Source organism: Bombina bombina, chromosome 2, assembly GCF_027579735.1.
Source record: "Bombina bombina isolate aBomBom1 chromosome 2, aBomBom1.pri, whole genome shotgun sequence".
NCBI classification, from domain to species: domain Eukaryota; kingdom Metazoa; phylum Chordata; class Amphibia; order Anura; family Bombinatoridae; genus Bombina; species Bombina bombina.
In genome coordinates this window covers 676,454,065-676,526,153 of record NC_069500.1, presented here as the reverse complement: position 1 = coordinate 676,526,153, position 72,089 = coordinate 676,454,065, and positions in this window count along the sequence as shown.

The window sequence follows — 72,089 nt, the reverse complement described above, 5'->3', positions numbered from 1 at the left end:
CTTAAAAAGCTGCTACTATACAACTGGAAGCTTACCTGGGGGAGATCACTGTACCTCGCTCAGACAAACCCCTGAGTTACTGGGCAGTTAATAAATTGTGATTTCCTGCTCTGGCTAAAATGGCCCAAAAATATCTCTCTGCCCCATGCAGTAGTGTGGAAAGCGAAAGACTGTTCAGCTTGGCGTCAAACGTCCTTACAGATAGCAGGAACAGACTTACTGCTGAACATGCAGAGATGCTTCTGTTCCTTAAAAAGAACTTGCCACTAACAGTTAAAAAATAATTATTCTATTTGCTAGATTGCCTGATAATGTTATACTGCTACTAGTGCTAGTTCTCATCTTGCACAATTAGGTTACCACACTTACCAGTCAAATGTAATCTAGCCCATAATGTTGTTTGTTAACTGTGCACTGTTATATTTAATAATTTTATAGTTATACTGTATTGCACTTTTGGTTGGTTGTGATATTTTACATTTGTTATTTAATATTTATTTTATTGTTGCTTGTTACATATTTTAATATTTTATTTAACATGTTCTGTGAAATTTATTTGAGTTGTTACAACTTTGTGACAACAAGCCAATAAAGCTGCCTTGTTTTATATTGTATTTTGAGTTACAGTTCTTCATACTTATAAAGAAGCTATCGTAAAACATTAGTTAGTCTGACTCAGTTGTAATGTGCTTGGGAAACTGTCACCTGACAATAGAAAAGTATCGGTACTTGGTATCGGTGAGTACTTGAAAAAAAGTATCGGTACTTGTACTCGGTCCTAAGAAAATGGTATCGGTGCAACCCTAAATTATAGTGTAGTGTTAGGTTTAATTGTAACTTAGGTTAGGGTTTATTTTACAGGTACTTTTGTACTTATTTTAGCTAGGTAGTTATTAAATAGTTAATAACTATTTAATAACTATTTTATCTAGTTAAAATAAATACAAATTTGCCTGTAAAATAAATATAAATCCTAAACTAGCTACAATGTAACTATTAGGGTTATTAGGGTTTATTTTATCGGTAAGTATTTAGTTTTAAATAAGATTAATTTATTTAATTATGGTAAATTTATTTAGTTTAATTTAAATTATATTTAAGTTAGGGGGGGTTAGACTTAGGTTTAGACTTAGGTTTAGGGGTTAATACATTTAATATAGTAGCGGCGACGTTGGGGTCGGAAGATTAGGGGTTAATAAATGTAGGTAGGTGTCGGCGATGTTAGGGACGGCAGATTAGGGGTTAATAAAATTTAACTAGTGTTTGTGAGGCAGGAGTGTGCGGCAGTTTAGGGGTTAATATATTTATTAAAGTGGCGGCGATGTCCGGTCGGCAGATTAGGGGTTAAACATTTTAGTTAAGTGTTTCCGATGTGGGAGGGGGACTCGGTTTAGGGGTTAATAGGTAGTTTATGGGTGTTAGTGTACTTTTAGCACTTTAGTTAAGAGATTTATGTTCCGGCATTAGCCCATAAAACTCTTAACTACTGACTTTTATATGCGGTAGGAGTCTTGCCAGGAGAGGGTCTACCGCTCACTTTTTTAGGCGATCGTAATACCGGCGTTAGGCAAATCCCATTAAAAATATAGGATACGCAATTGACATAAGGGGATTTGCGGTAAGCTAAAATCACGGAAAAAAAATGAGCGGTAGACCCTTTCCTGCCTGACACGTAATACCAGCGGGTGTTAAAAAGCAGCGTTGGGACCCCTCAATGCTGCTTTTTAAGGCTAACGCAAGACTCGTAATCTAGCCGTTAGCTACCTTACACTAAAACCTAAAATTACAAAAAATAAAAAAAATCTACCATTACAAAAAAAACAAACGAAATTATCCAAAAAAATAAAATGTATTCCTTTTCTAAAAACCCTTTAAAAAAAAAAAACACCCCAAAATAAAAAAGCCTAATCTAGAATAAACTACCAAGGGCCCATAAAAGGGCCTTTTGTAGGGTTTTGCCCTAAAGTTATCAGCTCTTTTGCTACAAAAAACCCCACCCCCTAACAGTATACAAACCCCCACCCCCAAACCCACAAAATAAAAATAAAGTAAAACCTAATCTACCCATTGCCCTGATTCGATTTAGCCAATAGAATAAGAGCTGCTTAAATCCTATTGGCTGATTTGAACAGCGAATAGGATTTTAGCAGCTCTAATTCCTATTGGCTGATTCAAATATTTTAGCCAATAGGAATGCAAGGGACGCCATTTTGAATCATGTACCTTGCATTGAAGATTCAGCGTACGGTGGCGACCGTATGAAGAGAATGCTCTGCGCCGAATGTCTTCAGGATGGACCCGCCCCACGCCACCAGGATCAAGATAGAAGATGCCGTCTGGATGAAGATTGAAGAGGCCACCTGGATGAAGACTTCTCACCGCCTGGATGAGGACTTAGCCACATAGATGAAGATAGAAGAGACCACCTGGTTGAAGACTTCTCACTGTCTGGATGAGGACTTAGCTGCATAGATGAAGATAGAAGAGACCACCTGGATGAAGACTTCTCACTGTCTGGATGAAGATCGTTCAAGCGGGACTTCAAAAACTATAGGTGGATCTTCGGGGGTTAGTGATAGGTTTTTAAGGGGTTTTTTTTGTGGGTTTTTTTTTAGTTTAGGGTTTGGGCAGTAAAAGAGCTAAATGCCCTTTTAAAGGCAATGTCCATCCAAATGCCCTTTTCAGGGCAATGGGTAGCTTAGTTTTTTTTTAGACTTAGGTTTTTTATTTTGGGGGGTTGGTTGGGTGGTGGGTTTTACTGTTGGGGGGGGTCTTTATATATTTTTTTTTTTTACAGGTAAAAGAGCTGTTTAACTTAGGGCAATGCCCTACAAAAGGCCCTTTTAAGGGCTATTGGTAGTTTATTGTATGCTAGGGTTTTTATTTTATTTTGGGTGTGCTTTTTTATTTTGATAGGGCTATTAGATTAGGTGTAATTATTTTTTATATTGGATAATTTTGCTTGTTATTTTTCTTAATTTAGTGTTTGTTATTTTTTGTAATTTAGTCTTTTTTATTTTTTGTAATTAGACACTTTGTCATTTTTAGAGTAGTGTTAGGATTTTTTTAATATGTAGTTTAGTTTTATTTAATTGGTAGTTAGTTTAATTTTAGTTTAATAATTATATTAGTTTAATTGTTAGTTTAAACTTAGTTTTTTTAATTTGACAGGTAAATTTTAATTTAATTTAAGATAGGGAAATTGTAATTTTAATCTAAAGCTAGGGGGCGTTAGGTTTAGGGGTTACTAGTTTAATTTAGTTTATTGCGATGTGGGGGGCATTTTCAGTTTAGGGGTTAATAGTTTACATTAGCATATTTCGTTGTGGGGGCTTGCGGTTTAGGGGTTAATAGGTTTATTATAGTGGTGGCGGTGTAGGGCTCAATAACTTTAGTATGGTGGGGCGATGTGGGCGGACGGCAGATTAGGGGTTAATTATATTTAAATAGTGTTTGCGATGTGGGAGGGTGGCAGTTTAGGGGTTAATACGTTTATTAAAGTGGCGGCGATATTGGGAGTGGCAGATTAGGGGTTAATACATTTAATATAGTGTTTACGATGCGGGAGGGCGGCAAAATAGGGGTTAATAGGTTTTAATCACGATGATATCTATTCACAAATAGTAGCACAGCAACACATAACTCATGCCCAAGTGATTTATAATATATACACAAGTTTAATAGTATCACACTAATTAGTTACTGACACAAATAGTTTTATAACACACACTTAAATCACATAGTTTAACAAATGATTAGACCAATCACAGTAGAATAAAGTCTAAGCGTCTATTGGACATCGATGGACGCACCTATACTTAAATAAACACATAAAGTATGGTTATCACCTAACATAGTGGACCGATAATATATTGGTACTTCCCTTTGATTGTGATGTGGCATACAGCTATTGGCTTTTAGATTGAGCAACATACAGTATGTAAACGAACATTAGCATAGTGGTGCTGAGGACCGATCCCATGGTAGCTCCATATGAATTATGTGTACCGCCCATAATGTGTGAGTTGGCGCACAGCTATTGGTCGCGAGGATAGAATCATATATGCGATCCGCCCACACCATATAACACTCAACCAGTAATAAAGATCGCTAGTGTTTTGTATAACAATGGTTAAGCAATAGTATAATTAGGAGTTTTAAAAATTATGTTTTGAATTTGTTTTTAATAAATGTTGTTCATGAAATGTTATAATATTGTGATTCCTATACGCAACCCTGTGGTCATAATGCAGGAAGGGGTGTGTTGTTTTTAGAATGCTGAATGATATACTGTATGTGTTTAATAAACTCTTGTTTTATGCAACCTGCTACTTTCCTGTAACTTTTTTGCTACTTGTCCCACCAACACCTGCCAGTCTAGAATGGTTTTGTGTGTTTTGGAAACTACTACACACACCAATAAACTCAGAGGGAGGAGGGATTGAGATCAGCTGCATGTTCCAGAATTTGAGAGGAGAGTTTACCGGGTAACTCTGAGGATCCGGTCTGATAAGCCAGCACTACATTTTAGTGCTTAACTACAAGTGAGTGCATATTATTCTACACCACAAGAGATATATACTTCTCTACTCTTTTATATGAGTTCTGGTGAACTGCTTGTGCAATGCCGCCACCTGCAGATTCCCGGTCAATCAGCCGCTTGTGGGGGGTGTCAATCAACCCGATCATATGCAATCAGGTGGATTGATGTCCGCAGCCTCAGAGGCAGCAGATGAGTTAAGGAGCAGTGGTCTTAAGACCTCTGCTTCTTAACTGCTGTTTCAGGCGCGTGGTAACAGGGACATCAGGGGCCATTCGGCCCTTGATAAATCAGACCCTTGTTCTCAAACAGTGAAAAAGTAGACACTAAATATGAAAGACTCCAAAAATATATGGCAACCACTAAATATTAAGTCTATGTTTATTCAATGGTAAAGTGATACAAGATATTATTCAGATAGTATCTGACTCATTTGCGATTATTCTCTTTTGGTTAGACCACAGCAAAATAACAAATACTATCATCTGTCAATAAATACTTTCTCAATTATTATAGAAACTTTATAAGTTGCTTGCTAAATAGCACATACCATGTGCCAACATAAACTAGTTAAAGGGATAGTCTAGTTAAAATTAAACTTTCATAATTCATATATAGCAGGCAATTTTAAGCAACTTTCTAATTTACTCCTATTATCAATTTTTATTCATTCTCTTGTTACCTTTATTTGAAAAAGCAAGAATATAAGCATAGGAGCCAGGCCATTTTTGGTTCAGAACCTGGGTAGCACGTTTTTATTGGTGTCTAAATGTAGCCACCAATCAGCAAGTGCTACCCAGGTGCTGAACCAAAAATGGGCCAGCTCCTAATAGGAGTAAATTAGAAAGTTGCTTAAAATTTCAAGCTCTATCTGAATCATGAAAGTTTAATTGTGACTAGACTTTTCCTTTAATGATAATAACAATACTTTAATGAAAAAACTGTATTTTAGAAAAAAAGACTATCACCCCCACCCCACTAGTTAGCACACAATTATCACAAAACAGTACAACAGAACAAAGGATAAACAAGGAACCTGGCTAGAAAACACCATAGTCTTATATTGCAACGTGTAGAACATCTGGAACACTACAATCTCTCCATATTTATCAAGTAGATCAAGTACAACTGGATTATCATGTACCTTCTGTGCAGCTTCTTCAGAAGATAGGTGCAATATATCTTTCCAAACCCCCCTTGACCAAACTCTTAACTGGTAATACTCATGACTTTTCAAAAGTATTTTTAAAACTAATATCTAAAAGTAGTGTTAAAACTAATACCCGTTGACATGATCTTATTTATCTTACTTCCCTTTCTTGCTTTACCAGAATTTAAATCTCTTTACCATGTTATAAATCAAAACAATAAATAAAGGAACACAATTACAAAAACAGATATCTAAGCTTAACATCTGCTGACTCTTTAATATAATAACAAGGGCAAGTTAGCTGTTAATTTACTTCTGACACACTCATATTGAATATCAATTGTGAGGGGTATATCATGTTTTCTTAGACATTTTCAAAGTATCTTGATTATTTTAGTAGTAATGTTATTTCTGAGTCTCAGTTACAAAATAACCTTTTCCATAAAATATGTTACTTTTTTCTAGTATGTAGCAAGAGAAAATTCAACAGCCAAGTAAATGCTTGAATGCTATTAGTATCTTAATAACTGAAATAGCTGGTGTCTCCAAAACACATTTTTCTTTTGTAAATCAAATGAGTTCCACCCACATTGTTATGTATTTATTTATTTAGGGCCAGATAACAAGTGGATCGCTATTTAGTGCATTCGCTAGAGCGCTAATTGAGCTAAAAGTAAACTTTTTATGCCCGTCAGGTTACGAGTTTAAATTAATAAAAGTTATCGCTCTCTCCATAACCCGACACAGGCAAAAAGGCAAAGCTATTCCCCCATTGAAGTCAATGGAGAAAAAAATGTGGGGAAAAAACACCCAACTCGCATGCAAACCCGATCGTATATTATTATGTGTGCTAACTTGACATGAAAATATGAATATTTCACATTCCAATGTTATGCACATAGCAGAATATGTTCTATTTATTTATATATACATATTTCTACATATATCTAATTGTATTTTTGTACAATATATATCTCTACCTATATTTATATAAATTATTATATATAGGTATAGATATATACAGATATATATAGGAATATCTATTTATAAATAGTCAGAACATATTCCCCTACATAGTCAATACCTGTATTAAATATGAATATTGCATAAATATGCTTTTACATGTTTTCATCTACTTAATGGCAAAGGGTTCCAATGCACTTCTATATATGTCTATATATATATATATATATATATATATATATATATATATATATATATATATATATATATACACATAAATACATATGTATACATATACAGGGAGTGCAGAATTATTAGGCAAATGAGTATTTTGACCACATCATCCTCTTTATGCATGTTGTCTTACTCCAAGCTGTATAGGCTCGAAAGCCTACTACCAATTAAGCATATTAGGTGATGTGCATCTCTGTAATGAGAAGGGGTGTGGTCTAATGACATCAACACCCTATATCAGGTGTGCATAATTATTAGGCAACTTCCTTTCCTTTGGCAAAATGAGTCAAAAGAAGGACTTGACAGGCTCAGAAAAGTAAAAAATAGTGAGATATCTTGCAGAGGGATGCAGCACTCTTAAAATTGCAAAGCTTATGAAGCGTGATCATCGAACAATCAAGCGTTTCATTCAAAATAGTCAACAGGGTCGCAAGAAGCGTGTGGAAAAACCAAGGCGCAAAATAACTGCCCATGAACTGAGAAAAGTCAAGCGTGCAGCTGCCAAGATGCCACTTGCCACCAGTTTGGCCATATTTCAGAGCTGCAACATCACTGGAGTGCCCAAAAGCACAAGGTGTGCAATACTCAGAGACATGGCCAAGGTAAGAAAGGCTGAAAGACGACCACCACTGAACAAGACACACAAGCTGAAATGTCAAGACTGGGCCAAGAAATATCTTTTTTCTAAGGTTTTATGGACTGATGAAATGAGAGTGAGTCTTGATGGGCCAGATGGATGGGCCCGTGGCTGGATTGGTAAAGGGCAGAGAGCTCCAGTCCGACTCAGATGCCAGCAAGGTGGAGGTGGAGTACTGGCTTGGGCTGGTATCATCAAAGATGAGCTTGTGGGGCCTTTTCGGGTTGAGGATGGAGTCAAGCTCAACTCCCAGTCCTACTGCCAGTTTCTGGAAGACACCTTCTTCAAGCAGTGGTACAGGAAGAAGTCTGCATCCTTCAAGAAAAACATGATTTTCATGCAGGACAATGCTCCATCACACGCGTCCAAGTACTCCACAGCGTGGCTGGCAAGAAAGGGTATAAAAGAAGAAAATCTAATGACTTGGCCTCCTTGTTCACCTGATCTGAACCCCATTGAGAACCTGTGGTCCATCATCAAATGTGAGATTTACAAGGAGGGAAAACAGTACACCTCTCTGAACAGTGTCTGGGAGGCTGTGGTTGCTGCTGCACGCAATGTTGATGGTGAACAGATCAAAACACTGACAGAATCCATGGATGGCAGGCTTTTGAGTGTCCTTGCAAAGAAAGGTGGCTATATTGGTCACTGATTTGTTTTTGTTTTGTTTTTGAATGTCAGAAATGTATATTTGTGAATGTTGAGATGTTATATTGGTTTCACTGGTAAAAATAAATAATTGAAATGGGTATATATTTGTTTTTTGTTAAGTTGCCTAATAATTATGCACAGTAATAGTCACCTGCACACATAGATATCCCCCTAAAATAGCTATAACTAAAAACAAACTAAAAACTATTTCCAAAACTATTCAGCTTTGATATTAATGAGTTTTTTGGGTTCATTGAGAACATGGTTGTTGTTCAATAATAAAATTAATCCTCAAAAATACAACTTGCCTAATAATTCTGCACTCCCTGTATAGACACATATACACATCTTTAGACATGTATATGTATGTATCTCAATGTTAAATGTACATCTGAGATCTCATATCTTTGAGACCTTATAACTTTTGTGTGCAATATTTTCTTTGAATAATTTTTATTAGATGGTGTTATGGTGTAACTCTACTTTGCAATGTATTTTTTATGTTGCTTTGTGCAAGCGATTGCATTTACTTTCAACTTGTAATACCAGAGCAATTTAACCTGCGTGCAAACGATTGCAAAAATCCAATATTACTTGCGCACAAACGTTTGCGCTCCACTCAAAATCTGGCCCTTAATTATTTTTTTGACTAATTATTTATTTTACGGAAAACCAAAAGAAGGTGGCTTATATTTCATAATTAGAAAAAAAAAAATCTATCTGAAATATGAGATTTCTGAAATCTATATATTCTGTAAAATCAACAAATTGGCAAAGAACCTGATCTCATTCTTGCTGATGTGATTGTTAAGACAAACAGCTGTCTTAAAAATGTGCTGTGACTTAACATTATAAAAATGTAAGTATTAACTAAATAGCAATATTTTAAGAACGTGATTGCTAAATGCGATTTCTTGACTTTGCATTAAAGATATCCGTTTTCTTCCATTTCCATTAATCCTTATTTGCTGCATGTGATATCATGTATATAGGCAATAAATACATTTATATACATACATTTTAGAAAAGGCCACTAGTGAATAAATACAAAATAGAAATGGGTTTCATACAACATAGTGATAATTTATGCTCTTAATTGAAAAAAAAAAATTGCTTTCAACTTGTAATATGAGTACTTGTGATATACTCATAGTAACAATTTAGCTTGAATGCAATTAGCTCTCCACTTGTAATCTAGGGCTACGTCAATTATGGTGCTCTTATCCCAAACTCATTAAGCCATGTCTTCATGGACCTTGCTTTGTGCTGGAACAGAAAATGGCCTTGCTAAAACTGTTGCCACAAAGTTGGAAGCACACCATTTTTTTGTATCCTGTAGCATTAAGATGATCCTCCACTGGTATTAAGAGGGACCCAGCACAACCCTGAAAAACTGCCACAGACCGTCCCTCCTCCAGCAAACTTAGGCCAGATAGTAAAGCATGATTCATCACTCCAGAGAACATGTTTCCACTGCTCCAGATTCCAGTGGTAGTATGCTTTACACCACTCCAGCCTACACTTGGCATTGCACATGTTGATGTATGGCTGCTCGGCCATGGAAGCCCTTTTTATAAAGCTGCTGATGCACAGTTCTTGTGCTGACGTTGCTTCCAAAAGCAGGTTTGGAATTCTGTGGTGAATGATGCAACAGGCAATATTTACAAGCTACAGTGAGGGGGAAAATTATTTGACCCCCTGCAGATTTTGTACGTTTGCCCACTGACAAAGAAATGACCAGTCTATAATTTTAATGGTAGGTTTATTTGAATGGTGAGAGACAGAATAACAACAACAAAATCCAGAAAAACACATTTTAAAAAAGTTATATATTGATTAGTATTTTAATGAGTGAAATAGTATTTGATCCCTTATCAATCAGCAAGATTTCTGGCCCCCCCAGGTTTCTTTTATACAGGTAATGAGCTGAGATTAGGATCACTCTCTTAAAGGGAGTGCTCCTAATCTTAGCTTGTTACCTGTATAAAAGACACCTGTCCACAGAAGCAATCAATCAATCAGATTCCAAACTCTCCACCATGGCCAAGACCAAAGAGTTGTCCAAGGATGCCAGGGACAAGATTGTACACAAGGCTGGAATGGGCTACAAGACCATTGCCAAGCAACTTGGTGAGAAGGTGACAACAGTTGATGCGATTATTCGCAAATGAAAGAAACACAAAATAACTGTCAATCTCCCTCGGTCTGGGGCTCCATGCAAGATCTCACCTCATGGAGTTTTAATGATTATGCGAATCGTGAGGAATCAGCCCAGAACTACACTGGAGGATCTTATCAATGATCTCAAGGCAGCTGGGACCATAGTCAAGAAAACAATTGGGGACACATTATGCTGAAGAAAGTACATGTACAGGCCCTTCTGAAGTTTGCCAATGAACATCTGAATGATTCAGAGAACTGGGTGAAAGCCTTTTGGTCAGATGAGACCAAAATCAAACTCTTTGGCATCAACTCAACTCGACGTGTTTGGAGAAGGAGGGATGCTACCTATGACCCCAAGAATATTATGCTTTGGGGGTGTTTTTCTGCTAAGGGAACAGGGCAACATCACCGCATCAAAGGGACGATGGACGGGGCCATGTACCGTCAAATCTTGGGTGAGAACTTCCTTCCCTCAGCCAGGGCATTGAAAATGGGTTGTGGATGGGTATTCCAGCATGACAATGACCCAAAAACACGGCCAAGGCAACAAAGGAGTAGCTCAAGAAGAAGCACATTAAGGTCCTGGAGTGGCCTAGCCAGTCTCCAGACCTTAATCCCATAGAAAATCTGTGGGAGCTGAAGGTTCGAGTTGCCAAACATCAGCCTTGAAACTTTAATTACTTGGAGAGGATCTGGAAAGAGGAGTGGGTCAAATCCCTCCTAAAATGTGTGCAAACCTGGTGGCCAACTAGAAGAAATGTCTGACCTCTGTGATTGCCAACAAGGGTTTTGCCACCAAGTATTAAGTCATGTTTTGCAAAGCGGTCAAATACTTATTTCAGTCATTAAAATGCAAATCACTTTATACGTTTTTTGAAATGCATTTTTCTGGATTTTTTGTTGTTATTCTGTCTCTCGCAGTTCAAATAAACCTACCATTAAAATTATAGACTGATCATTTCTTTGTCAGTGGGTAAACATACAAAATCAGCAGGGGATCAAATATTTTTTCCCTTACTGTATGTGCTTATACACCCGGCAGTCCTGCTTTGTGAGTTTAGGAGGTCTATTACTTTGTGTCAAGGCTGTTGTTGCTCCTAGGTGCTTTCACTTCGCAATAAGTATATTTACAGTTGACCAAATAAGGCAAAAATGTAAGAAACTGACTAGTGGCAAAGGTAGCATTGGTGATGCATTGTACTGTCAGTGGTTGTCCATGAAGATTTCATGGCTATGTGCGGAATTTAATTTTCCTGCTAGCAATAGGTGTGGCTGAAACACCTGAACTCAGTAATTAGTAGTGGTGTCCACATACTTTTGATCATATAATGTATGTGATTATGGTAACAGTATTCAACAGCCTATGGTGTTAAAAGCCACTAAATACAGTAGAACTGAATAACTGACAAATGCACAATAAAATGACAATGCACTAGCACTTACATTGAATACAGTTAACAGATATCAACCAATCACAAAATGCATATTCACATATACTGTGCATTTTTGCACGTGCTCAGTAGTGTGAATATAAAAAGAATGTGCACATTTTGATAATTGAAGTATTTTAAATTGTGTGCTTTATATACATTATGAAACTTTAATTTTGAGTTTAATGGCCATTCAATCAACCATGTCTATAATTTTTCAAATATGTTATATTTGTTTTGTATTTTTTTTCTCTCAACTGATAGGACACTGTTCTACACCTAATATGTTTTCTGTAAACAATTCTATTGCGTAACATTTTTGGGAAGACCCTTTTCTTCCTCAACCTTCCTGAAACAATTATCAATCCCAAATAGTGTGCTTACTTTAAATATCCTTTAAAGCAAATTATTACTTGTGCATAAACCAATCAAACAACTATGGCACCATATGTGCAGTAAACACCATCACACCAGTTCCATGTTGTAAACAGTCACATGTTTATAGATTTCTCCAATTTGTCTGCTGAATGGCAAGCCTGAAGTAGTTATACTGGTCCTTCATAAGACTGGACGTGATCTATGTGTATTATTGCATTCCAGTGCTAGACTATAGATGGCATATTCTATGTTGTACTACAAGACAATAATCTTTGTCTAAATATTAAATATACTCTATTCATATTTGTCTTTTGGATATTTTTTCCTGTTCATGCTTTCCTGGTTGTCCCAATCCCTGATAAAGTCCCCCTGGCTCCAAGTCCCCATTCTATATATACATTATTTTACCTCCTGCCTCAATTTCAAAAATATATTGCTACATCCCCTCTCTTGGCTAATTTGATCAATAATCTTTGCTTTGAAGCGCAAACATTTTCTTTTATGATCCAGATAGAGCATGCAATTTTAAGCAACTATCTATTTTACTTCTATTATCAAATGTTCTTCGTTCTCGTGATATCTTTTGTTGAAAATCAGGGAATGTAAGCTCAGGATCGTGTCTGGAGCACAAGAATGTTATTTGAAGAGCACTAGATGGCAGCACTATTTCCTGTCATGTAGTGCTCCAGACACCTACCTAAGTATCTCTTCCTGAAAGAATAACATTGGAACGAAGCAGATTTGATAATAAATTGGAAACATTTTAAAAATGGTATGATCTGTTTGAGTCACACACTCAATTCCTTTAAGTTCCCGTTCAATTTTTCTGTGAACTTCTAGAAAAAACACTGGAACCCTTTTTTTTTACCTGATCGTTAAAGGGACATTAAACACTAAACACATGCTACATAGAATGATGCATTCAGAGAAAAGATTAGTCCATGACTAACATGTAGATGTATTTTTTAAAGTTTCATTAGTTGTTTAAAAAGTGACAAAATAAGTGTAAAGTTTTAGTGTCTATAAAACACTGGGAGCTGCCATGTTGTAACTTAGGTTACCTTCTCTGCTGTGGCCAATTAGGGTCAGTTATAAATAGGTCACTAGAGTGTGCAGCCAATGGTTGTGCTGGATTTAACAGTGTTCTGCACTTCCATTTCTAACAGGAACTGAAAAGCTCACAATTTCAGAATGGAATTACAGGCAAAGAGGACAAAATAAATAATGAAAGTATATTGCAGAGTTGTTTTATATATACAATTTATCATTTTATATTAGCATCTCAAAGTGTTTAATGTCCCTTTAATATTGTTCAGATGTTCATAGGTCTTGTTCCTGCAGCCTAAATACTGGTTATCATACAAGTATTCAAGTATTATTATTATCGGTTATTTGTAAAGCGCCAACAGATTCTGCAGCGCTATAAAGCATACATGTGAAAATTAATTTAACAAAATTATTATTCCTGCTGAAATCAGTGCAACAAACTGCAACCAATGTGATTTTTGTTTCCAATATCCAAGTTTAATTTTTTTTCATTGTTTTCTGATCTTTTTACTTTTTAATTTCACTTGGTAATCAACCACATTTTATTGGGAGTGTTACCCTTTCTATTCTGTTTTCTAGATTGACCATAGGTAGATTTTATTTTTTATCATTTATTCTTAGAGAAAAAAAAATTGATTATAAAGTTAATAGAAGTAGCATGTTCTGATAACAGGGTTGTAGGTAAAGAATAAATGATAAAACAGAGATAGTAAGGCACAGGGTTTTCAAATTGTAAAATATACTTGCATTTATCTTATTAGCACAATTAAACAGAACAGTGGTTCTTAGAGAAATATTCTACTGTAAAAATAAAATTCTCTATTTAAAGGACTACTAGATACAGTAGAATTGAATAACAGAGACATATACAATAAAAATACAATGCAGTAGCACTTACATGAATCTGAAATGAACAGTATAATATTTTCTGGAAAATGCCAAAGTTAATTCAATTTCCCATCCCCCTGTATCATGTGGCAGCCATGAGCCAATCACAAACTATATATACTTATATACTGTGCGCTTTTGCACATGCTCAATTGGAGCTGGAGCCTTGGAAAGTGTGTACATAAAAAGAATGTGCAAAATAAGATAATGGAATTATATTGGAAAGTTGTTTAACCCCTTTACCCATTATGAAGTATATATATATATATATATATATATATATATATATATATATATATATATATATATATTGTGTGGTACTATGGTTATCGTTCTGCACAACATATATACATATATATATGTTGGAGCTGCAGGAAGCTCCGACAGTCTTGGCTGTTAAGTTACAATCGAGAGCTGGAGTTCCTGAGCTCATGGCATCTGTCTTCGTATAGAAGCGGAGCACGATCGGTGCTCTGGTTCCATATGAAGGCAGATGCCAGATTGTTACAGACGGTGACACTGTGTATGCGTGTCACCATTTGTAATGATCATCTGCTGGTGATGGCAGGAGGTGTGGGAGGGAATGCCTTAAATCTTCATATTGACAGACTGTCTGCCAGTACCTAAGATGTTGGTGACCAGTGGGGGTGAGTGAGAGAAAAGAGCTGTTTGGGAGGGTTCAGGGGGTGGGATGTTTTAGGTGGGAGGGTAATCTCTACACTAAAGCTAGAATTAACTTTACAAGCTACCTGATTAACCCCTTCACTGCCGGGAATAATAGTAGTGTGGTGTGCAGCTGCAATTAGCGACATCATAATTACCAGAAAGCAATGGCAAAGATATGTATGTCTGCTATTTCTGAACAAAAGGGGGTCCAGGAAAAGCTTTTACAATCATTTCTGCCATGATTGTACAAGTGGTATGTAAATAATTTCAGTGAGAAATCCAAAGTTTGTGAAATCGTTAATGATTTTTTTTTATATATGATCGCATTTGGCAGTTAAATGGTGGCATGAAATATACCAAAATGGACCTAGATCAAAACCTTGGGTTGTCTAATTAAAATAAAAAATAAAATAAAATATATATACATATATATATATATATATATATATATATATATATATAGTCACACAATAGGAGAAGAGTGCGAGTCAATTCCAAATATACACTTCAGCACAATCTTATATCTCTTGTGCCATTCCTGAGGAAACCAAAAGCTAAAAACCACAAATTCCCCCTGGGCATCTAATACATACAGAGTTACAAATCTCCGCTTATTGTAGAATGAAAATAAATAAAGGTTGGCACTGGAATTGTGCTTTCTTACCCTCCACCTCCGACTTTCCGGCTCCTGAGAAAAAGAGGGACCACGCTATCATTGCGGGCAAACTGCTCTTCTGTTCCCTCCGCCTCCCTCGGCGTCTCCGACCGGAAGTACTCCACAGGTGGCCCGGTAATCCCGGGTGACGTCAATGTCAATTGGGGGTTGTGGATTGGCTCATCGACAGGACACGTAGTGCACAGCTGATTATCGCGTGGGATCTCAGGATATCGCATACAGAACTTCAAAAAGAATTTGCAATCCACGCCAAAAATTAAAACTTGACATTTATTGACTTCTTAAAAAGAAAACATACAAATGGAAATCTCCACAGCATACAGAGTAAGGCTATGACTACGGCTTAACCGCCGAAACGCGTAAGCCCAGTGCTGCGCTTACTCTGTATGCTGTGGAGATTTCCATTTGTATGTTTTCTTTTTAAGAAGTCAATAAATGTCAAGTTTTAATTTTTGACGTGGATCGCAAATTCTTTTTGAAGTTATATATATATATATATATATATATATATATATATATATATATATAAATCGTTTTGACAGGTTAATAAGAAAAACAAAGCTCTATTTCTGTTTAAATGTAGTGATAGGAAAAATGCTAAAATAAAATCCAGTATTTTGGGTAAGTTCTTCTCTGAAAGTCCCGGTAGCCAAAGAGTTAAATTGCATGTTTAGAGGCCCTTTAATTACATAACATGTAACTATTTTTAAACCACATGTGACAGCAGTATAAGATTTTTACAAACATTGTTGTAAACACTGCAGATATGCACATTCCTTGGCCGAAATAGGTATTTCCTCATGGAAAGGAACTACTTTTCAACAAAGAATATCATGAGAACAAAGTACATTCGATAACAGAAGTAATTCTGAATATTTTTTTTAATTGCATTCTCTATCTGAATCATGAGAATTTAAGTCTTACTTCCATGTTCCTTTTATTCCTGAAAATAATTTAAGCACATGGTGCACTCTTTACCTCTCCAAATTAGGGATATGGCTAATAAGCTAATCAAGATCAGGTATATCTCATTGTTATCTGGAGTGGCATGTGGGAGGGTGGTTTTTACAGTGTGTTTAACCGCTTTCCAAGGGTTTAAACACATACGTCTAGATTACGAGTTGTGCGTTAAGGTAAAAAAAAGCAGCGTTACAGGTCCTAACGCTGCTTTTTTACGCCTGCTGCTATTACGAGTCTTGCAGGTTTAGGGGCACCGCACACTTCTTTGGCCTTACCGCAAAACGACTTACGTAAACTTCATAAAGTCTTTTTTCTATGGGACGTCCATAGCGCCGGTATTACGAGTCTGGTGAGCAATACACCCTCTACTTCCAAGATCCCTAACGCATTTTAAAGTCAGTAGTTATGAGTTTTATGGTACAACGCCGTAGCATAAAACTCATAACTAAAGTGCTAAGAAGTACACTAACACCCATAAACTACCTATTAATCCCTAAACCGAGGCCCTCCCGCATCGCAAACACTAAAATAAAAATATTAACCCCTAATCTGTCGCTCCGGACATCGCATCCACTATAATAAACATATTAACCCCTAAACCGCCGCACTCCCACCTCACAAACACGAGTTAAATAATATTAACCGCTAATCTGCTATTCCTAACATTGCCACCACCTACCTACATTTATTAACCCCTAATCTGCCGTCCCCAACGTCACTGCCACTATATTAAATGTATTAACCCCTAAATCTAAGTCTAACCCTAACCCTAACACCCCCTAACTTCAAAATAATTTAAATAAATCTAAAGAAAATTACTATAATTAACTAAAACTAAATACTTACCTATAAAATAAACCCTAAGCTAGCTACAAAATAACTAATAGTTATATTGTAGCTTGTCTAGGGTTTATTTTTATTTTACAGGCAAGTTTGTATTTATTTTAACTAGGTAAAATAGTTATTAAATAGTTATTAACTATTTAATAACTACCTAGATAAATACAAAAGTACCTGTAAAATAAAACCTAACCTAAGTTACACTAACACCTAACACTACACTATAATTAAATAAATTAACTAAATTAAAGACAATTAAATAAATTAAATTAGCTAAATTACAAAAAAACAAACACTAAATTACAGAAGATAAAAAACAAATTACAGATCTTTAAACTAAATACATCTAATCTAATAGCCCTATCAAAATAAAAAAAGCCCCCCAAATAAAAAAAAACCCTAGCCTAAACTAAACTATCAATAGGTCTTACCAGGGCTTGATATAGTGACAGAATTATTCTTTCCTCCCTTGAATCAATGCCTCTTTTAATACATGCTAGTATCTTATTAGCCTTTGAAGCCGCTGCCCTGCATTGTGCACCCATCTTTAGCTTATTATCTATTACTACTCCCAAATCCCTTTCCTCCTCTGTTTGGCTAAGTCTTGTCCCATTTAAAAAAATATGTTGCCTGCTTATTTTTACTTACAAAATGTAGAACCTTGCATTTTTCCGTATTAAATCTCATTTTCCATTTACTTGCCATACTTCTAATTTTTGCAGGTCCCTTTGTAATGAAAGTTAATCCTGCTCTGACCTAATGACCTTACTTAACTCAGTATCATCTGCAAAAATAGAGATGTGGCTATTTAATCCTTGCTCCAAGTCATTTATAAAAATATTAAAAAGAACGGGGCCCGGGGGCAGAGCCTGGCCACTGAACGTGATGGCTGCCTTTTGTTAGTGCTCTGTAGTCCCTAGTATGTTTAGCCTAAACTAGTAACGATCCAATAACTGAAAGCGGGCTTGAAATGCTCTGAAAGACCCCTGAAGTTCTCAACTGGTCATCGGTGAAGCTGTGTGGAGTGGCGGCTTACGAGTGCAGAGAAATTGATGCAGACGGAGGATAAGACACTCGGCTGCGCAATACCTCCCCCCAGATACCTGCGCCCCTTCTCAACATAGGTAATACCTGGTCTGCTGAGTGCCCAACGGATTCTTCTGGACTCACGAGGACTATCGATAGTGTACCCGCTCCCTTATCAACCTTTCTGAAAAACCGCGAGCGGGCCATGCTCCAACAGGCCGCACTCACGCGATCACGCTGACACCTCAGCAGCATAGGCCCTGAGGCAGGGATCGCGGTACAAGAGCGGCACTCCATAATCGGTACATCTCCTCTAATCACACTGCAGCTGGCCTCGTAATCTACGGACTTCGCTACTGGATAGCGGTAAGCCCGCTGGGTATTGGAGGTAACAGGGACACAGAGGGGGTACATGTTTAATGTGTATGTTATGTACGGAGATACATATAAACAGGGCCGTATAGCAGAGAGCCCCTCCCTACACAACGGCCTCTGGCAAACACAGATCCTATGAGCCGATAGCAGAAAGGGGGCCACATTCCTCAGACTTGGGATTACTCTATCCCCAACTTAATCAATCACAGCTCATAATTAAAAAGGACTGTAACGTGCTGGCCCAGATAGAAATTTTATTGGGTCATAGAAATTCCCTGCAATATGACCAGTAAAAAGAATACCAAGCCCCATAAAGGAGCACATTCCTCTGTCATGGAGAATTTTTTGATTCCAACAGATCCCACAGCTCCTGTTAGTAAGCCTTCCCAAGACAGCACAGGGCAGAAAAAGTTAACTCCAGCCCCTGAATATGAACACTGTATGCAGTCTCAGGGATATCTCACAAAAAATGATATCCTGCATTTCTCATCTAAAGATGATATTAAAAATGCCATGCTGGACTTTAAGAACATGTTTGGGGAGCTTAGGAGAGACATGGGGGCAGTAAGCAGGAGGGTTACACAAATTGAAGAAAAGCAAGAAACTTTAAGCTCAGACATGCAGCAGCAAGCAAGTTATCTACAGGCCCAAGAGGGAACGGTGCAGAGCCTCATGGATAGAATAGAGGATCTTGAGAACAGGAGCAGGAGGAGTAATTTAAGGCTGAGAGGCACCCCAGAAGCTGTGGACCCCCCTGATCTTCAACAATATATCCAAGATTTCATTAAATACCTCAAGAATGACCCCATGGCCCAGGATGTACAAATAGAGAGGGCACATAGGGCGCTACGTCCCAAGCCTCCTAACAGAGCCCCTCCCAGGGACATTATAATGAAATTTCTCTCATTCAAGGAGAAGGAAGAGGTGCTTAAACTTGCAAGGGCTAAACATCCACTCAGGTTCAGGGGAACTGAAATACAAGTTTTCTCGGACTTATGCACTGCAACACTACAAAAGCCAAGGGACTTAAGTCACGTTACTTCAGCTCTTAGGGATAAGCGGATAGCTTACAGATGGGGCTTCCCCACCAGCCTCATAGCGACCAAGGATAATGTCACCCACACCCTTAAGTCTCCGGAAGATATTTCAAGCTTTGCTCAAGCCTTGGGTCTGGAAATCAGGCCGCTCAGAGAAGAAGAAGCTGCTCCACCTCACAGAATCCAAGAAGAAGCCCGGTAGCCTTGAGTTGAGAGCTCTACTTTCCTCGCAAGCCAGCTTGCATTGTCACCTATGCCTATACCATCTTCAACTGGGATGGCCCCAGCTGGCTGACCTCAGCAAGATACTTTCCCCTTAGAAGAACCCGACTACAGATTTGATGCGACGGATCCTCAGGGACGTATGTATATTTGTTAATGATCAGTAATTATACATAGTTAGTCAAAGACTCCCTGAAATACACAGGACACTCTAGTAGATCAGGACTCTATGGACACTGAGTCCTGGTCACAGAACTTAGTGTTGTTATGCAGCCTATGCGAGCTGCCTTATGCCACAAAAGGATTATTGTACAGAATAATGTGTTGCACTGTATCCTGAATATGTCTATGTTGATTAATATGCACAAAGAATAGACGTTACCACTACCACCTAGACAGGGTATAACAGCCAGACCTCCATGTCTCTAGTCTTAGCTTGACAACCATAATACAAATAAATAGACATAACCTACTCTTTTAAGGGTACAGAGGAGAGATGGGAGGCATGTTGTATCAATTCCAAAACTGATAACCCCAGGGAACTACCACACTACACATGCAGCAGTGATTCTGAGCTCGCTTAGACATACTCCCCCGTTGTCTGGTGGTTTGAAACTCACACTGGCTAAGCTATTTTCTCCCTTGGGACCACCTCAACCCCCTAACATACAGCCCTCCTATCCAAGTCATACAACGCCCACACATAGAAATAGAAAGCAACTCAGGAAAGGATAGATAGAGCCTTTTGGTCTACACCATACAGAGGTGCGCACATAAAATAACAGAGGTTGGGGAGAATATGTTAGCTATGATACACAATACTATCGAGGATGCCAGCGGGGCGCACCTTCAGTATGCAGTTATTTATTGTTATCTATTGTTATTTTATTTAGATTGTTACTAGTTACAAAGTTGATGTTGTATGTGTATAGCTCAGGCAAGACATACAGGGACAACTACCCCTGTTTTGATTTGATTTAGTAGTTGCTATAGTTATTGCATTGTGTAATACAGAACTTGACTGTTTTTATTGCAATTCTTTTGCTCTGTCCTACAGCCCATAAAGTTCAAGCAGAACATTACTGGCCCTTCTCCAAAGGGACCGCTTCAGACAACTATTCCTTTTCTCTCTCACATTTTGCTCTATTCTTCTTTTCTCTTTACCCTCCCTTTCCCCCCGCTTTTTTTTTTTTTCTCTTTCCCCCTCCCTTGCCACCCACCCTCCTCTCTCCTCGCCCTCCCTCTCCCCTTGCATCTTACCTTTCTCCCCTTACGCTGCCCCCTCATTGCCGATCTCTCCTGGCAAATGAATACCCGGAGTACCCCTCCACTGTTGCCCCTCCTTGCCCTGTCCGTTGCTGAGACTAATCTCACAAAATGGCACAGCGACCCACTCGATCCCATCCACTAGAGCTCCTCTCCATAAACACGAAAGGATTGAATAGCCCTAACAAGCGCTCCATAGTACTCAAAGACTTACAAAGAATGGGAGGGGACATAGTGTATTTGCAAGAAACCCACTTCTCTATCACGCGCGAACCTAAATGGTTCAGCCGGTCATACCCAACTGCATACTTCGCCTCGGGTCCAAATAAAAAAAACGGGGTGGGAATTCTCATTCGGGAAGGCATACACTTCCAGATGACGCAGGTTCACAGAGACCCTGAGGGTAGATTTATACTCTTAACCGGTTCCCTTTTTGGTAGGCCCATCACATTGGTAAATGTATACTGCCCTAATGTATCCCAGCACCTTTTCCTTCAGAAGGTTTCTAACAAAATCTTGGAGCTGCGAATTGGCATTCTCTTCCTTGGTGGGGACTTTAATGCCTCACCTGATCCCTCACTCGACACCTCTAATGGTATATCAAGCGCCCCACAGAAGGTATGGAGGCGCATTGCCGCAACTATGGCGGATCTTGCCCTACACGATATTTGGCGCACACATCACCCAAGTGAAAAACTACACTTTTTTTTCACACCCGCACCGGAAATACTCTAGGATTGATTACCTGTTCACAGACTCGACAGGACTCATCATTACTAGAAGTAGCAATATCCTTGCTATCACCTGGTCGGATCATGCCCCGGTGTGCTGCGCCATTCAATGGCCAACAACTCCAGTCACCCCTTTTGTGTGGAAACTGGACGATACGCTTCTGGCAGACCCGATATTCCAATTGGAAATTAGGAAAGCCCTGACTGAATTCTTTCTTATTAATACCTCTGAACAAATAAAAGATACCACCATTTGGGAAGCACATAAGTGCACCATCAGAGGTTTGCTGATTAAGCATAAAGCGAGGCTCAAGAGAATTGGCAGAGAACGCTATGATAGCTTGCTATCGCAAGTGGAACGAGCTGAAATGGCTCACAAGACATATCCGCAGGACGAGGTGAGGTTGGCTCAACTACTCACCACAAGAAAGAACCTGTTACACTTTCTCCAAGAAGGGTATAAAAAACAGGCTTTAATGCTCAAACAGCTTTACTACGAACAGGGTGATAAGCCTGGCAAATTACTGGCCAGAGCCATCGCTAGAAAAAGATTGAGAACATATTTTCTCCACATAAGTGATAATCAAGGAGGCATAAAGTCGGATGGCGATTCCATAGCGGAGAGCTTCAGGGGCTATTATGAGTCCCTATATAACCTGCCTTGCCCTAACCGAATGAGACAGGCTCCCTATCTACCTGAAGAAGTAGAGGCCGATACCCGGACTTATCTCGAAAACACTGAGCTTCCAGCACTGTCTAAGACAGACTCTGAGTCTCTTGACTCTCCATTTGCTAACGAGGAAGTCAACAAAGCTATAAAAGATCTTCCTACGGGCAAGTCCCCAGGACCGGATGGCTTTGGTCTTAGGTACTACAAACTATACGCTGATCTTCTGGCCCCAAAGCTAGCAGACATGTTTAATGCCCTGTCAGACTGCCCAGTCCTGCCTGATTCCATGCTCGAGGCTCACATAGCCGTGATCTCCAAGCCGGGGAAGCCCCCGGACAGGCCTGAGAGCTATAGACCGATCTCACTGCTCAACTCAGATGTCAAAATATTGGCGAAGATCTTGGCCACTCGACTAAATAGATACCTACCAGACTTGGTTTCTACTGAGCAGGTGGGTTTCATCCCCTCTCGCGAGGCCAGGGATAATACCCTCAAAGTATTACAATTAATCACATACGCCCGTAAGCACAACAGGCCGCTGGCCTTGGTCACAACCGATGCTGAAAAGGCGTTTGACCGGGTCAGCTGGCGGTTTATAAGGCTCACTCTACAAAAATTTGGGTTCGGATCTAGTTTTATCAACAGAACCATGTCATTATACTCAGCCCCAAATGCCAGAGTAAGAGTCAACGGCACCTTATCAAACACTTTCTTGATTAGAAATGGCACGAGGCAGGGGTGTCCTTTGTCTCCCCTCCTATTCGCCCTCACAATCGAAGTACTGGCAAGTAGAATCAGAACCAACCGAGGGGTGAGGGGATTCATCATTGGTCTTCTCAAACTTTACCCTTCTCCCGCTCCTCTCTCTTCCCTACTAATGCACTAGCACACACCTGTGTGAAATTGTCAGGTACCTTGAGATGTCCAGTAGTATGTGTCCAAAACACTGGAAACCTTTGATGTGAATTAATAACTGCCTGATGTATTATTTAAATGTTAGTTTTCTGTTTATCAGTTATTGTCTAACAAGACAAAATTATCTTGAAACATCATAACAAGCTCAACGAACACGCTTACTGAAAAAGTTAAAAATGGACAAGTTTGAGACTCTACTATATGATAGACATTTTCTCCTTATTTAATCTAACACGGTATTAATGACAACAGATTTGCAAGAGCAATCTGTCACAGTAACTCATCTATCTGTTAACACCTGAATGTATGCTTCTGATCTTAAATGTAATGTATAACTCATCTTGTCACCAATAAAGCTCGGTTTAAATAAAAAAACTATAAATGCAAAAAAAAAAAAAAGAACGGGGCCCAGTACTGATCCCTGGGGGACTCCACTGATTACCTTTGTCCAATCTGAGTATGATCCATTTACTACTACTCGCTGCTCCCTATCTTTTATCCAGTTATTTATCCATGAGCTAACATTTTCAGCCATTCCCAGTCCCTTCATTTTGTGCATTAATCTCTTATGTGGCACTGTATCAAATGCCTTTGCAAAATCTAAGTATATCACATCAACTGATTCCCCTTTATCTATATTTTTACTTACTTCCTCATAGAATCTAATTAGATTAGTTTGAAATGATCTATTTCTCCTAAAACCATGCTGATTAGAACTCATAATCTTATTTACATGAATATGCTCATCAATATAGTCCCTTATAATCCCTTCAAATATATTCCCCTATTGTTGTCAGACTAACTGGTCTATAGCTTCCTGGATCATCCCTGCTTCCCTTTTTGAAGAGTGGCACCACATCAACTTTATGCCAATCCTGGGGTACCATGCCTGAGGATAATGAGTCTTGAAAAATTAAGAGTCGAGGTTTGTCTATAACAGTGCTAAGTTCCCTTAACACCCTTGGGTGTATTCCATCTGGGCCTGGAGTTTTATTTACCTTTATATTATCCAGTTTTTTCCTGATATCCTCTAAACATAACCCAGTTAATGGTATGGACTGGCATGTTCTATTTTGTTCCAAAGTATCATCCAATGGTTCCTCTTTTGTGTATAATGAAGAAAATAACTGGTTTAGTACCTCAGCCTTCTCCCTGTCATTATTTATCATGCCACCCTCCACACACTTTAATGTACCTATATTATCCATCTAAGATTTTTTGCTATTTATGTACTTAAAGAACCTTTTAGGGTTAGACTTAGAATCCTTTGCAATTAATTTTTCATATTCAATTTTGGCTAATTTGATTGCTTTTTTGTATGCATTGTTACATTCCTTATAAATATTGTATGTTGAGTCTGTGCTATCTTCTTTGAATAATTTAAATGCTGTACGTTTTTTCTTAATTTCTCTTAACACATTTTTATTTATCCTCAACGGCTTTGATTTTTTATTTTTATAACCATATGGTATTTGTTGATATGTATATTTATTTAACAAAGTTTTAAATATTATCCATTTATCCTCTGTATTTTTATTAGAGAATACATTGTCCCAACTAATATTACTTAATAATTTCCTTAAATCGTTGAATTTTGCTTTTTTGAAGTTAAAAGTCTTAGTTAAACCTTTAAGACACTGCATACGAAAAGAGATTTCAAATGTGACCATGTTATGATCACTGTTACCCAAATGTTCTTTGACTTCTATGTTTGATATTATATCTGTATTGTTTGATAGCACTAAATCCAATATAGCTTTACTCCTAGTTGGCTCCTCTATTAATTGTGACAAGAAGTTATCCCTGAGAACATTTAAAAATCTATCCCCCTTAGCTGAATTACTAGTTTCATTGGCCCAGTTTATATCAGGGTAGTTAAAATCTCCCATAATTACAGCACTGTTATTAGCAACCTTACCTATTTGCATTAGTAGTTGAGTTTCCTCCAGGTCACTAATGTTAGGGTCACTAATTTTAGGGGGCTTGTAGCATGTTCCTAGTAATATTTTTTTTAGGATTTTTCCCCCCACTCTTTATTTCAAACCACAGGGTCTCTACATTGTCACTTGTATCATAAATATCTTCCCTTATTGTAGGTTTAAGGTTAGGTTTAATATACATGCAGATTCCTCCACCCCTTTTATTATTCCTGTCCCTTTTAAATAAAGTATACCCCTCTAAGTTAACTGTCCAGTCATGTGAATCATCCCACCAAGTTTCAGTTATACTGATAACATCATAGTCCTCTTCTGCAACTAAGAGCGTCAGCTCCCCCATTTTACCTGTCATGCTTCTTGCATTTGTTGTCATACATTTAATTTTCATGTGCTTTCTGCTGCTACTTGGTGTGCTTTCCTCTATACTTTCTAATGTGACATTTCTTAAGTCATCCCTTCCTTGAGATATTAAGGGAGTTACATATTCACAGACTGATCTCTCTGTTCTATTGTGTTCTAACTGACCCTCTCCCCCCCCCCCCCTTTGCCTAGAAGACTCTGGATGAAGAGGATGCTAAGCGTCGGATGTCTTGAAGATGGACCCGCTCCGCGTAGGATGGATGAAAATAGAAGATGCCGTCTGGATGAAGACTTCTGCCGGTTTCGTTGAGGACTTCGGCCCGGTTGGATGAAGACTTCTGCCGCTTCCTTGAGGAAGGATGTCCAGTCTTCAGAACAGTAAGTCGATCTTCAGGGGGTTAGTGTTAGGATTTTTTAAGGGTGTATTGGGTGGGTTTTATTTTTAGGTTAGGGTTTGGGCCTGCAATAGAGCTAACTGCCCTTTTAAGGGCAATACCCATCCAAATGCCCTTTTCAGGGCAATGGGGATCTTAGGTTGTTTTAGATAGTATTTTATTTGGGGGGTTGGTTGTGTAGGTGGTGGGTTTTACTGTTGGGGGGGTTGTTTGTATTTTTTTTTTTACAGGTAAAAGAGCTGATTACTTTGGGGCAAAGCCCCACAAAAGGCCCTTTTAAGGTCTATTGATAGTTTAGTTTAGGCTAGGGTTTTTTTTTTTTTATTTTGGGGGGGCTTTTTTTATTTTGATAGGGCTATTAGATTAGGTGTAATTAGTTTAAAGATCTATAATTTGTTTTTTATTTTCTGTAATTTAGTGTGTTTTTTTGTGATTTAGCTAATTTAATTTAATTTATTTAATTGTTTTTAATTTAGTTAATTTATTTAATTATAGTGTAGTGTTAGGTGTTAGTGAAACTTAGGTTAGGTTTTATTTTATAGGTACTTTTGTATTTATTTTATCTAGGTAGTTATTAAATAGTTAATAACTGTTTAATAACTATTGTACCTAGTTAAAATAAATACAAACTTACCTGTAAAATAAAAATAAAACCTAAGCTAGCTACAATGTAACTATTAGTTATATTGTAGCTATCTTAGGGTTTATTTTATAGGTAAGTATTTAGTTTTAAATAGTAATTATTTAGGTAATAATATTAATTTTTATTTAGATTAATTGTAATTATATTTAAGTTAGGGGGTGTTAGGGTTAGACTTAGGTTTAGGGGTTAATACATTTAGTATAGTGGCAGCAACGTTGGGGACGGCAGATTAGGGGTTAATAAATGTAGGTAGGTGGTGGCGATGTTAGGGATGGCAGATTAGGGGTTAATAATATTTAACTAATGTTTGCGAGGCGGGAGTGCGGCGGTTTAGGGGTTAATATGTTTATTATAGTGGCGGCGATGTCCGGAGCGGTAGATTAGGGGTTAAAAAATATAATGTAGTAGTCGGCGATGTCGGGGGCAGCAGATTATGGGTTAATAAGTGTAAGATTAGAGGTGTTTAGACTCGGGGTTCATGTTAGGGTGTTAGGTGTAAAGATAACTTTTATTTCCCCATAGGAATCAATGGGGCTGCGTTACGAAGCTTTACGCTGCTTTTTTGCAGGTGTTAGACTTTTTCTCAGCTGGCTCTCCCCGTTGATTCCTATGGGGAAATCGTGCACGAGCACGTACGACCAGCTCACCGCTGACTTAAGCAGCGCTGGTATTGGAGTGCGGTAAGGAGCACAATTTTTCTCAACGCTCACTTCTTGCCTTTTAATGACGGGTTTGTAAAAACCTGTAATACCAGCGCTGCAGGTAAGTGAGCGGTGATAAAAAAAACTGCATGGTAGCACCGCATAGCTCATAATGCAAAACTCGTAATCTGGCCGATAGTAAAGTAAATAAATATATATAAAACTATGAACCAATAAAACTTTTTTTGTTAATTAAGACCTGTGAGTACCTCTTCTTTTGAGAAGTTTATATATATATATATATATATATATATATATATACACACACACGTGTGTGTACAATAAAGCATTTTAGTTATGGACTAGAATGTCGCTCTTTTGTTGCAAAATAATAATAGTAATAAAAAACACTATTGATATCACCACTGATACAAAATTATGCTGAGCATAAAACCCATGAAGATGTTAACTATATTTAATCATGTGCTGTTAATAATGCTTTCTGGAAGACATTAAAGCATGTGTGACCCTGTAAAAGGAGCTTGTTAAGTGGCACTTTTCATTAAAGAAGTTTAAATAAAACCTATATTATTGTTGTTAGGAAGCAAAGCTTTTATGTTCCTAGAAATGGAGTGTAATGTGTTCCTGGAAATGTTATATATTGTGACACATCTCAAACATACTGTTTGCATTTGGTTCCACATCTGGATAAGGTGTTTAAAAAAAAAAAGAAAAGAAACCCCATATATGTTTGTATTAAAGAGGATTTTCTAATGCTCAGGGTACCTATAGGAAGATAAATATCCCAAGGGATCTATAAACAGCTACCTGCATTTCAAAATATTTGCTATATTATTTGCTGCATTTAATTTTGAAATCAGCAGTAAACCTCAATATTGCCCTGCTGAAGGGGGCAACTGCTCCATTTTGTCTTCTGGACTTTATTCACACAAACATGTGGACCTTAGGGGATACATTAGGATCACACACACTTTCAATGGAAAATGATTAGAGCCTTAAGATTGTTAACTGCCTTACATTATAAAACACTGTACTAAATGTATATTCTTGTTTAGAAAGAGAGAGAACAGGAAAGAGACAGACCAAGACTAGTGTTCACTACATTTCTGGGTGAAGGTGACATTAATACAGTACAACATATTACACTTAAAGGGGCATGAAAGGCAAAATGAAACATTCATGATTCAGAACAATTTTAAGAGATGTTTCAATTTACTTCTATTATCAAACTCACTTTGTTCTCTTGATATTATTTTTGAAGAGCATACCTAGGTAGGGTCAGGAACGCACTAGTCGTCATAGCTAGCTGGTAATTTGTTGCTACACATATATGCCCAGTCATTGGCTTATTAGATGTGTCCAGCTAACTCAGAGTAGTGCATTGTTGTTCTGGAGCAGAATATAAAACTTTGCAGAGGTTAAATGTATAGTTATTTGAAAGCAACACAGTTTCTTGTTTTTGCACTTGTATAGCCCTTTAAGGGACATAATACCCAATTTTGCTTTCATGATTTAGATAGAGTATACCATTTTTTCATTTTATTTCTATTATCAAATTTGCTTCATTACTTTGGTATATTTTGTTGATGGAGCAGCAATGCATTGAGAGCTATCTGAAGACATTGGGTGAGCCAATGACACGAGGCAAATATGTGCAGCCAATAATCAGCAACTAGCTCATAGTAATGTATTGCAGCTTCTGAGACTTCCCAGGTGTTGTTTTCAACCAAAAAAAAAACAAAGTAAGATATTAGAACTAAATTGGAAAGTTGTTTAAAATCCCATGCTCTCTCTGAATCATGATAGTTTCATTTTGACTTACTATTCCTTTAATATTTTGTATGTTATAAAGCTAATACTTTCAATATAAAATGTAGCTGTATAAATTCAAAATTCTGCACACGTTACTATTCAAAAAGTACAAATTATGAAGACTAAAGTAAATGAGACGTCATAATTTATTCAAGAGTTTTATTCCTCTTAGACTTCTTATTGTACACTATTTGTATAGAAGGACACGTAGATAGAAATTTAAAGAGCTGTAGAATGTTTTCCCCTTAATTTGTTTCCACTGGGTTGCTGCACCAGCTGCAGAATATAAAATTTATGGAAAATTGCTTCTTTTGATTTGTTTTTGTATTTGAAGTAGCTGGTTTTGCTAATTAAAAACTCCACCCATTGTTCTCAAGAACATGCCCATTCAAATGAGCTGAACACAGGGGAAGAGCAGACCTGCTTATTTTATTTCTCTATATATACATAAAGGTCAGTACTTAGGTACTGATTTTCCATTGTGAGTGATGGACTCAATGAGCAACGTGAGCTATTTCATTTGCAAGCATAAAGCTAAAGGAACAATTTCCAATACATTTAAACCAATGCAGCTGTATTATAAACATATAAAGGGGAAAGTACAGTACAGTGTCCCTTAAAAAGATACTTCAGTGCAAATACTTTACTCACATTTTAACATTCTACTTGCACAATTGACCATTATATTCACATATAAAGCCACCCCACCCTCCCCCACCCTTCCTGGGCATTAGAGATGGGAATTGACTTAGTGGAGCAGCAGCATCGCTATGGTTCACAGAAGAGGTGGAGATTTTAAGAAGGAGGTTTTTAGCAAGAAAAGACAGAAGCAAGGGTCATTGATTTAAGCCTTATTAATAGAGAAGGGGTTTGCATTACTGAGTGCTGGGATTGTTATAATGGGACTGGTTTCTGTCAAATAGGTCTAGTAAGTGAGCTGGACAAGGAATTCCTCTGTGTTTCTGAAGTTTTTTCTCTTCAAAATGCCAAAAAGGCCTAAAGTATGTGTACACCTGACCATCACACCTTTAGAAGATTGTTAGACATCCCAATCCAAAACCATAAGCATTAATATGGAGTTGACCGCTTTGCATCTATTACAGTCACCACTCTTATGAGAAGGTTTTCAACAAAAGTTAAAGTGTGTTTGTGCTCATTCAACCAAAAAAGCATTTGTAGAGTCAGGCACTGATGTTGGTCGAGAGGGTCTAGCTCGCAATCAGGGTTCCAATTCATACCAAAGGTGTTTAGTTGAGTTGAGGTCAGAGCTCAAGTGCCTCCAAATCAAATTTGTCAAATCATGTCTTCATGGACCTAGCTTTGTGCACAGGAGAAAGTCATGCAGAAATACCCAATTGTCTAAAATGGCTTTGTAACCTGTAGCATTAAGATGACCCATCACATGAACTAAGGGTCCTAGCCCAAAGTTCTTGTACTGATGTTGCTTCCAGGGCAGTTTGGAACTCTGTAGTGAGTAAGGCAGCAGATGAAGTCATTTTTAAACACTAATTATAACCTATATCTTTTCTATACTAAGTACATCACTTAACTTACTACACATAATATAAGTGCAATGAGCATGCTATTAGCACTCCCTGCAATATACATTAAAAGTACAGCGTGCACTAAAAATGTTTTGCCCACTTTAAGATATTCTGGTTCAAATATTTAACCAGCCAATTATAATACCAGATAGTGCATAATGATAATATCTTTATTTATTTGTTGGAGACAGGTTTGGGGTTCAAATTGGTTGAGGAAGAGCCATGGTGAACAACTGCTGGGGTCAAAAATTTATTTTAATTATTTATCTGCACGATTATTATTATTTTGTGGCACAATCTCTCTCAGCTCATCAATGTAAGGGATCTGGGGCAGCTGCTTAGAAGAAGGAGCTATGCAAAGCCAGATACTTCACATTTATCTGAGATGATGTCATCTACCCTAATTTTTCTTTTCTATTTTCCCCCAGAAGTCAGCCTTGTTTCTGTCTCTCTAGTTTGGATGTGATGCAAAACCAACTCCCTCGGCACAGCAATGAGCTAGCTGTTAGTTACAACCAACCCCTTATGCAAAGCCATGAGCTGCTAGTACACCTTTACAACATCTCTGCTTCAGTATAAATGTTAATTAAAATAGCAAAATGATCGTCGAATAAAGGACACCTGTGCCAAATAATTGTTATTCTGAAAACCTGACCTGTTGCTGGTAATCAAGGACCATTTCAGAACAATTCTAAACTAGAGGATGCAGTGATATCATTTATTTGGGGCAGCTGCTTCAAAAATATTTAAATTAGTCCCGAAATATAAAACAGAGGACATTCTTTTAACTCTTGTTGAATTTATCAGAGTTTCCACAACTGTGCATATTTAATGGATTCCCTTTCTCATCACAGGTAAATTCACTACTGTGCAGCAGCCTAGATTCACCAATGATTTTCCAATCCCTATGTTATACTGTGCAGTTGATTTAGTACATTTTAGTAAACAGTTTAGTAAATAGAAGCCAATATTTGATGAAAATATTTTTATTTGGAGATTTTATTTTTGTTGTTGCTGCTTTTAATGAATCTAAATGACTTATTGACAAGGCTTGATGTACCATTAAAGTGCCCGATAACCCTAAGAGGGCGCACTAGCCATATTACAACAATAAATAAATATATAACAATATAAGATTTCACACAAAAACAGTGATGATAATGAAAAGAAATAAGAAAATAATAATAGAAAGTGCTATATACTTAATTCAGATGCACAGATGTCCAGCATAGGGTTGCCACCTTGGCCATGTTTTCCTGGACACTTATGAGTTACACATGCTGCAGGGTGTGCAGAGGGGAACATGAATTGCACCCCTGGACAGCACACAAATAGTGACCCTGGACAGTACTATTCATGTTCCTCCCTGCAAACCCTGCAGCATGTGTAACTCATAAGTGTCCAGCAAATCATGGCTTGCGGTGGCAACCCTAGTCCAGCAATGTCCAAAATGGAAAATAGAACACTTGAAGGATACACAAATGTACTGTCCAAATAAGTAGATCTTGAAAAAGAAGGTAAAAGAGGCAATACCACTTTGACAACCGGATGAGGGGGTCACTCTGTGAATGAAGAAGAAAACAAGGGGCGCCTCATAGTTAATTTTGTTATTAACAATATATGAAAAGGTGGTTAGAAATAACTCACAATTGTCTTGGCACCTATAGAAAAGTAAGGTGCAAATAGAGCAGACTGCATTTTGCAGCCGGAGGTACCGGTCAGTGAGCTGACCACTGCAAGTGTCAGTCTGCTCTCTTTGCACCTTACTTTTCTACAGGTGCCAGCACAATAGTGAGTGATTTCTAATCACTTTTTTTCACATATTGTTAATAACAAAATATACCATAAGGCGCCCCTTGTTTACTCATGCATCAAACTTTTTATACTCTATAATCAATTAATCTCAATAATAGTAAGGTAATAAGCTGTGTAAACAGATAATACTGTATGAGAATCTATAAAGGAGGAGATGGATTATTAAAACTTTCAGTTCCTGGCTGAACCCCATATTTGTTTACAATGAAGAGAGCTAGGGCACAGTATTCATAGAAGGTTTCCTTCTTTGTTACAGTTTTGTTGTCAATTTAGTGGACATGGTTATTTTCTTTCAAGTATAAACAACTTAATTACTTAGCATGGAAATAAAAAAGGAAACCACTTTATGAAAGGTCATCTGCCTGTAAGTTGAATTAGACATGAACAAACCCCATATGGGAATGGGAAGGTTAGATTGTATCTTACAGATATTTATTCATCTTATTGTTGTTGTTCTAATTCTTCTTCTTCTTATTATTATTATTATTAATAATCAGCCAGATTACGAGTTTTGCGTTATGGCTTGCTCGCTAATAACTTGCAAGTTATTTTCACCGCTCACCTTTCATAGCGCTGCTATTACAGGTTTGCAAAAAAACGGCTTGTGCAGGCGATATGGTTGCGTTGAGCTCCATACCTCACCCAAATACAAGCAGTGTTTTGATGTGCTAGTGCATGATTTTCACATAGACATCAATGGGGAGAGCTGGCTAAAAAAAAGCCTAACACCTGCAATCGCGGAGGGTAAAGCTCCGTAACGCAGCCCCATTGATGTCTATGGGGAAAAACATTTATGTGTAAACCTACCACCCTAACATAAACTCTGAGTCTAAACACCCCTAATCTGCTGCCCCTGACATCACTGACACCTACATTAGTTATTAACCCTAATCTGCTGCCCCCGACATCGCCAACACCTACATTACACTTATTAACCCCTAATCTGCCGCCCCAATGTCGCCGCCACCTACATAAATTTATTAAACCCTAATCTGATGCCCCCAACGTTGCCGCTGCCACTATACTAAAGTTATTAACCCCTAAACCTCTGGCCTCCCACATCACTAACACTAAATAAATATATCACCCACTAACGTAACCCTAAGTCTCACCCTAACATAACCCTAACCCCCCCTAACTTTAATATAATTAAAATAATTCTAAATTAAACTTACTATTAATAACTAAATAATTCCTATTTAAAACTAAATACTTACTTACCTGTAAAATAAACCCTAAGCTAGCTACAATATAACTTATAGTTACATTGTAGCTATCTTAGGTTTTATTTTTATTTCACAGCTAACTTTGTATTTATTTTAACTAGGTAGACTAGTTAGTAAATAGTTATTAACTATTTACTAGCTACCTAGTTAAAATAAATACAAATATACCTGTAAAATAAAACCTAACCTGCCTTACACTAAAACCTAACATTACAATAAAATTAAATAAATTAAATTAACAAAATACATTTATCTAAATTACAAAAAAAATAAACACTAAATTACACAAAATAAAAAAGAAATAATCAAAAATAAAAATTACTCATAATCTAATAGCCCTATCAAAATAACCCCCCCCCCCAAATAAAAAAAAACCTCTAGCCTAAACTAAACTGCCAATGGCCCTTAAAAGGGCCTTTTGCTGGGCATTGCCCCAAAGAAATCAGCTCTTTTAACTGTAAAAAAAAAATACAAACAACCCCCCAACAGTAAAACCCACCACCCACACAACCAAACCCCCCAAAAAAATCCTATCTAAATAAACCTAAGCTAACCATTGCCCTGAAAAGGGCATTTGGATGGGCATTGCCCTTAAAAGGGCATTTAGCTCTTTTACATTGCCCAAAACCCTAAGTTAAAAATAAAACCCACCCAATAAACCCTTAAAAAAACCTAACACTAACCCCCGATGATCCACTTACAGTTTTTGAAGACCGGACATCCATCCTCATCCAGGCGGCAGAAGTCTTCATCTAAGCGGACAGAAGTCCTCATCGAAGCCGGCAGAAGTCTTCATCCAAGCAGGGCAGAAGTCTTCATCCAGACGGCATCTTCTATCTTCATCCATCTGGCGCGGAGTGGGTCTATCTTCAAGACATCCGGCGCGGAGCATCCTCTTCTTCCGATGGTTGCTGAAGAATGAAGTTTCCCTTTAAATTACGTCATCCAAGATGGCGTCCCTTACATTCCGATTGGCTGATAGAATTCTATCAGCCAATAGGAATTAAGGGGGAAAAAATCCTATTGACTGTTGCAATTAGCCAATAGGATTGAGCTTTCATCCTATTGGCTGATCCAATCAATAGGATGGATGTCCGGTTTTCAAAAACTGTAAGTGGATCGCCGGGGATTAGTGTTAGGTTATTTTAAGGGTTTATTGGGTGGGTTTTATTTTTAGCTTAGGGTTTTGGGCAATGTAAAAGAGCTAAATGCCCTTTTAAGGGCAATGCCCATCCAAATGCCCTTTTCAGGGCAATGGTTAGCTTAGGTTTATTTAGATAGGATTTTATTTGGTAGGTTTGGTTGTGTGAGTGGTGGGTTTTACTGTTGGGGGGTTGTTTGTATTTGTTTATACAGGTAAAAGAGCGGATTTCTTTGGGGCAATGCCCCGCAAAAGGCCCTTTTAAGGACCATTGGCAGTTTAGTGTAGGCTAGGGTTTTTTTTATTTTGGGGGGGCTTTTTTATTTTGATAGGGCTATTAGATTAGGAGTAATTTGTTTTTATTTTTGATAATTTCTTTTTTTATTTTATGTAATTTAGTGTTTATTTTTTTTTGTAATTTAGATAAATGTATTTTGTTAATTTAATTTATTTAATTTTATTGTAATGTTAGGTGTTAGTATAACTCAGGTTATGTTTTATTTTACAGGTAACTTTGTATTTATTTTAACTAAGTAGCTAGTAAATAGTTAATGATATAGAAAAGAAAGAAGGCGCCACAATAGTGCAGGGTCAATGATATCAGAAATTCCCCACTCAGATAGCCCGTACTTACAAGCTCCAAAGCACTGAACAACTAGTCTAACCTAGTTAAAATAAATACAAACTTGAGCTGTGAAATAAAAATAAACCCTAAGCTAGCTACAATGTAACTATTAGTTATATTGTAGCTAGCTCAGGTTTTATTTTACAGGTACGTATTTAGTTTTAAATAGGAATTAGTTAGTTATTAATAGTAGGTTTTATTTCGATTTATTTTAATTATATTTAAGTTAGGGGATGTTAGGGTTAGGGTTACGTTACGGTTAGCTTTAGGGGTTAATAGGTTTAATATAGCAGCAGAGTGGGTGGACGGCAGATTAGGGGTTAGGGGTTAATTATATTTAAATAGTGTTTTTGATGAGGAAGGGCGGCGGTTTAGGGGTTAATAATTTTAGTATAGTGGCGACGATGTCGGGGAATAGGGGTTAATACATTTTTTACGTGGCAGCGATGTCCGGAGCAGCAGATTAGGGGTTAATTATTTTATTTTATTATTTGCGATGCAGGAGGGCCTCGGTTTATGGGTTAATAGGTAAGTTTATGGGTGTTAGTGTACTTTGTGACAGTTTAGTTATGAGTCTTATGCTACAGCTTTGTAGCGTAAAACTCATAACTACTGACTTTAGATGGCGGTACAGATCTTGTCGGTATAGGGTGTACCGCTCACTTTTTGGCATCACAGCAAAACTCGTAACACCGGAGCTATGGGAGTGCCATTGAAAAAGGACTTTTTAAAAGTGCAGTACTGACATTGCGTGACGGCCAAAAATGTGTTTGGTACACCTATACCTGCAAGACTTGTAAAAGCGGCGTTAGGGAAAAAGCAGCGTTATGAAGCATAACGCTGCTTTTTCACTCATAACGCAAAACTCATAATCTAGCTGAATATGTATTATCAATCATAATAATAATAATAATAACAAAGTAATAATAAATAATAATAATTACTTAATAATAAATGCAACACAAGAATACAGTTCCACTAAAGAAATAGTTATACTAATCATTTTATATTTCAGGGAAAAAAACATTGCATCATTGTATTATTCAGCTGTGTTTGATCCTTCAGGGGATGATACTAAATTTACCTATTAAACCAATTACAGTTAATCCTTTCAGCAACATCACAGTTTCATGGTAGAAATACAGACATATCCCTGTGCTCAGTTATGTGAAATATTATTTAAATATAAAGCATAATTGAGTTCAACAGCACTTGGCAGAGTTGACAAACAGCCCTGAAATGCAAGGCGGGTCTCTGAATAAAGGAACATCTAAGCTAGTTGCATATCAGTCTTCCTACGATGCTTCCCTGAGCAGTGATCCCTCTAGGCAAGGTTTATTCAACTTACGATTCACAACCCAATACTGAGTTACATTTTTTTTTAGCTATAATATAGGTAGAGTGTATAAGACTACAATTCCCACAAAGCTATGTTCTCAAATTGGTAGTGACCATGGGGCTATGGAGCTTGACGCCCCGTGTTTCTTGCAAGCCATCAGACTCGCCAGAAACACAAGTTATGGAGCAGCAGTCTAAAGATTGAGTACGATCGGGTTGATTGACACCTCCCTGCTGGCAGCCGATTGGCCGCGAATCTGCAGGGGGCAGCATTGCACCAGCAGCTCACAAGAGCTGCTGGTGTAATGCTGAATACGGAGAGCGTATTTCTCTCCGCATTCAGCGAGGTCTGTCGGACCTGATCCGCACTGTCGGATCAGGTCCGACAGACCTTTAATAAATAGGCCTCCATGTCTTCATTTAATGTTTCATCTATTTGCTTTTTTTTAACAAGCTCCAAATACATCAAAACAAGGTGACTTTGAGCCTTTTTATAGCTCAGCAATCACTGAATAAAAACAACTATTAAAAAATGTTTCATAAATATGAATGAAGCGCTTTTTTATCTGTATGTTTGGCTAAACATTTTCAATGTAAAGAGATAGAAAAAGTTTACTTGTTTTCAATACTTAATTACTCAAAAAACACTCAATCAATTTACTTCAAAATTTGCAGCAGTCCCAGTCACAAAACTAACAAATTTCAGATGAATGTGTTCTACCGATTTAGATTTACACACAACTGGAAAGAGGGTTTTCACTTTGAACTTACAATATAGCTGCACTAGCTTTCAGCCAAAATGCATATATTCAATTGCAAAAAATATATATTAATGGCAGAGTTTAAGTTCTAATAAAATGTTAAAAAAATTCCAAATTGATTTCCCACACCAAAGTATGTACTATAGTATTACATTCTGTGTGGTGGAAGAGTTTAAAGGATCATTAAATACACTAGAATTGCATTATCAACATGTTCATAATAATAAGCAATAGTACTTATAGTGAAATTAAAATCTGGCATTAATATAATTTTTTTTGGCATTAGATTTCATATGGTTTATTATTGTAAAATATGTATATGTGTGTGCATGCATGTGATGTTTAATAGAAATAAAATTAGAGGCGCCCTTAATTACTAGCAATGTTCCGCCAGTACTAATGTGCAAAAGTGCTGCAAAACTGTCATAGAAAAAGTTGTAAATATTGTCAATAATACAACAAGAACAGTAATAAAGAACAACCTACAAATAGATTTAAAACTTGTTAGGTTAAGAGTATCTTCATATGATATAGTTTGCTATAATGAATAAACTATCTCTTTAACAATGTGTAATATGATAGTCCACACTCTCAGAGGTATTTATAATCTCCAGGCCGCAATCTCATTCCAGAAAGGTGTTAGCAATCACAGGTTCTGTTTGGCGCCTCTTCTCTCTTTTCTCTTTTTTGATGCATGTGATGTGTGTACTGCGTATGTGTAGTTTGCAAGTATGTATATGGTAATAAATGGCTGCAGGTACTGGTCTCCAGGCTACAGAACTATACAGAGCAATATCAAATCTACGACTCCCACAAACCTCTGATGCCAAACCAATACTTAGCATGTTTTGATTATTTTTTCAAGCTGTTTGTTTCAAATATATCAAAATAAAACAAAGGTACCTATTTACTAACAAACATACACCTCTATGCCAATTTTCATAAAAACTGGTGCAGCTATTTTTACTGAGGGTTTGATTAATCGTTTAGTTCTTCCTTTACATTGCAAAGTACCCTTTTTTTCAGAACTAAAAAACGTCTAAAAAGATTTTACTTTAAAGGGACAGTAAACACCAGAATTTTTGTTGTTTAAAAATGTAGATAATCCCTTTATTACCCATTCCCCAGTTTTGCATAACCAACACAGTTATAATAATATACTTTTTACCTCTGTGATTACCTTGTATCTAAGCCTCTGCAAACTGCCCCCTTATTTCAGTTCTTTTGACAGACTTGCATTTTTAGCCAGTCAGTGCTGACTCCTAGGAGCTTTACGTGCCTGAGCTCAATGTTATCTATGTGAAACACATGTACTAACGCCCTCTAGTGGTGAAAAACTGTCAAAATGCTTTCAGATTAGAGGTGGCCTTCAAGGTCTAAGAAATTAGCGTATGAACCTAGGTTTAGCTTTCAACTAGGAATACCAAGAGAACAAAGCAAAATTGGTAATAAAAGTAAATTGGAAAGTTGTTTAAAATTGCATGCCCTATTTAAATCATGAATGTTTTTTTTTTTACTTGACTGTCCCTTTAAGTCACCGAGGAAGCACACAAAACTGACCAATCTACAAAAAATAACCCTTCCAATCCAAAGTAACAGGCACTATAAAATCGGTATCTTGTATTAAACAGTCCAATTAACTTAAACCTACACAGCAAAAGGTGAAGTTTTAGGTTTCACAACATCTTTTTTAAAGAATACACATTTTAAAGTTTTTTTCAAAACATCTCTTTAATTCTATCTTTTTAAATACATTTGTATTTAATTTAAAAAGATCAGACACAACACGCAGTATGTATGTTAATAGTCAATAAATTAAAAAATGCTTTACCGAACAATATCCAGTACTCACAACACAGAAGTGGAACATATATATATATATATATATATATATATATATATATATAAAAGAAATTTAAAGTGGAAAAAAAGAAAGTAGAAAAATACATTATACCACAGTCAGAAATTTACTGATTCAGGGTTTGGCTGGGGAAGTTACTGGTACTATAAAGCTCTATTTTATTTTATATAAATCAATCTGTCATTTACAGGCTAAGCAACACTTTGTGAAATTTACAGTCACCAAATATGGTGCACATGCTGGAAACAGCTGATGCTGATAGTGCCAAATAGTTCATGAATATTTAATGGGCTTGTTTATAAGATGAAAATACACATAAAGCTTTAAACAATATATTTAATTTTTTTGTCTTGATCATTGTGTGAGCTACTGTTATATTAAAATGGCAGTATAGGGGCAGAATGTGATACATTCCTTTATTTATTTTCTTTTTTTTAACTAAAGGTAAACACAATTTATTTTACAAGATATGACGAGTCCACGGATTTCATCCTTACTTATGGGATATCGCCTCCTGGTCAGCAGGAGGAGGCAAAGAGCACGACAGCAGAGCTGTATATATAGCTCCTCCCTTCCCTCCCACTCCAGTCATTCTCTTTGCCTGCGTTAGTGATATAAAGAGGTAAAGTGAGGTGTTAGTTTAGATTCTTCAATCAAGAGTTTTTTATTTTTAAATGGTGCCAAAGTGTACTATTTTACAACAGGGTAGCCTCTGGATATAGCCTTTCAGGCTGTGGGAACTGGTGGAGTTTTGGCTCCACTGCGCCTCCCATACTTGTACTGCTTTTCTGTGTATGGTCTTAGAGGTTGTAACTAACACCCTTCTGTCTTCACAGGACCTCAGGAGGAAGAGTGGACCTCTTGACACTGTGAGATTGTCATGCTGTTCCTCAGCATGGAGGTAAGTGCAGTTGTTTATTCTGGAGGCATATCTCAGAATTAACTGTATCTGACCTGTTATCTTGGGGGCTACGGATTCAGGGCTTCCCCTTTAACATACTGTTTATTTATCTAGACATTCTGGCATTTTAAGTTTAGCCTAGAAGCGCTGGGATATGTAGAAAGAACCGACAAATACTGTTTATTTATCCAGACACTCTGGCATTGTAGTATTAGCCTAGAAGCGCTGGGAGATATTGTGTTGGTATGCACTATAACGGGCATTGCTCTATTCAAGTTTATTATATAGAGGTGGCTGACGCTGGGGATAGTTCCAGAGGGTGTGTGTTTTTTTTTACTAAAAAAAGAGAGACTCTGATACATGGCAGTGTTTTTCTTGTGCTGGTTGGGTGTTTGGTATGATTCCGCCCACGAAGGGCGGGACTTAGTGTTTTGTGCGCTTTGCAGCGCAGTTACTATTCGGCTGAGTTCCGGTTGAGGACACTAGAAATCCAGCGTCTCCTCACGGCTCCTAAGTCCGCTCATGGTAATATCTTATGAGCGACATTAGGTGCGCCGTACTTGAGGAGTTGAGGTTGGTCACGTGGAGTCAGGTAGGAGCCGCAGCAGAGCTGCGGCGAGGTGACTGAGTGATTTTAATAAGAATACCAGTTCTTTTTCTAAGGCCCACGTGCAAGGGATGTGAAAGCAATTTGCTCTCTGCCTTATATATCAGGCTTTAATTCAGATGATTTTTTCTTAAAGACACAGTACTCCGCAAACATTTTATTATTAGACTGATTTTTACACAATATATATTATCAGTAATTTTGACCAAGCTTGCCTTTTTGTCTAGGTTATCAAAATGGATGACCTTGAACAAAGTACATGTCCTATGTGTTTAGATGCCATTGTGGAACCCCCTGTTACGCTTTGTCCCCCATGTATTGAGAGGGCTTTACAGTGTAAAAAACAAATTTTCTTTTATAAAGATATATCTAATGAATGTCCTCAGACTGATGAGATTCAGGGTATGCCGCATCTTTCTCCCCAAGCGTCACAGCCTTTAACGCCCGCTCAGGTGACGCCGTGTTCTTCAACGGCGTCTGCTACATTCACTCTGCAGGATATGGCTGCAGTTATGTCATCCACTCTTTCAGAAGTTTTGTCTAAGTTGCCAGTGTTACAAGGCAAACGTAGTAGAAAAGAGGCCTAGGTGGTCCATGCGACTTCTGATTCTTTGTTGGATCTCCGATGTACCCTCCCAGGGCTCTGAAGTGGGGGGTAGGGAAGCTCTGTCTGAAGGGGAACTGTCTGACTCAGGAAGTACATTGCCCCAGACAGATTCGGACGTGAGGTCCTTCAGATTTAAGCTGTTACTTTGAGAGGTTTTAGTGACTCTGGATGACTGTGACTCTATTGTGGTCCCTTCAGAGAAATTGTGTAAGATGTACAGATACTTGGAGGTTCCTTCTTATTCCGAATTTTTCCGGTTCCTAAGAGAATTTCGGAAATTGTTACATGGGAATGAGAAAGACCGGGTAACCCGTTCTCCCCTTCCCCTATTTTTAAGAAAATGTACCCTATAGCTGACACCGTTTGGGATTCTTGGCAAACGATCCCTAAGGTGGAGGGAGCTATCTCTACTCTGGCTAAGCGTACGACTATCCCTATTGAGGACAGTTGTGCTTTCAAAGACCCCATCGATAAAAAGTTGGAGGGTCTTCTAAAAAAGCTATATGTTCATCAAGGGTTTCTATTACAACCAACGGCCTGCATTGTAACAGTCACAACTGTGGCTGCCTTTTGGCTTGACGCCCTAGAAGAGTCTCTTAAGACTGAGACTTATTTAGAAGAAATAATGGATAGAATTAAGGTCCTTAAGCTGGCTAATTCTTTTATTACAGATGCCGCCTTTCAGATCGCCAAATTGGCGGCTAAGAATTCAGGATTTTCCATTTTAGCATGAAGAGCCTTATGGTTAAAATCTTGGTCTGCAGATGTGTCCTCTAAATCAAAGCTCTTGGCGATTCCTTTCAAGGGTAAGACCCTGTTCGGGCCTGACTTGAAGGAGATCATTTCTGACATTACGGGAGGTAAGGGTCATCTCCTCCCTCAGGACAAAACATCTAAGCAAAGGGGACGACAAAGTAATTTTCGTTCCTTTTGAAATTTCAAGGGAATCCCCTCTTCCTCTTCCGCTAAACAGGAGGGTAATTATTCACAAGCCAGATCCACCTGGAAACCTAACCAGAGTTGGAATAAGGGTAAACAACCCAAGAAGCCTGCTTCTGCTACCAAGACAGCATGAAGGGGTGGCCCCTGATCTGGGACCGGATCTAGTAGGGGGCAGACTTTCTCTATTTGTCCAAGCTTGGATAAGAGATGTTCACGATCCCTGGAGACTAGAAATTGTGTCTCAAGGGTATCAGTTAGAGTTAAAAAATTCCTTCCCCAGAGGAAGGTTTCTTCTTTCATGATTGTCTGTAGACCAAATAAAAAGAGAGGCGTTCTTACGTTGTGTAAGAGACCTCTCTGCCATGGGAGTAATTTGTCCCATTCCAATACAGGAACAGGGACAGGGGTTTTACTCAAATCTCTTTGTTGTTCCCAAAAAAGAGGGAACGTTCCAACCCATTTTAGATCTCAAAAGTCTAAACAAGTTTCTCAGAGTTCCATCTTTCAAGATGGAGACTATTCGACCAATTCTTCCATTGATCCAGGAGGGTCAATATATGACTACCGTGGATTTGAAGGATGCATATCTTCATATTCCTATTCACAGAGATCATCACAAGTTCCTAAGGTTTGCCTTTCTGGACAAACATTTTCAGTTTGTGGCCCTTCCTTTCGGTCTGGCCACAGCACCCAGAATCTTCACAAAGGTTCTCGAGTCTCTGCTGGCAGTTCTCAGGCCACGAGGCATTGCAGTGGCACCTTATCTGGACGATATTCTGATCCAGGCGTCGTCTTATCAGCTGACAAAATCTCATACCGACATTGTGCTGTCCTTTCTAAGGATTCATGGGTGGAAGATGAATCTAGAAAAAATTTCACTAATTCCACAGACAAGGGTTCCTTTCCTGGGAACTCTAATAGAATCTTTAGCTATGAAAATCTTTTTGATGGAAGCCAGAAAGTTAAAGATTCTGGATACATGCCGATCCCTTCAGTCCAATCCTCAGCCGCCAGTGGCTCAGTGCATGGAGGCAATTGGATTGATGGTGGCAGCAATGGGCATCATTCTGTTTGCTTGTTTTCATCTCAGACCTCTTCAACTGAGCATGCTCAGTCAATGGAATGGAGATTACGCAAATTTGTCTCCTCAAATAGATCTGGATCAGGAGACAAGAAATTCTCTTCTTTGGTGGTTGTCGCTGGATCATTTGGCCCAAGGGACGTGCTTCTGCAGACCCTCATGGGTGATAGTGACAACAGACGCCAGCCTGAGAGGATGGGGTGCAGTCTGGAACTCCCTGAAGGCTCAGGGTGTGTGGACTCGATCGGAGTCTCTGCTTCCCATCAATATTCTGGAGTTGAGAGCCATATTCAATGCGCTTCAGGCTTGGCCTCAGTTGGCCTCGGCCAAATTCATCAGATTCCAGTCGGACAACATCACGACTGTGGCGTACATCAATCATCAGGGAGGAACAAGGAGTTCCTTAGCGATGACAGAAGTATCCAAGATAATTCGGTAGGGGGAAGCTCACTCTTGTTATCTGTCAGCCATCTATATCCCAGGAGTAGATAATTGGGAGGCAGATTTTTTGAGCAGACAGACGTTTCATCCGGGAGAATGGGAACTCCACCCGGAGGTGTTTGCCGACCTGATTCTCAGATGGGGCAGGCCGGAACTGGATCTTAAGGTGTTCAAGGATTGAACGCTTGATTTTATCTAAGCGGGGGTTCTCTGATTCGGTCATTGATACTTTGATTCAGGCACGTAAGCCTGTTACTAGAAAGATTTACCATAAGATATGGTGTAAATATCTTTATTGGTGCGAATCCAAGAGCTACTCATGGAGTAAGATTAGGATTCCTAGGATTTTATCCTTTCTCCAAGAGGGATTGGAGAAAGGGTTGTCAGCAAGTTCCTTAAAGGGACAGATTTTTGCTCTGTCTATTTTGCTACACAAACGTCTGGCAGATGTTCTGGATGTTCAATCTTTTTGTCAGGCTCTGACTAGAATCAGGCCTGTGTTTAGACCAATTGCTCCTCCGTGGAGTTTGAATTTAGTTCTTAAAGTTCTTCAAGGGGTTCCGTTTGAACCTATGCATTCCATATATATTAAGTTGTTATCTTGGAAAGTTTTATTTTTGATTGCTATTTCTTCTGCTCGCAGAGTTTCTGAGCTTTCAGCTTTACGTTGTGATTCTCCTTATCTTATTTTTCATGCTGATAAGGTAGTGTTGCGTACCAAACCTGGTTTTCTTCCTAAGGTTGTTTGTAACAAGAATATTAATCAGGAAATTGTTGTTCCTTCATTGTGTCCTAATCCTCCTTCTAAGAAGGAGCGTCTGTTACATAATTTGGACATAGTCCGTGCCCTGAAGTTCTACTTGCAGGTGACTAAGGAATTTCGTCAATCATCTTCATTGTTTGTTGTCTTTTCTGGCAAATGTAGGGGTCAGAAAGCTACGGCTACCTCTCTTTCTTTTTGGCTGAAGAGTATCATCCATTTTGCATATGAGACTGCTGGACAGCAGCCTCCTGAACAAATTACAGCTCATTCCACTAGGGCTGTGGCTTCCTCATGGGCATTTAAAAATGATGCTTCTGTTGAACAGCTTTGCAAGGCTGTAACTTGGTCGTCTCTTCACACTTTTCCCAAATTTGACAAATTTGATACTTTTGCCTTGTCCGGGGCTGTTTTTGGGAGAAAGGTTCTTCAAGCAGTGGTGCCTTCCATTTAGGTTCCTGTCTTGTCCTTCCCTTTCATCCGTGTCCTATAGCTTTGGTATTGTATCCCATAAGTAAGGATGAAATCTGTGGACTCGTCATATCTTGTAAAAGAAAAGGAAATTTATGCTTACCTGATAAATTTATTTCTTTTACGATATGACGAGTCCACGGCCCACCCTGTCATTTTCTAAGACAGGTCTTTATTGTTATTAAACTTCAGTCACCTCTGCACCTTGGCTTTTCCTTTCTCTTCCTAACTTCGGTCGAATGACTGGAGTGGGAGGGAAGGGAGGAGCTATATATACAGCTCTGCTGTGGTGCTCTTTGCCTCCTCCTGCTGACCAGGAGGCGAAATCCCATAAGTAAGGATGAAATCTGTGGACTCGTCATATTGTAAAAGAAATAAATTTATCAGGTAAGCATAAATTTCCTTTTTAAGGAGGTAGTTAGCTAAACATAAATGTTCTCCATCAAAATGTGTCTGTATTTAAACTTGACATCCCTTTAATGTGGAAAAAAGAATTAGCACAGTCTCTTTAAGTGTCAGGCCAACTAACAAGTTGATATTTTTTTAAAGCGTGCAGTTCATATGGCATTTCACTTCATTATTTAATCTGTACTACAACCACCTGAAAGTCACATTCCATGAAAATATAACATATCCTATTTAAAACCCACATTTCCAAAGGAGTTTGTGTCAATGATAAAACAGAGTTGTATCACTCTATAAACTCTGCTACATGTGTTTTTAATATTGAATGCTGTCCGTGGTCTCCTGTTACACTAACAGTGGGATGCAAACCTGTATTTGTGATCACTAATAAAAAAAAATATCTTATCATTTTATAAAATCTTTTACATATCAAGAGGAGTTGATAAACTCAGCAAGCTAAATGAACTGTACTTACCATTTTTTCCATTCTTCACAAATGAATAATAGGACAATCGTGTTTGTGTGAATAAAGCTGAGTCCATCAAAGGACATTGTGTATTCATTTTTTTCTTAAATGAAGTTGACATCTGCAACCACAAAGTATAGAGTAACATTTGTCACTCTTGTGAATAATGGAGTGTTTAACTACAAAGGTAATTTGATGTCATGTACTGGGCAAGTATAAAGAAACAAGACAGTGTAATATAGAAGGGCTGGTGCATAGGGATTCTCAGTTTCAGGTATATAATAATGTGAGGACATCTCTTTGATGTATTCTAAAGGAAAGTGACAGATGCGTGTTAGTGTTTTGATTCACTGCACTACAGTCCAGACATGTGCTTCATGACAGAATTGCATGCTAGAAGATGATTTCTGTAAAATCTACAGATGCTAGAGAGTGACCGAGGGGAATTCTTGAGGCAATATGTTTCCAGGCCATTGCTGTCATAATGAAAATGAACACGATGTGAAATAAATCAGATCACTGAGTCTGTAAAATTGGAATAAATAGGCATCATAGTTCTGATTTTCTCTTCATAATAACCTGTTTTCTCTTTGTTTTATTGTTTTTCACAAATTTAAACAATTGGCTGATATGGTATATTCAATGCATATAGATCAGGGATAGTTCTGGACTAAAATCTGGAGGTACAAAAAATCTGTAAGTTAGTCCTGGTTGGATGACACGTGCACCATTGTACAAAAACTTTAGCACAAAGATAAATATCAAAGGTAAAGAGGTACCAAAAAGATGACCCATTTGTAACTTTTTTTTATGTATGCATTTATTTTAACTTTCCTTTCATCCTTTACCTTTCTCCTCATTCTCCACAAATCACTTGACATGTAGAAAAGCACTACATTGGAAATTAAGGGCTCCTGAGATTTGAAATTTGGGGGCGCTACAGCACTGAATGGGGTTGCATTGTACACACTCTCCCCATAGCCACTATAACTACCACTAACAAACAAATAAGCTACAAAGCATTAGATGATATCACTGATACTCACCCAGGATGTAAAGAACAGCACTCATCTGAACATGTTGCTAACAATAAGGATGAAAAGATCTTACATTTCAAATTGTATCTGCATTTATTTTAAAACATTTATATGGATATTACAGTGAGGTTTTTTTCTTTTTTTTATATCTGACAAAAAACATTTTAATTTGCATTACAGTTTTTATGTTTTTGAAAAACAGATGTTACTGTCCTGAGCAAAAATCACTTTTTTTGTGGGTATTTGACTCTATACAACATTACAGATGTAAGAATTTTAATAGACAACAAATGACTAATTGATCTTTGAGTATTAGTATATATAAGTTTAATATACACATATTTAATTGTTGCTTTTACATATGCATGCCAGACAATTATGAGTTTGATTACTGATTTTTTTTTACTGACACTTGTTATGTAATATAGCCTATATATAATTATTATATACTTTATTAAAGATATTTTTTATTTTAGATCATAACATTAATACATTTGTTGGATGAGTTAAACTAGTGTGTCCCAAAATAAAATATAAAAAACATGGGAAACAGTGCATTATATTCAAGGGAAAAAAATAGACAGAGGGATACATTCTAATCTTTTTGTTAATTACAATCGATCATTTTTCAGTCATCAGCTTTTCAAAAGGTGTTCCTTAGGCCACTGCATCTCAAATAATTTAAACCATTAACAATTTATTTAAATGTCAAGCAATATTTCTTGGAACATTTGTATTTCAAACATTACATTTCAATAAAAAGCTTTATTAGCATCACAACTATTTTAAGGACAATCTCAAATATCAGAAATACTCAGAAAGTGAAGAATAACCTTTACATCTGTTAATATGCTGTCAGAGGAAATAAAGTATAACACAATTTTATCAGCAGCTATTGAATATTACTGCCTAGTCAAATACATAAATACATAACTAATAGGCCATTGTAACTTTTTGTAAACAGCAAGAAACTTGGTAGTTGTATAGTAAAAATGTATAAACCAAGTATGTATATATATATATATATATATATATATATATATATATATACACACAGAGAAGTGCACTCACAGGAACGAACAAGTGGCTCAATAACATTGTTAGCCTGTTCTATGGCGATTTACCACCTGGGTGCAACTTTTTAGCCCAGTAATGCTTTTCACAGAGTAGAACTTTCCTGTAGTATATCAGTCTGATCCCGCCTATTACGGTCAGTCCAGCGCCGAAATACCAGGCAATTCCTCTCTGAACAAGGAACAAAGCAACCCCAGACGATAGTTTCGGCCTTCATTGGGCCTCGTCAGTGAGGTGTAGCAGTATTCCTCTAAGCACACTGAGCAAGGAGTCCACGTCTGGTTTCCCCTTTTTCCCATAGGGAGACTAAATACACACAGAGAGAAATGCACTCACAGGAACGAACAACCAGCTCAATACCATTGTTAGCCTGTTCTATGGCGATTTACCACCTGGGTGCAACTTCTTTTAGCCCAGCAATGCTTTTCACAGGGAAGAACTTTCCTGTAGTATATCAGTCTGATCCCGCCTATTACGGTCAGTCCAGCGCCGAAATACCAGGCAATTCCTCTCTGAACAAGGAACACAGCAACCCCAGACGATCGTTTCGGCCTTCATTGGGCCTCGTCAGTGAGGTGTAGCTATATTCCTCTAAGCACACTGAGCAAGGAGTCCACGTCTGGTTGCCCCTTTTTTCCCATAGGGAGACTAAATACACACAGAGAAGTGCACTCACAGGAACGAACAAGTGGCTCAATAACATTGTTAGCCTGTTCTATGGCGATTTACCACCTGGGTGCAACTTTTTAGCCCAGTAATGCTTTTCACAGAGTAGAACTTTCCTGTAGTATATCAGTCTGATCCCGCCTATTACGGTCAGTCCAGCGCCGAAATACCAGGCAATTCCTCTCTGAACAAGGAACACAGCAACCCCAGACAATCGTTTCGGCCTTCATTGGGCCTCGTCAGTGAGGTGTAGCTATATTCCTCTAAGCACACTGAGCAAGGAGTCCATAGAACAGGCTAACAATGGTATTGAGCTGGTTGTTCGTTCCTGTGAGTGCATTTCTCTCTGTGTGTATTTAGTCTCCCTATGGGAAAACGGGGGATACCAGACGTGGACTCCTTGCTCAGTGTGCTTAGAGGAATACTGCTACACCTCACTGACGAGGCCCAATGAAGGCCGAAACGATCGTCTGGGGTTGCTTTGTTCCTTGTTCAGAGAGGAATTGCCTGGTATTTCGGCGCTGGACTGACCGTAATAGGCGGGATCAGACTGATATACTACAGGAAAGTTCTTCCCTGTGAAAAGCATTGCTGGGCTAAAAGAAGTTGCACCCAGGTGGTAAATCGCCATAGAACAGGCTAACAATGGTATTGAGCTGGTTGTTCGTTCCTGTGAGTGCATTTCTCTCTGTGTGTATTTAGTCTCCCTATGGGAAAAAGGGAAACCAGACGTGGACTCCTTGCTCAGTGTGCTTAGAGGAATACTGCTACACCTCACTGACGAGGCCCAATGAAGGCCGAAACTATCGTCTGGGGTTGCTTTGTTCCTTGTTCAGAGAGGAATTGCCTGGTATTTCGGCACTGGACTGACCGTAATAGGCGGGATCAGACTGATATACTACAGGAAAGTTCTTCCCTGTGAAAAGCATTGCTGGGCTAAAAGAAGTTGCACCCAGGTGGTAAATCGCCATAGAACAGGCTAACAATGGTATTGAGCTGGTTGTTCGTTCCTGTGAGTGCATTTCTCTCTGTGTGTATTTAGTCTCCCTATGGGAAAAAGGGGGAAACCAGACGTGGACTCCTTGCTCAGTGTGCTTAGAGGAATACTGCTACACCTCACTGACGAGGCCCAATGAAGGCCGAAACGATCGTCCTGGGGTTGCTTTGTTCCTTGTTCAGAGAGGAATTGCCTGTATTTCGGCGCTGGACTGACCGTAATAGGCGGGATCAGACTGATATACTACAGGAAAGTTCTTCCCTGTGAAAAGCATTGCTGGGCTAAAAGAAGTTGCACCCAGGTGGTAAATCGCCATAGAACAGGCTAACAATGGTATTGAGTTGTTGTTCGTTCCTGTGAGTGCATTTCTCTCTGTGTGTATTTAGTCTCCCTATGGGAAAAAGGGGAAACCAGACGTGGACTCCTTGCTCAGTGTGCTTAGAGGAATACTGCTACACCTCACTGACGAGGCCCAATGAAGGCCGAAACGATCGTCTGGGGTTGCTTTGTTCCTTGTTCAGAGAGGAATTGCCTGGTATTTCGGCGCTGGACTGACCGTAATAGGCGGGATCAGACTGATATACTACAGGAAAGTTCTTCCCTGTGAAAAGCATTGCTGGGCTAAAAGAAGTTGCACCCAGGTGGTAAATCGCCATAGAACAGGCTAACAATGGTATTGAGCTGGTTGTTCGTTCCTGTGAGTGCATTTCTCTCTGTGTGTATTTAGTCTCCCTATGGGAAAAAAGGGGAAACCAGACTTGGACTCCTTGCTCAGTGTGCTTAGAGGAATACTGCTACACCTCACTGACGAGGCCCAATGAAGGCCGAAACGATCGTCTGGGGTTGCTTTGTTCCTTGTTCAGAGAGGAATTGCCTGGTATTTCGGCGCTGGACTGACCGTAATAGGCGGGATCAGACTGATATACTACAGGAAAGTTCTTCCCTGTGAAAAGCATTGCTGGGCTAAAAGAAGTTGCACCCAGGTGGTAAATCGCCATAGAACAGGCTAACAATGGTATTGAGCTGGTTGTTCGTTCCTGTGAGTGCATTTCTCTCTGTGTGTATTTAGTCTCCCTATGGGAAAAAGGGGAAACCAGACGTGGACTCCTTGCTCAGTGTGCTTAGAGGAATACTGCTACACCTCACTGACGAGGCCCAATGAAGGCCGAAACGATCGTCTGGGGTTGCTTTGTTCCTGTTCAGAGAGGAATTGCCTGGTATTTCGGCGCTGGACTGACCGTAATAGGCGGGATCAGACTGATATACTACAGGAAAGTTCTTCCCTGTGAAAAGCATTGCTGGGCTAAAAGAAGTTGCACCCAGGTGGTAAATCGCCATAGAACAGGCTAACAATGGTATTGAGCTGGTTGTTCGTTCCTGTGAGTGCATTTCTCTCTGTGTGTATATATATATATATATATATATATATATACACATACACACTCAGATGATCTTCTAATTGATGACTGTTTGGAAAAACTGTGTTAATAATTTAGGGCAAGATTAAAAGTGGAGCACTAAATTATTGTGTGCCCGTAATTGTTTTTTAAGTATTATGTTTTAGCTGATCCTTATAGTGGTTCAGACTCTGCTTCCTTAGATTAGACAGTCTGTTTTCCAGGGATTCACCTTCTGGGCCTGATATTCAAAAGCTCGCCAGCATGGAGAGAACTCATGGAAAATCTTTGGGATTTTTTTAGACCTTATATTGTAATGTAGGATTCTTTCCTTCACATTATGAACCCTGAATAGTGAGATAAACATCTTTCAGTTTAAAATTTGTGATTCTAACATTTTTAAGGACCTCTCCATACTGATGAGATGTCTTAGATCATTTCGCCTGAGCCGCAAGCTTTTGAATAGGGGCCTGTTGCAAAATTTATTTTGAGCCCCCAAAGGTAACTCAGCAGTAAACAATAACAATAATATAGATGCTGCTCTGTGTAAGGATTTCAGGATATATAGATAGATAGATAGATAGATAGATAGATAGAAAGAAAGATAACCTGCACTAATCAAAGGCTCATCTGCATTAGGATTATAAACATTCTGCAAATGCCTACACTTCTATCTGAATCATGAAAGTTTAATTTTTACTTTGGTGTACCTTTAAGACAGTGCTTCAAACCCTAGTTAGGAACCCTCATGAAACAATAAAAAAAAGAATAAACCCTGTTGCCTTATTGTTCTTTGTGTTTACCAAATCTGATTGTAAAAATACCATATTTTCCTGTTTGCCAGGTGCCTAGCTAATACAAATATTGGTCTACTGCAGGTATCTGCATATCAGGTAGGGCTGGAAAAATGTATTTTTTGCATAATCATGTCCAGTAGTTGGATATCAAAAAGCGCCTAAACTAAAGGCTATGGGAAATGGATCTAGGAAGTGGCAGATAGGTCTAGCTGTTTATAAAATAATAATTTTGCATGTATGAGTTAACAGTTGCAAAGTTGTTATATTAAACAAATTTGTTAATTTATTTGACATGTACAATGTAAAATGTAAACAATAGAATAGTAAAACATGGATCCATGTATCAAAAAACAGTCAATTAATAAAAATACAGTTAAAAATAACAATCAATAATCGTATTAAAATCACAATAAGTTGACATAAATATTCTAATTAAATTACAGGAATTGAGTGTGTGATATCACCAACCGTTAGGGTAGTAGAATTGATTAAAAAGTTCTTGGTCCCTTACTTAATGTATCCTCTTCTTAGAACAAGTGTGAAAAAGTGATAAAACATGTGATGAAAGAATATCTATCTAGATATTAAATGTTGATAAAATAAATAAATAAAAAATCAAAAATCAAAAATCAAAAAATATATCCAATTAAAATTAAAAATTTAAAAGTCCCAAAAATGTCTCTGTAGCTTTAAATCCAAAAAAAAAACGTGTTGGTTATTGTGATATACCCAAAATGTGAAGAAATGAAAATATAAAAAAATGAAAAAATAAGATTGTGAAAATATTTGTGTCCAAATATAATTGTATCCAATAAATTATTTCCAATAAGTTATATCCAATAAGGTTACTTGTGTGTTCACTGTGGTATGTAATATAAATGGTGACTGATGGAAATCCTCCTTTCTGGGGAATCTCCTTAGTGGGTTGATTGTTGTTTGTGTTTTATTCGTGAGGTATTCGGTCTGTGATATAGACTCAATCCTTATATAAAACCTGCAAACAACAAAAATGACATAGTGCAATAATGCTACAAATGTGATAAAAGTATTAAAATGTTGCTCACCAATTGCTGTCAACGCGTTTCGGCCTCTTTGTTAGGCCTTTCTCAAGACTATACTTTGGGTGAGCTATGGTGGCTATTTAAAGGCATACTGAACCAATCCAAAGACTGTAATTTTGGCGCCAAAAAGGCTGTATAAGCGTGACCCGGAAGTGGTTTTTATACCTATCTTGTTTTTCTTTGTGTCCCTTTTATTGATTATACTACAATCTACTTCCATATTGTCTTCAGTAGTGTTATGTTAAATATATATTTGCTTGTTTCGATCTTCTTAGTTTATTAATTTATTCGTTCCGCTATTTCAGTCGATAGACCGAATGTTGTTTCTAAGCGGAAGAAACGGAAGTGACGTCATAACGTATTGCGTCACTTCCGGTTGTTTACTAACAGTATTGGTTTCTATGCCGATGCTTCCGGTATCTGTTTTTTGGCGGTATCATAGCATGTGTTGTGGGGCATGATCTAGCCCCTTATTCGAGTATTGGTGAAAGTTTGAAAATGTATATTAGCATTTGCTCTATTGTCTACATTGGTTTTTAGGGTCGGCAAGACATTATTTGATAATATTAAAACATCATTATAATTTGTAGTGAATTATGGTAAAAATAGAAATGTAATAAAAGTTGAAACTTATAAACATATTATATAAACATATATACAATGGCAATGATGTTCCAAATGAATCTAAAAATCTAAAAATTGGTTTGTGTTCATTAAAAGTCATGATTCTATAATGGGTAAAAACACTATAGATGGATTATAAATAGTAATCTTTGTATAGAATTAATACGGGAAATAATTAAATATAGTCTATTGGTTATAATAGCATCTAGGTGTTCTGGTCCACTTTTTTAAATATTTTAGAGGAATGTTTAGTGTACAAGGGAAAAATAACTACTATTCACTAATGTTTCACTTATTAGTGTCTGTATTGGTTCTAAGAAAATGTGGAAAACTAACAATGCTATAGGAATAATTATTCGAAATTAAAATGTAATTGATTTGAAAATTAAAAGTTAAACCTTAAAACTCATTAGTAATTAAAAATACTGCGGAGAAATGGTTTATAGGATTTCAGAATGATAAGAAGTCGCTATCTAACTTTATTCTCTACTATTGACCCCATATTCGTAATAAAGTGTTTAGTGATAAATAACTCTGTGAGCTAGTATGAAAATACATGTTGTTTGGTTAGATGTCATTCTAAACAGGCTTTTATATAGGTAGTTATTTTAAATTTAGTAGATGTGAGAGTTCCTCTCTATTATTCAGACCCCTAGGGTGTAAACTATCAATATTAAAAATCCATTTGGATTCAACAGTTAGTAGACTCCTCTCATAATCATGTCCCTTTAAGCATTATATGGGAGCTTTAAATGATATTCTCTTGTTTTGGTGTATTAGCCTGGTAAGAAATAGAGAGTATAATTTCTGTGCAGATTCATCATGGACTTGTCTTCCCTGCATAAGCTAAATAAGTTTTACTAGATCAACAAGTTTTATTCTAATCAAGCAGCATTTGTTATGGAAGTCTTGTAGAAAATGCTTCTTCAGGCCTAGGCAATGATATATTTTCCTTTCTTCTATGTCTTTATAAGGTTTGATAGATTTATGAAAGACCATCACATTTTTTTTTACAAGGTCACCCATTGGCATTCTTCACAGTCATAGCCACCCTTTTATATACAATAGATACCTAGCCAACTAAGCTCAAATATGTAATGCTTATAATACACAATAAATACATTACTATTATAAAGTAGTTTAAATTGTGCACAAACATGAATTTCCTGCTAGTTACAATATAATTACTATTTTTTTCATGATAATAAATATTTGAATTAACATGTTGAATGCTGATCAATTATGTATGAGAGAGATTCTTACATATAAATAATAGAGTAATATCTCTAATATTTGAATTTCTATGTGGGCTGGGGCCATTTTATTTACCTTGAATGTGATACTAAGCTTGATCAGTTAAGAAAAAAATGCATATTATCATAAAGTATTTCTAGCACACTGACTTAATCTTCCAATGTTATTGCTTAACGACATAACTTACACAGAAGACACTGTTTGCGGTTTCTGGCATATACTGTATATATATATATATAAAAAAAATCCTTATCCCTTTAGCAAATGGCAGTAGAAGATTCCCACACATTTTTGTAAACCCCAAGCTTTGTAGCATGTTACCTCTCAACAGGAAATCTTAGTAGCAAACAGAATAAGTATTGTGTGTAAACAGTGATAAATCTACAAACACTCCCTGTTATAGCAGCCATTACTGCATACCTCAGTACAGTGTGTATGTGACAATGTGTTTGTTTGTTGTGGAATGTGCAATGTCAAATATTAGACATTACCAATTAAATTCCGTTGGGTGTTGTAACAGAGGACAAATGTTGCATCCACCTCACCTGTGCAAATACTACACCTCGGAAACTGGCCAGCGAAAGAGGTGGTTGGTGAATTTTAAGTGGATGCAAATTAAGGTAAAATTTTGTAAGCAGTCATAGATCATTACAGAATTACATAAATTCAATACCAGCTAATTTTTCTACTAAATTCTCCATAAAAGTCTATAAAAATTATGTTGATAAATTATGCAATTTTCGATTAGAAAATAATATACCCTGATGCTTTAAAAAAAAAAAAAAAATGTTATTGTATAACCAAGACAGTTATAGAAATATACTTTTTACCTCTCTGAAATTACCTTGTATCTAAGCTTCTGCTGACTGCCTCCTTATCTCACATATTTTGACAGACCTTGTATTTCAGGCAATTAGTGCTGATTCTTAAATAACTTCATGTGCGTGAGCACAGTGTTATCTATATGAAATACACTAACGCCCTCTAGCTGTGAAAAATTGTCAAATGCATTCAGATGAGAGGCGGCCTTCAAGGGCTTAGAAATTAGCATATGAGCATACCTAGGTTTAGCTTTCAACTAAGAATAACAAGAGAACAAAGCAAATTTGAAAATAAAAGTAAATTAGAAAGTTGTTTAAAATTGCATGCCCTATCTAAATCATAAAAGTTTAATTTGTACTTTACTATCCCTTTAAATAATTAGCAAGTCTGTGTTGTAAATAAAGCTTGAATTCAAATCCTACATCTTTATGTATTTATTAAAGTCTCTATCTATGTATATTTATACATGTAGAAAATCTTTATCCAAACTGATTGGGACTGGAAAAGGTGGATTCTGGAATATTTGCATCCTTTAACATCGAACAGCTTTAAGAAGGAATAGAACCAAATGTAAACAGCTATATCTTATGTAATTTAGGCAATATTTAAAGGTCATAATACAGCTTTTATTTTATTTATATAAATATATATATATATATGTATATGTCAATTAGCCGATGGCCAAGCACACCAACCTCTGCGGTGTAGCTCTGACCTGTGGTATTGATATAGGAAGTAAAGAAGGTCACTCACAGGATTTTTAGTTTCAACAATAGAACGTGTTTATTCTGAAAACATCAGATTTTATACATGAATGATCATAGTCGACGCTTCAGCTCTTTTTTGAGCCTTCTTCAGGACAAGATTTATCTATACAAAAAAACCCCAACATAAAATAGAAACTTAATACAGTGTAGAACAAGTGATGACATACAACAAACACACCCAACACCAAAACTAATCTTAATACAATTAAAACCAATCAGATAAACTGACACTCATATCCAATCAGAGGACACAAAGAATGACAAATCGGTCACAGGATCCTAAACCTAAGGACCCTATCTGAATAAAAGGAGTACACAATATATTATGTAAACCAGACTTTAGAATAGTTAGAACTTTTCCATGTCTCACAAGCAAGGTGCCCAATCTGACACTGAACCACTCATAAAAGAGACACTGAACCATATCATGTGGCTCTATATGAATCTATAAACCAAGGTGCTTAATGTACCACCTGGATAATGAGACCTAATAATAACACAAGTCTGAAGGATTGTAAAATGTGTGCAAGCTCCTTTTAAACCCAAACAAAAATGGATAAGTATCCAGCACAAATAACTCAAGCGGATAACTTAATATGTGCATATAAGTCAGCGTGGAGACGGTCACACAGTAAATTAAAGTAACAGTTAGAGTGCCCAACTTAAACAGTATATCATTTCCAGAGACTGACATCACCAGCATAACAGTAACTTAACAAGAACATGACTCAAATCTATGCTAGTGTAAACGGAACATTAGACCCTTTGCATCAACCTAAGAGATTTAGCAGCAAACCATAAAATACACCACCACACTGTAAATAACTTTCTGAAGAGTTTACCAAAACTATATCGACAATCCTACTGAGAACCATAGATTAACACCGGTATAACTTGTCAGTAGACAAACCGCACTATGTAGAAAATATAACAGTTCACAAAACCCAATCCGTGCACGCTAATGTAACCTGTCCATGACAGTGTTGCATCTTTAAAACACAGACACTGAAATGCAAACATACGCATCTACACTAACATTAAAAACTCTAGTTTTGCAATCTACTTTAGACAAAGCTGTGTCCAAAAGTAGTACACAGGTGCAGTACAATAGCTAACATTTCTTACCTTAATGCGGCTAGTCAGCCGTTCTCCCAGAAGGAAAATAAGCAAGTACCACATGAACACCAGGCTCTTCCTTATATCGCGTTACCTACACTAGATACTAATTTGTGTCAGCTGAGAATGCATCAGGCGCAGGGCACGCATATTAATACTGCAATTGGAAACACTGAAGTATATTCAAACACCGCTGCACACTAGCCATAACCAGGACCCTATCTGTCAAATGTTAAGCAAATATGACCAGCATGCTTAATACCTAGAACGCTGTCTGAAGTGAAAAACTATAAAATCAAATATTATTCAACCAGCCATTATAAAAGCTGGAGAAAACGAGACCAATGAAATCCACATAAGTGTTGACACTTACTGTGTAGAAACCCAGGATATAAGAAATAATGTGTGTCCAGAGCTATATTATGATGCATAGAGACAGGGGATATACAGCATAGTTGGTATGTGCAACTGTCCCAGTCTGGACAAACAGTCTATGAGCTTAGACTATATGGGAAAAGATTGTAATGAAACTGGACCAAAGCCCGCAAAAAAAAAAAAAGACTACAACCGAAAATAAAAATAAAAATAAAATTGAAAATACAATGCATAGAGTGTTACACGTCACACAGCTGCCACATTTGTAGCAGCCATTCTTGGTTTTAGCCAGCCATGTCCCCTCACTGTGCCATGGGTCAGTTTTCATCAGTAGAGTCTTTAGACTGCATCCACTTTTGTGGACCACCCAAGGTGGTGGCGTATGAGTAAACAGTAGAGTTGGATCCTCACTGACCAAATGCCATTTTTTTCTGAGGATATCCCCAATCTTCTTCATCACCGGAGTGTAGTTGGTGATGAAGTTGATGGCCGAGTCATTCATCTCCTTGCTGTCTTTCGGTTTCCTCTGTAGAAGAGCCGTTTGTTCAAGGTCTGTAACCTCACTCAATATTTCATCAACCATGTTCAGGCCGTAGCCCCTTTCAAGGAACTTAACCTTCATCTCATTCAATTGGGTCAATTTGAGAATAGGGTCCGAATATTAAACATAACCCTCAGAAATTGGGATTTAATGATGCCTCTCTTCAATTGAGTGGGGTGAAAACTGCTATGCTGTAGCAACGTGTTGCGGTCAGTGGGTTTAGAAAAAAGGGTGGTTTTAAGCAGACAACCCCCATCAGTGTCACATTTTAATATACATAAGTCAAGAAAGTGAATTCTTAATTCATTATTTTCACTCTTAAAGGGACACTGAACCCACATTTTTTCTTTCGTGATTCAGATAGAGCATGAAATTTAAGGCAACTTTCTAATTTACTATTATCAAATTTTCTTCATTCTCTTGGTATCTTTATTTGAAATGCAAGAATGTAAATTTAGATGCGACCCATTTTTGGTGAACAACCTGGGTTGTCCTTGGTGAATGGTGGATATATTCACCCACCAAAAAAAAGTGCTGTCCAGAGTGCTGAACCAAAAAACTTAAATGTCTTCTTTTTCAAATAAAGATAGCAAGAGAATGAAGACACATTTATAATCGGAGTAAATTAGAAAGCTGCTTAAAATTGCATGCTCTATCTGAATAACGAAAGAAAAAAAGTGGGTTCAGTGTCCCTTTAAGAGTGAAAGTAATGAACAAAGAATTCACTTTCTTGACTTAAGTATATTAAAATGTGACACTGATGGCGGTTGTCTGCTTAAATCACAAAAGAAAAAAATTGGGTTCAGTGTCCCTTTATGGAATATTGACCCTTCTAACCAATTGAGGTACTGAATCCATTCACTAAGTTCCTGTTGTGAGCCTCCCCATACCACAAACAGATCATCAATGTACCTACAATATAGTAGGACATTGGGGTTCCTGCATAAAAAAAAATGTATTGGCCCTCAAACTATGCCATGTACAAATTGGCATATGAGGGCGCTAGGCTTGACCCCATGGCAGTGCCTATGAGTTGTAGGTAGTACATGTCCTCGAACCTGAAATAGTTATGTGTCAGGCATAGCAGTAACCAGTCCAGGAGTATCTCAATAGGAGGACCTGCTTACAAAGTATTTGATAGAAGGGCCTGTCTGACAGCCTCTACACCTAGATCATGGGGAATGATGGTGTAGAGGCTATTAACATCCAATGTGACCAAAATGCATTTTTGTGGAAACTCTTTATTGTGCAGGAGTTTGATCAACTCAATAGAGTCCAATAGGAATGCTTCTGTGGCCTTGACCAAATCCTGGAGATGAAAATCAATATACTTGGCCAAGTTTTGAAATAAAGACCCATCCGCAGACACTATGGGACGTCCCAGGGGGATGGTTTGATCCTTATGTATCTTAGGAATGGTGTAAATGATTGGGTACACCAGATGTTGTGTATGTAAAAAATCAAATATTTGTTGGTCAATGTGTCCACTATTTAATGTGAAGGTCAAAGTAGCATCAAGCTACCTTTATACACTAGTGTGGGATTGTGTGTAAGTTTTTTGTATGTTGACCCATCTTACAGTTGCTTAAGTAGCTCCATGCCGTAGTAAGAGTAGTCCAGAACAACAATCGCTCCACCCTTATCCGCTGGATGGATAATGATAGACTCATCCTTCTTCAGCCTTTGTAATGCTCCCCATTCCTGCTTGGTGAGATTGGTTCACAGGGAGCAGGCCATGAAAGTCACACTGAGGATGTTACCTTTGCATTTACTAATGAGTATGCGATAAGAATCCTTAACTTCTGTGAATCTGAAGAAGTCCACCTCAATATTGAAGAAGTCCCCCTCAATATCTATTATAAACTCCTAAATCTCAGGAGGAAAGAAGTAGACTACACAGGGATATAGAGTGAGAGTTTCACCAACTATTGGAAGAAACAACAATGAGTTTTGCCGTAAATAGTGTTACATAGCAAAAAATGCTCCTTTGATTGGATTTTGTTGATCATCGAAGAGGTGACCAGACTGAAGAAGCAGGTCTTAGACGAACTGACAGTCATCGAGAGGGAAAAAGAACAAATACAAAAGGGACCTCATCAACTTTAAAAATAAGAAGGTCAACGCTGACTATAGAGAAAGAAACGTCTATCAGTGGCTCACTGGAAAAAACACTATGTTCAGGCATAGGAGAACTGACCGCAGAATGACATCTTTGGCCAACACGGTGGATACCAGTGGAGGAGATTCCAGTGGATCAGAAGGCGTGGCAGGCGGTACCAGTAGATCACAGCACCAAGAAAACATTCTTACAAGGTCTCAGAGAAAGCATCCGATGCCAACAAAAAATGACAACCCACCCAAAAAAGACACAAGCCAGCCACCAGAAGAGGGGGTTGGTGGAAGAAAGCCTCCAAAAAGCTAACAACTGAGGAAAATGTTGTTATTAACCTAAGCAACAGAACGCTAGACCAGGATGAAACCAATGTCTTGAGTAAAGGCTTGAACTAATGTTCCAACACCTAAAGTTGCCATTTTTGACAATATGATTGATTTGTACAGATTCCAACGGACATTGAAGCTAAAAACATCTTTAAAACTGCCACCCGTACTACCCCATACACTGGATTGTCTAAAGAATCCAACCCTACCATCAAAACATTCACCAATGTATGCATCAGGGAAATAGAAAGAGAATGCAAATCTTATATGGCCCCTAGAACCAATCACACCAAGCAGGAATGGGGAGCATTACAAAGGCTGAAGAAGGATGAGTCTATCATTATCCGCCCAGCGGATAAGGTGGAGCGATTGTTGTTCTGGACTACTCTTACTACCGCACAGAGCTACTTAAGCAACTGGAAGATGGGTCAACATACAAAAAACTTACACACAATCTCACACTGGTGTATAAAAGGAAGCTTGATGCTACTTTGACCTTCGCATTGAATAGTGGACACATTGACCAACACATATTGGATTTTTTACATACAGAACATCCGGTGAACCCAATAATTTACACCATTCCTAAGATACATAAGAATCAAACCAACCCCCCGGGACGTCCCATAGTGTCTGCGGATGGGTCTTTATTTCAAAACTTGGCCAAGTATATTGAGTTTAACCCCCAGGATTTGGTCAGGGCCACAGAAGCATTCCTATTGGACTCTTGAGTTGATCAAACTCCTGCACAATAAAGTGCTTCCACAAAACTGCATTTTGGTCACCTTGGATGTCAATAGCCTCTTCACCATAATTCCCCATGATCTAGGTGTAGAGGCTGTCAGACAGGCCCTTCTATCAAATACTTTGTATGCAGGTCCCCCTATTGAGATACTCCTGGACTGGTTACTGCTATGCCTGACACATAACTATTTCAGGTTTGAGGACATGTACTACCTACAACTCATAGGCACTGCCATGGAGTCAAGCCTAGCGCCCTCATACGTCAATTTGTTCATGGCATGGTTTGAGGGCAATACATTTTTTCATGCAGGAACCCCAATGTCCTACTATATCATAGGTGCATTAATGATCTGTTTGTGGTATGGGGAGGCTCACAACAGGAACTTAGTGAATGGATTCAGTACCTCAATCAATCAGAAGCATCAATATCCCTTAAGAGTGAAAGTAATGAACAAGGAATTCACTTTCTTGATATGTATATTAAAATGTGACACTGATGAGGGTTGTCTGCTTAAAATCACCCTTTTTTCTAAACCCACAGACCGCAATACGTTGCTGCAGCATAGCAGTTTTCACCACACTCCATTGAAGAGAGGCATCATTAAATACCAATTTCTGAGGGTTATTCGTAATAACTCGAACCCTATTCTCAAATTGACACAATTGAAAGAGGTGAAGGTTAAGTTCCTTGAAAGGGGCTACGGCCTGAACATGGTTGATGAAATATTGAGGGAGGTTACAGACCTTGAACAAATGGCTCTTCTACAGAGGAAACCGAAAGACAGCAAGGAGATGAACGACTCGTCCATCAATTTCGTTATTATGTAGGTAAGACCAGTACAAGAGCACCATAAGGGCAGCTTTCAAGGATGGAAAATTGGACCAGCCAGTTGCCCAGCATTTTCTTGAACTTGAGCATCCTATATCTTCCTTGAGAGTGATGCTCATAGACAGAGTAGCCTTCTAAAGAGGGGAGGTGATAGGGACACAGAATTACTACGTTGTAAAACCAGGTAGATCTTTAGACTAAACACACTGGTACCCCATGGGTTGAATGTACATATAGGTTATGCCTTGTTCTATTAAATAATTGTTGGGCCCCTGTTACTTTGTCACCCTGTGCGTGAGACACCCACACCTAATTACTACTCCTTTGAGCTAGCATTTTTTTGTGTATGGATATCTTGTTCGCTCTATGTATACAGTGCAATTATGGGTTGGCCCTCCCTGTTTTTATCTAACTATGTTGACCCCATGGGGGCTTATGTATGTAGGATGTGGCTTTATGTGGCCCCAAATCCCTGTGTATACCTGCTGTCTTTGAGTTTTAGAAGTTTTACTGGACGTTTGCTAGAGTGGTCCTTTTTCCCCATAGTTTACCCCTACTCCTTTAGAGTAGCTTTGTGTCTTTGTGGTTGGTGATGCCATAGTTAGGAGTTCATGTCTCCCTATGATGACCCACTGCCTCCTTACCACTGGATTTCTATCTATCAGTACATTTCTTTTTACAGGGGCTATATGCTCTAGGTCTTACCTTGGGGGCTTATGTATACAAGTTCTATAGCTCTGTGAACTTTATACCTATGCGTTGTATTTTTAATTTTATTTTTATTTTCGGTTGTAGTCTTTTTTTTTGCGGGCTTTGGTCCGGTTTCATTACAATCTTTTCCCATATAGTCTAAGCTCATAGACTGTTTGTCCAGACTGGGACTGGATAAACTGGCCCTTGTTCTTGGGTGGAGTGTGTACAGTTGCACATACCAGCCAAGCTGTATATCCCCTGTCTCTATGCATCATAATATAGCTCTGGACACACATTATTTCTTATATCCTGGGTTTCTACACAGTAAGTGTCAACACTTATGTGGATTTCATTGGTCTCGTTTTCTCCAGCTTTTATAATGGCTGGTTGAATAATATTTGATTTTATAGTTTTTCACTTCAGACAACGTTCTAATATTAAGCGTGCTGGTCATATTTGCTTAACATTTGACAGATAGATGGTTATGGCTAGTGTGCAGCAGTGTTTGAATATACTTCAGTGTTTCCAATTGCAGTATTGATATGCGTGCCCTGCGTCTGATGCATTCTCAGCTGACACCAATCAGTATCTAGCGTAGGTAACACGATGGTGTTCATGTGGGACTTGCTTATTTTCCTTCTGGGAGAACGGCTGACTAGGTAAGAAATGTAAGCTATTGTACTGCACCCATGTACTACTGTTGGTCACAGCTTTGTCTAAGGTAGATTGCAAAACTAGAGTTTCTAATGTTAGTGTAGATGCGTATGTTTGCATTTCAGTGTCTGTGTTTTAAAGATGCCGCACTGTCATGTACAGGTTACATTAGCATGCACGGATTGGGTTTTGTGAACTGTTGTATTTGCTACATAGTGTCTATTGACACAGTATAGCGGTGTTAATCTATGGTTCTCAGTAGGATGATTGATATAGTTTTGGTAAACTCTTCACAAAGTTATTTACAGTGTGGTGGTGAATTTTATGGTTTGCTGCTAAATTTCTTAGGTTGATGTAAGGGGTCTAATGTTCTGTTTACACTAGCATAGATTTGAGTTATGTTCTTGTTAAGTTACTGTTATGCTGGTGATGTACTGTTTAAGCTGGGCACTCTGTTACTTCAATTTACTGTGTGACCGTCTCCACGCTGACTTATGTGCACATATTAAGTTATCCGCTTGAGTTATTTGCGCTGGATACGTATCCTTTTCTGTTTGGGTTTATAAGGAGGTGGCACACATTGTGCCGCCCTTCAGACTTGTGTTATTATTGAGTCTCATTATCCAGGTGGTACATTAAGCACCTTGCTTTATAGATTCATATAGAGCCACATGATATGGTTCAGTGTCTCTTTTATGAGTGGTTCAATGTCAGATTGGGCACCTTGCTCGTCAGACATGGGAAAGTTCTCACTATTCTAAAGTCTGATTTACATAATATATTGTGTACTCCTTTTATTCAGATAGGGTCCTTAGGTTTAGGATCCTGTGACCGATTGTCATTCTTTGAGTCCTCTGATATGAGTGTCAGTATATCTGATTGGTTTTAATTGTATTAAGATTAGTTTTGCTGTTGGGTGTGTTTGTTGTATGTCATCACTTGTTCTAAACTGTATAAAGTTTCTATTTTATGGTTTTTTTTTTGCATAGATAAATCTTGTCCTGAAGAAGGCTCAAAAAAGAGCCGAAATATTGACTATTATCATTCATGTATAAAAAAATGTCTTCAGAATAAACACGTTCTATTGTTGAAACTAAAAATCCTGTGAGTGCCCTTCTTTACTATATATATATATATATATATATATATATATATATATATATATATATATATATATATATATATATACACATACACTAAATGTAGTTTTATATATTTTTAATACTTGTGTATACATAGTACCCTTTAGAAAGATTATACAGCACTGTAATCAGAAAGGTAATATTTATTGTTTAAATAAATATAAACTATTATTTGCAAAAAAACAAAGAAAAAATAGTAATTATATATATATATATATATATATATATATATATATATATTTTTTTTTTTTTTTTTTTTAAATATTAAAAAGGTAAAGTCTACTTGAGAATCTTCATTTATAATAGATAATTCCTTTATTACCCATCTCCCAGTTTTGCATAACCAACGTTATATTAAAGGGACACTGTACCCAAAAATTTTATTTTGTGATTCAGATTGAGCATGAAATTTTTTTTTTTAAATTTATTCTTTATTAACCAACAAAAAGTAATGGTATACAATAATACAGATTTGGCTCACATCAAAAAAAAGAAGAACAACAAAAAAGAGTTATCATCATCTGAAGGTTCACATAATTTCAGCCCAAAAAGAAAAGAAAGAGAAAAAAAAAAAAGAGCAGATTATATTTGATGGCATCTAGCCCTTAGTCTTCTCCAAGAAGAGATTACTTTTCTTAAAGTCTAAAAAACAAACACTAATACCTTAAATCACCTTATGTTGGGTTTTTTCTTTTTTTTTTTTTTGGTAGGAAGACCAACAAAACAAAACACATAAACAAACAAAAAAAAAAGGGAGAGAGAAGGAAAAAAAAAAAAAACAGGTAGAAGAAACTCTCTCTCTCTCATGTCCCCCACCACCCCATCTACCAGATACCTAACAGAATCAGTTCCGAATATATTCTCTTTCATTTTCAGAGAGTGACTTAATATATAGTGCCCATTTATTAAAAAAAATCCTTATGTCTTCTTCATTATCTATGTCTGTGTCCTTCTGTTCTAATAAACATTGTTTTTTCAAACAATTCTTAATTTCAGACACACTAGGTACGGAGCGCATTTTCCATTTTTTACAAATCAAATATCTGGTAGCTAAGATAGAGATGGAGATGAGTTTGTCGTTAGGATGACGCTTATTTAAATTGTCAATACATAATATGATCTGATATAGGGTAAGGGTTACTGAGGGAATTTTCAGTACCCTATTCAGCCAGTATTCTAACTTACGCCAAGTGTTTCTCACTTTTGGACAGAACCAAAACATGTGCTCAATGTCAGCTGCTGGGAGTGAGCATTTAGGACATTTGTCAAAGCCTGAGTTGTGTACCCTGCGGCCCTTTTCAGGAGTAAAATATGCTCTATGGAGCACTTTAATGTGTGCTTCCCGCCATGTGGCAGAGAGAGTTATCTTTGCCACTTTATTTATGGAATATTGCAGATTTTTTTAGTTCACCCTGTTCTGCTCTGACAGTGAGGCCCATGTTGAGGCAAGTCTTGCCAGATTTAAGTTGCCCCTATTGACACCCAGAAGATGATAGCACACAGAAATAGACATCCGGTCAGTATTCATAAGTGTAATCCAATTTTCAAGTTTACCTAGCTTCCAACACCAACCTTCCTCTCTAATAATTTCAGAAAGAAAATGCCTTATCTGCAAATAGGCAAAGAAATCTTTATTCGGTAGGTTATATTCTCCTTTTAGTTTTTCAAATGTTTTAATGGATTTTCTATCATTATCTATCAATAAGATCATTTTATTTAATCCAGAGTTATGCCATCTGTTAAAAACCTCAGAATGTAGTCCGGGTTGGAATTTTGGGTTCCCTATCAGGGGAAGGTAATTCGTAACCTTAGGTTTAATAGAAAGGAGCTTTGATATTTTCCACCATGCCTTGATAGGATTGAGGATGGTTTTAAGCTTTTTAATTTCTGGAGGTACCTCTTTAGGAGGGGAATGTAGTAGTGCTAAGGGGAGGTAGGGGTCACAGACATTAGTTTCAAAATGATTATTTAAAATATAGTCTTTAGACAGAATCCAGCCAGTCGCTATACGTGCCAAGAAGCTAAGGTTGTATGCCCTAATATCTGGGAGTGCCAGACCTCCCAGCTCGCATGAAAGAGAAAGCTTGTTAATAGATATTCATGCTTTTTTCCCCTGCCAAAGAAATTGACTAGTTAAACTGTTGATCAGCCGTACATCATTTTCAAAAAGAATAACTGGGACATTCTGAAGTATATATAACAGTTTCGGGAGGAGGACCATTTTAAACAATGCTACTCGTCCCGAAATTGAAAGTGGTAAGCTTTGCCAAGTTCTGAATTTTTCCTTCATTTGTCTAATAATTGGAGGTATATTTAGTTCATATAAATTATCAGATTTCGTCGGGATATTTATCCCTAAATATTTAAATGAATATATTACTCTTTTGAATGGATTATCTATATATGAGTCACTATTCCTACGAATCCAGTAGATTTCTGATTTGGATGCGTTTATTTTGTATCCTGCAAAGGAACCAAAATGATCAATTAGCTGCATGAGCTTTGGGATGTTAATTTTAGTATTTGATAAGTACAGCAGAACATCGTCTGCATATAGACCAATTCTCATCTCATGATTTGAGATCTTTATTCCCTCCAAGCTTTGTCTTATCATAATTGCCAAGGGCTCAATAGCCACATCAAACAAGAGTGGGGAGAGAGGGCAACCCTGGCGAGTACCTCTTTCCAAGGTTATTGGTGGTGATACAGCTCCATTGACTATCAAACTTGTGGCTGAGCATTTATAGAGATTCTCTACAAATTCAGGGAATTTACCCTTAATGCCGAATTTCAGTAAAGATGTGTTAAGGTGTTTGAAGGTGACAGAGTCAAACGCTTTTTCTGCGTCAATGGAAAGAATAGCCATATCCGATATACCAGGTATTTCCTCTCTCCCCTCTCCCGTCCGCAGGTTTTTTTCAAAATATTCCAGCGTGACTAATACCTCTCTAATTTTAGCTGAGGAATTTCGTCCATTTAAGAAGCCAGCTTGGTCCGTGTGGACTACTTTTGGTAAGATTAGCTGTAGCCTGGATGCTAAAATAGAGGTTAGAATCTTGTAGCCTGAATTGAGTAAAGCTATTGGCCTGTAAGATTCTTTGAGCCGCGGATCCTTTCCTCCCTTTAATATTAAGGTTGTATAAGAAGATAAGAATGAAGCTGTTACTGATTTACCGTTAATATAATAATCATTATATAAATTTGTTAAGTAAGGGGAGATTTCTGAAGAAAGTATTTTATAAAATTCACTAGGTAGTCCGTCCGGACCAGCTGCCTTATTAATGGGAAGCCTAGAGATTGCCTCAGCTACTTCTTGTGCTGATATAGGGGTATTGAGATTATTAATACAATCATCTGTTACCGAGGGGCTTATGATCTTATTCCAAAACTCTGCAGATTTATCATGATCATAGCCCTTACAAGAGTATACATCTTGATAATATTTCAGAAGTGCATCTGCAATTTTATCGGGATTTGATATTCGCACACCCTTATCCAGGAGTTCTTCGATGTAGGAATGCTTTTTTTCATTATTAACCAATCTGGCCAACATCCTTCCAGACTTGTTCCCAAATCTGTACAGTTTGGCCTGAATTTTTAATTCTTTCTGTGTTTGCTGAGTCAGAATACATGTATCCCGGACTTCTTTAGCTTGCACATACTTATCCCAATTTAGGGCATTTTTATGGAGCATAAATGTATTATATGCATTGGTTAATGCTTTATGTATTTCTTTTTCCCTTAGCTTCAATTTCTTGGTGAGTGCTATATTGTAGGCCAGAGTTTCACCTCTGAGCACCGCTTTAGCAGCTCCCCAGAACAATTCTGGGCATTCAATGTAATCAGAGTTAAACTGTAAAAATTCCTCAAACTTAGATCTAAGACGGGTTTTAAACTTCATATCTGTCACTAAGTAATATGGAAAATAGAAACGCAAAGATTTAAGTCTCGATTGTTTAAACTGAATATCCAATGTAATAGGACTATGGTCTGATAATAGTATGGGAGTGATTCCTGCTTGTACCCTTGAAGATCCTAGGCGCTCGTCTATAAGGAATAGGTCTATTCGAGAGAGAGTTTTGTTCGCTTTTGAGAGACAAGTAAATTCCTGAATGTCCGGGTTCTGGGTTCTCCAAATGTCATGAAGTGCTAAGTTTTGCTTTATTTTCTTAAGCAATTTGGCTTCTAGATTATCCTTTTTCTGTTTTTTCTGTTTCATGGCTTCTCGGAGCCTGTCTAGCGGGCACTGCGGGGCCATATTGAAATCGCCTCCCATAATTAAATGCCCCTGACTGTACAGAATGAGTTTAGATTGTATTCTATTCCAAAACTCTGGGTCAAATGTATTAGGCCCATAAATATTACAAATCGTATAGATTTCCTGGGTGATTCTTACTTTTAGCAGAACAAATCTTCCCTCCAGATCAGGCTCACAGTGAACCACCTCAAGTTGAGCCCTTTTCCCAATTAAAATGGCCACTCCCCTTTTTCTTCCAACACTAGGCGAGTAGAATACTTCACTGACCCATGAGGCTCTAAGCTTGCAAGATTCCTCTGAATTAAGATGTGTTTCTTGAATTAACCTTATATCCGTCTGAAATTTCCTTAATTGCGTCAATATGGTTTTTCGTTTAATGGGAGTAGAGATCCCTCCCACATTCCATAATATTATTCTAAGTTTTTCTATTCTTTTGTATCTTCAAGGTTTATCTGTAGGGGGGGGAGGTAAAGGGGAGAGAAAGAGAGAGAGAAGAGAAAAGAAGAGAGAAGAAAAAAATAAAAAAAAAATAAAGGGGGAAAAATAAAAAACGAGAGGGGAAAAAAAAAAAAAATTTTGGAAAAAGGAAGGGGGAGGACCCAGCAATTGCCCTGGTTGCCCCATCTGTCCCCGTTTAAGGGATCGCCCCATTTATTGAGCCTGCTTTGACTAAGTAGGGGCTGTTCCCTCTGCTGCTACTGAGTGTAAGGATGAAAAGAATTTCTCGGCTGCATGTGCCTCCAGGAAGTAATGTACTGTTCCTTCTACAGTTACTTTAAGTTTAGCTGGATACATTATAGTTGCATTTAATCCAGATTTTATAAATTTGGTGCATATGGGTGCCAGGTCTCTCCTCTTGGAGGCTGTTTCAGCCGAGAAATCCTGAAAGATGAGGATCTTAGCCCCATTGATGATAAGAGGTTGACTTTTACGAAAGTGTTGTAGTAAGGAAACTTTGTCTTGGTAATTGAGTAATTTTACAATGACTGGTCTAGGCCTATTAGCATTTTTAGCTGTTTGTGGTGGTCCCAGCCTATGGGCCCTCTTTACCAGGATACTATGATACAAGGATGGGAGTTTAAGAGCTGTCTTCAAAGTGTCAGAAACAAAAAGGGCTAGGTCTTCATATTGTTTCTCCTCTGGAAGACCTATTATCCTGATATTATTTCTCCTACTACGATTTTCTAGGTCTTCCAGCCTCGAGAAAATGTTTTGGGTGTTACTGCAGATATTATCAAGCTTAATACCTTGCGACACTGTCATGTCTTCTAGATCAGACACTCTCTGCTCAACCTCCTGCATTCTAGAGGAGAATTGTCTAATTTCTTGCGACAAGGAGGAGATGTCCTGTTTGATCTCCATCATTAGCGCATCAAATTTAGGAGAGAGGGCTTCAGAGATGCTGGTAACTTAACTTTGAACATTTAATACTTCGGGTAGGGCTGTATTTGATAGAGCTGATTGAACATCAGCTGTTGGGTCCTGTGTGCCCTTAGGTTTCCTATCTCTTTGTCTGCCTGCCATTGTTGGAGAAGATGTTTTGGCAGGGATGCCAAGGAACTTATCCATCCACCAGTTGTGGTATGGTAATAAAAAAAAGAACAAAAAGAAGGGAGGAAGGAAAAAATTAGTGATCTCTGTGAGTGAGGTTACAGCGTAAAAGCGCTTGTAGATACGCCTAATCTAAGGCAGTAGACTGTGTATTATATTAACCACCTGTGCAATGTGAATTTGTGAATACTGATAAGAAGTTGTGAGGAAACAGCAACAACAAAAAAAAAAAAAAAAAAAAAAAAGGGAAGAGGAAGAGAAGCAAGTGAAGGAGGGAGAGGATTAGTGATCCCTAGTTGTGCCTAGGACGAATAGGTGCAGTAAATGCACCAGTTCTTAAAGTGACATGTTGTGTACTGTGACACCCTTATTTACTAAATTGAGTGAAAATTACCACTACAGTGTAAGGGAAAAAAGAGGGGGAAAAATTAGGCAAACTGTGATGGAAGGGGAGAAGGTGACCCCTAATTGTAAATACAAGTGAGCGCTATAAATGCGCCAATTTGGATGTAGCGGGCTGTGTATTGTGGCGCCCTAAATTATTTAAGTGGGTAAAATTACCACTACTGGTTGAGGTTCAGTGAGAAAAGAGACAAAAAAAAGTAACAGTACAAAGTTTTAGTATCTTTTTCTTATATGTAAGCAGTTAGCCTTTCCAGTGAGATTTCAGTAGTTAATGTATATAGATAGATAATTATTTTATCTATAATTCCAGTAAGGGTTATGAGAGGGCTTTAATGTTTAGGTTAGTCCTATATGTTATTCATTTGTTCAGTTGCCATTTTAAATTTTAATAGCCTTGCTATTTTCAGTCATTGAGTTAGAGTGTTTACAGGGGCAATAGCACCTGTGAACCAATGAGACACCTCCTAAGTGCTGTGAGCACAAGTTGTCTGCAGTCTTGTTGCAGCCTTGTACTCTGATGTTCAGTACTTATATTAGTTAATACTAGTCAAGGTTACATAGTAAGTTAAGACAGGAAACT